We start from the raw sequence: 72,089 nt of genomic DNA, 5'->3' as shown, positions 1-72,089 counted from the left end.
CTACTGAACAGATTGACACCATATATGCAAAAGGCACATGCCTGACCTGAGGACTACCTCTTTGCAAAATTTCATGTAATTCTGTTCAGCCGTTCGGGCTGTACCTTCGACTAAAGGTCCTATGGGAAAATGCATGGGGATAACGCGTTTTGGGACCCCCTTTTTTCTCAGCCCCCGCTTGACGAATCACCCGAGACTTTCAGGGTAGGAGCTGAGCGGAGCGCCCCATTAGTTTTGAAAATTTCACGAAGATAAGTCAACCGGCGCCAAAGTTATTCAAAATAGAATTTTCAGATTTCCTATGGGAACTCGGTCCTAACTATAACTATCTACTGGCGACCGCCAGTAGATAATATATATATATGTATATATATCAAACAAAGTTTGCCTGTTGTAGAAGACGCCACCACCACAGGAAAGAGTATGCCAACTTGGTTTATTCAAGGAAACAGCAGCAGTAGAACTACCTCGTAGTCCACAAAATTAAAGTCCCAACCCGACGCGTTTCGTTAATACTTCATCAGGGGCATTGGGTTCGAATACTGCAGCAAAGCAATTTTGGCAGCACTTGTTATGTTCCAATAACCCCGCCTCAGTGGGTGTGGCCAAAACAACGGCCTCCTGGGTTTTGTAGTGCACGCCTTTCTTCTCAGGTGAGTAGCTTGCTGTAGAATCAAAAATTAAAAATGTATTATCCAAGTGGATCGTGGCACACAAATGTAGAACACAGTCACTGCTTTGGAATCATTGATAAACGGCTCCTGTGCCATGTGCAAGTTCGCCGGTTGACGGATTCGCTGGAGTGCTGCACCAGCACCGGAGCGTCTTCAGCGACTCAGGCAAGCCGCATATTACCATCAAACAAAGTTTGCCTGTTGTAGAAGACGCCACCACCACAGGAAAGAGTATGCCAACTTTTTTTATTCAAGGAAACAGCAGCAGTAGAACTACCTCGTAGTCCACAAAATTAAAGTCCCAACCCGACGCGTTTCGTTAATACTTCAACACTTTGTTTGATGGTAATATGCGGCTTGCCTGAGTCGCTGAAGACGCTCCGGTGCTGGTGCAGCACTCCAGCGAATCCGTCAACCGGCGAACTTGCACATGGCACAGGAGCCGTTTATCAATGATTCCAAAGCAGTGGCTGTGTTCTACATTTGTGTGCCACGATCCACTTGGATAATACATTTTTAATTTTTGATTCTACAGCAAGCTACTCACCTGAGAAGAAAGGCGTGCACTACAAAACCCAGGAGGCCGTTGTTTTGGCCACACCCACTGAGGCGGGGTTATTGGAACTTAACAAGTGCCGCCAAAATTGCTTTGCTGCAGTATTCGAACCCAATGCCCCTGATGAAGTATTAACGAAACGCGTCGGGTTGGGACTTTAATTTTGTGGACTACGAGGTAGTTCTACTGCTGCTGTTTCCTTGAATAAACCAAGTTGGCATACTCTTTCCTGTGGTGGTGGCGTCTTCTACAACAGGCAAACTTTGTTTGATGGTTATATGCGGCTTGCCTGAGTCGCTGAAGACGCTCCGGTGCTGGTGCAGCACTCCAGCGAATCCGTCAACCGGCGAACTTGCATATGGCACAGGAGCCGTTTATCAATGATTCCAAGCAGTGGCTGTGTTCTACATTTGTGTGCCACGATCCACTTGGATAATACATTTTTAATTTTTGATTCTACAGCAAGCTACTCACCTGAGAAGAAAGGCGTGCACTACAAAACCCAGGAGGCCGTTGTTTTGGCCACACCCACTGAGGTGGGGTTATTGGAACTTAACAAGTGCCGCCAAAATTGCTTTGCTGCAGTATTCGAACCCAATGCCCCTGATGAAGTATTAACGAAACGCGTCGGGTTGGGACTTTAATTTTGTGGACTACGAGGTAGTTCTACTGCTGCTGTTTCCTTGAATAAACCAAGTTGGCATACTCTTTCCTGTGGTGGTGGCGTCTTCTACAACAGGCAAACTTTGTTTGATATGTATATATATATATATATATATATATATATATATATATATATATATATATATATATGTGTGTGTGTGTGTGTGTGTGTGTGTGTGCAAAAATGAAGCAGAGAACTCTGGGTAGTTCTCAAGTTTAGGTGGGAAGCAGCTCCTGTTTAGAGCACTCTCAACACCAGCGATACTCTAAATTTGTTCACCTCAAATGTCTGCTTTTCTATCAAAGTCTAGAAGCATAGGATTAGCACAGTGCCATCCATGCGGAGATAGTAAGGGACTATGGGGCATATTATCAAGACAGGCGATAAAATGATCGCCGCTTTAGCGGCATAAAACTGCTGCTAAAATGGCGATAGTGGGCTTGATAATATGCTCTATGGAATTCCAATTGAGGCCCATGTTAGATGTGAAGGACATTTAACCTGAGCTTCAATTGGAATTCCATAGAGCATATAATCAAGCCCATTATCGCCGTTTTAGCGGCAGTTTTCTGCGGCTAAAGCGGCGATCATTTTTTCTCCTGTCTTGATAATATGCCCCCAAATCTTTACCATTTAAGCATAGGATTAGCACAGTGTCATCCATGCCGGACTGTAACATGACCAAAGCCTTTTACCACTCCAGGCATAGTATTACAGTTTGAATTGGTAAAATACCATCTAAGCCAACCTGAAATGAATTAAAGCAACCCCTGACACGTGTTTCGCTCTCATTAGAGCTCTTCAGAGAGGTATAGCGTTGTCTAGACAGAAGAGAGCACCCAGTATAAGTCAAAACAAAACCATTTCAGGTATAGAGTGACACATAAATTATGCAAAAAAGAAGCAGAGAACTCTTGGTAGTTCTTAACTTTAGGTGGAAAGCAGCTCCTGTGTCGAGCACTCTAAACACCAGCGACACTCTAAATTTAGTCACCTTAAATGTCCGCTTTTCTATCAAAGTCTTTAAGCATTGGATTAGCACAGTGCCATCCATGCCGAAATTTAAAGAGACAAAGTCTTTTGCCATGTGAAAATTAACAAATTCAAAAACTGTAACAGTGATCATGTGATATAGGTCCTGGTGTGTCAGTGTGGTTTGCAATATGTCAGAAGTACAATTTTCCCAGTTAAAAAGAGAATTCTAGACACCTTAGAGTTGCTAAAAACAAAGACCCAAGTTATACTTTTTCCCGACATTATAATCTCCAACATGCCTCGGAGAATGACCAGATTTCCTTTTTTTGACATTCACAGGGTAATAATGGGAAAGCGAGGTGGAGACAAGGAACGCATCTTGTGGAGACTTGAGTCTGAATATATAATTCTGTTGAATAGCTGTCATCCGGGAGGTCTCAATCAAGAATATATTAATTTAATCGCTGATTTGAATCTTTATTTCCAGTTCTGTGAACCAAAGGTTTTCTTGAGTGTCTCATTGTTCCGGAAGTATGTAACCAGGAATTTGATTTACAGCAGACTTAGATTATAATTTGCTGCATGCTTTGTCTTTAAGAAACTGCCTCTAGCAAATTAAATATTATTTTGCAGATATAAATTACATTATTGCATATATATATTTTTTGGAACCAAAGAGCAAGAGTTGATGGATTTTATTACACAGAAGTAGTGAGTTGCCAGAGAAATCGAGATGACGGATTTTGTCATCAAGTGAGAGTAGGCGCTGTTGTGGTGTATTAAATTAGTGTTTTATTACTGGGATCACAATTTTCTAGATATTGTTAAAATGAGACATGGGAATATCATCAATCTTGAACAAATGAAGATTATGATTTGAGAATTGTCGAGATAGAAAGACCTCACTTGAGATTTCTATAGGTTAGGATGTCACTTGACACTGAATTAGTAGTTGATTAGTTGTGATTAAATATGAGATGGAATTCAGAAATTGATTGATATTTCAAACCATTTAGAAATATTATTATTATACTTTTTTAATATTTATTTTTGGGTGACATATTATGATAATGCCATATGTTGAAAATTAGGCTTAATGATGTTTTATCAATCCTCCAGAAATATTGTTATTTGGAGCATTTCCCCAGTCTTTTCACTATGTCGATTGTGGGAGGGGTTGTTTCACTGTTTTTAAGGGAAGTTGGTGTTATTCGCTATAGTAGCTTTGACAAAGACCGTGGTGGTCGAAACCCGTCAGCCGGACCTTTGGACTGTAACAGAGGAATTTTCTGGATATATATATATATATATATATATAGATATATATATATATATATATATATATATATATATATATATATATATATATATATATATATATATATTACCTAGTGGCAGTCGCCAGTGGGTAGTTATAGTTAGGACCTATTTTCCATAGGAAATCTGCAACATTCTATTTGGAACAACGTTGGCGCCATATATCCAGGCTGCATGCTGGGTCATGTAGTTCATCGTGGAAACCTCATACAGTGATAGAGTGAGTCCAAAACACACAGTGGTGTCCCCAAACTTGGCCATTTGTCACATAATCCGCCGCAGCTTGCCAAGAGTAAGATTGTCCAGTTCATACCACTTGTGTCCCCTTATCAGGCAGTACAGTTCTGCCTCCTCTCTCCCCGTGCAGGAAATAACTGCTCCGTGGCAATAACTTGGCTTGGGGGGGCTCTGAGTTGCATTTTCAATGCACAATCCAAGTTTTTTGTTGACTCACGCAGCGCCCCTGAATGAGAGGGCGTGTCCTATGCCAGTGTCAACAATACCGGCCTAACATCACCACCAAATGCTCACTTACAGGTACGAAGTAGGCAGGACACAGCTCCAGAGTTCAAGTGTCTTTATTGAAACAAATTCAAGCGTGGAAAAGTCCGTGAAACGCTAAGGCAGACGCGTTTCTAGCCGGGACGGCTTTCATCAGTGCCGGAATCACAGGTATGATCGATTCACCTGGAGTTCTTAAAGCATTTCAGATACCACTCCCAGTGTAGCAGTCTCTTGGCTCCTCCTCCTATCCAAGGTATGTACCTCCTCACGCAGCGTTTCCAGGCAGGCTGCATACTGGGTCATGTAGTTCATCGTGGAAACCTCATACAGTGATAGAGTGAGTCCAAAACACACAGTGGTGTTCCCAAACTTGCCGATTTGTCACATATTCCGCCGCAGCTTGCCAAGAGTAAGATTGTCCGGTTCATACCACTTGTGTCCCCTTATCAGGCAGTACAGTTCTGCCTCCTCTCTCCCCGTGCAGGAAATAACTGCTCCGTGGCAATAACTCGGCTTGGGGGGGCTCTGCGTTGCATTTTCAATGCACAATCCAAGTTTTTTGTTGACTCACGCAGTGCGCCTGAACGAGAGGGCGTGTCCTATGCCGGTGTCAACAATACCGGCCTAACATCACCACCAAATGCTCACTTACAGGTACGAAGTAGGCAGGACACAGCTCCGGGGTTCAAGTGGCTTTATTGAAACAAATTCAAGCATGGAAAAGTCTGTGAAATGCTAAGGCAGACGCGTTTCTAGCCGGGACGGCTTTCCTCAGTGCCGGAATCACAGGTATGGTCGATTCACCTGGAGTTCTTAAAGCATTTCAGAGACCACTCCCAGTGTAGCAGTCTCTTGGCTCCTCCTCCTATCCAAGGTATGTACCTCCTCACACAGCGTTTCCAGGCAGACTGCATGCTGGGTCATGTAGTTCATCGTGGAAACCTCATACAGTGATAGAGTTTGTCCAATACACACAGTGGTGTCCCCGAACTTGGCGATTTGTCACATAATCCGCCGCAGCTTGCCAAGAGTAAGATTGTCCGGTTCATACCACTTGTGTCCCCTTATCAGGCAGTACAGTTCTGCCTCCTCGTGTCCTATGCCGGTGTCAACAAAACCAATATATATATTATATATATATATATATATATATATATATATATATATATATATATATATATATATATATATATATTTCTTTATTTCTTTATTTATTTATTTTTAAACAATGCTTGTGTTTTTTGTACTTATGCGAGGGACCAGATTGCTCCCCAACATTGCTACCGGGCTGTTTGTGTGTCATGTGCCTTCATACATAAACCATTCACAAACAAATTAAGTATTGATAAAGGCATTTTTTTCTTGCAATCACAGTCACTCAAATGAACTCTAATCACTAAACATTAAATTTAAGCTTACCATTGCTACATTCTCCGGCATTAATATTTAGAAAAGTATTGGCATGGCTACAGGAACTGTTCACGGACTTTACACACTTGCCACACAGTTCACCATCTCTGCATACTTTGCAGATTTAAATAAAAATATTTTCAACATAATCGGAGCAAAAGAGACTATAAAGTCACTAAAAAAGTAGAAAGTTCACATGTAGTGCTATGTAGTGGTAGACGAAGGCTCAGCGGCCACCCTTCAGGTGCTGATTGCTTTACTCAGATCCTAAGTTGGTATTAATGAGGTGAAACCTTTGCTCAGACAGCATTAATGTGTGTAAAAATGGCAAAATAACGAAAGAATATTGTTAAAGAATGTGCCACAGTATGAGGAGTTAACCTTTTCTTGTAGACTCCTTTAGCCAACCCTGCCGCATATTTTAGTCTACCCTGCCGCATAACTTGAGTGGCCCTGAGTATTGGTAATACATGTGTTATTTGCAGCATTCCCTAAATAAGGGTCTAAGCAGCAAATATTAAACACGTTTCCTTAATCTCTTCTTTTCCCAAGTATTCACATCACCGTGTATATTCATTTTAGCTCGCAAAGTTACATTTTTAGAATGAAAATCAATATTCCAAAAGCATTGGCATTCCAACGACATCTCTCATGAGTAATTGTTTCTCCAGGCAACTTTAAACGCGCGCTAGTATAAAAAATGTATGGAGTGTGACAGTTTCACCCGCCCATGCATGCACCGTGGAGAATTTGTGCAAACAAAAGAGAATTAACAAACGTTTAAACGTCTTTGCTGTATGACTTCCACTCTTTGGCCCTCTAGGAGCTTCCTGAAGCTTTTAACTATGCACACATTAGTTCAAGCTCAATTTCTAATTAAAAAATAATGTTCAATTTTCTGGTTAAGTGGGCTGGGAAAACCTGCACGAGGGTAAGAGAGCTGTCTGACTCAGTGCCATGGCGTTTATAGCACCTGTTCTTTCACATCCAGGACACTAACTGAACGTGCTGATGACGTGTTACACAGATACCCCATGTTCACACACCGTCATCTCACCCCCACGCACAGTAGACTAGAAGCAGTGACAGAAACTCTGAGGTGATGGTTAGATGGAAACTTGCAAAGAAAAAACGCATTGTTAGCAACTATCTGATGATGGTTGCCTAATCTGTGTGAAATTAGTTACAGTTCTGCAGCTCAGGTTATTTGATTAACATTCAGGGTAGGACAAAGTTACTGGACATCTCCTTAAAGGGGCATTTCCCATTTTAAGTCCCGAAGGAACTTATGATGCACAATAGTGAAGCGCTGCAGACTGATGTGGTTATATCATTATGTACACACATTGGATGCTTAGCCATGCATTGCCTAATTAGCAGGAGGCAACGAAATTAGGCTGAAACTAGATCACCCATTTGTGGAAACACGTATTTTGCAATAATGATGTCATAAAATTGTATTCCTGTGAAACATAATTTTTTGTGCAATACATACACATATATATATGTATATAAACATGACATGGACTTTTTTTTAATGGGTATTTACTTTTTTTTAAAAACACATATCTAAACCAGGATGCAAGAGATTACTATGGGAAAATCAAACTGAACAGACTGCTTTTCCAATGTCAATTATGCTGTTCTTTGGTAAAAACTCAAATATGTACTGTAGTAATAGATGTGTGAATATATATATGTATATATATATATATATATATTACCTACTGGCGGTCGCCAGTAGGTAGTTATAGTTAGGACCGTGTTTCCATAGGAAATCTGAAAATTCTATTTTGAATAACTTTGGCGCCGGTTGACAAATCTTCGCAAAAGTTTCAAAACTAATGGGGCGCTCCGCTCAGTTCCTACCCTGAAAGTTTCGGGGTGATTCGTCAAGCGGGGGCCGAGAAAAAAGGGGGGTCCCAAAACGTGTTTTCCCCTGCATTTTTCCATAGGGACTTTAGTCGCAGCTACAGCCCGAACGGCTGAACAGAATTATGTGAAATTTGGCAGAGAGGTAGCCATAAGGTCCATGAAGTGCCTTTTGCAGGTTTGGTGTAAATCTGTTCAGTATTTCCTGAGAAATTAGCATTTAAATCAATATATATATCTGTAAGCGCGCAGCGTGCGCGCACTGAGCAAGTCCTGTGCGCGCACCTTGCCGTGTGCGAACGCACTTCTGATTGGTTGTTAGATGTCAGTAAACATTCGAATCGGTGGAAATCAGGAAGCGGCGGCCGCCATTTTGTCTCTCGCATAAAGAGGGGGTGAGAAACAAAGGGGGAGAACTTGAAAAGGGGGCAGAGTGGGGAGATATTGACCCACTAGGCATTGTAAGGGGGTCACAGTAGGACCTTGTAGGGCAAAAAAAAAGATTTATATTTTGAAAAAAAATATCGCCGAGTGCGCGCACCCAGCGCGCACCTGAAAACTTTTTAAAAACAAAAAAATTAAAAAAATTCGCAATTAAGTAAAAAGATATAAGGTGGCTCTAAAAAGAGCCCTTGTGTTTATTGTGCGTTTTTCGGTACCTACAAGTAAGTACCGATGCAGAGTCTAAAGTTCAAGAGGAAGACTCTGTTGCCTTCATCAGTGAAGTGTACACCATCTCCTCTATAAATGTCTTGCATGTTGTAACGCAAGTTGTTGTGGTATATAGAACCCATACCTGACGTGCTTCCTTGCTTTGTCAATCTGCGGACAAAATTGGTTGGACCAGTTCCACTTTTGCCTTTGGCATATGTTAGAATATACAAAGGCAGTTTGTGGAAAAAGCGACATCAATTGCACAAAGGTGTCCTTAATAAGCATTTCCAGACCTACCCCAGTTAAAGTGCCTAGGTCATTACCACCACAGTGCACAATAATAAGGTTAGGCTCTGGGAGATGTAGAAAGGTTTTCACCAAAGGCATTAATTGGTGCCACTTTAACCCTCTCTGACCAATCCATTTAATGTCTACATTTGGCAAAGCAAGGTCTCTCACCATACCTCTTTTTTCTGCAAATTTTTCACTCCAGAAGACATAGCTGTGACCTACAATCCACACTGTGAACATCTTCCAAGGAGATCTGGATGCACTCAGGAGGTGTCTTTCAGTAGAAAGGCAATATGAAATGAAAGACAGTTGAAAAATGGGGGCACACATAGTTTTTTTTATAAAAAGAACTCATTGGCTGTTTGAAACCATTCTACACTAAAAACTAGGCTGTATGTTTAAATTTTAAAAAGCATGTTTTGTATTGGTACAGAAAAATGTGTTACCAAAGAACATTACTATGGATTGGCTGTTAGGTTTGAAAGGTCAAGCACTCTTGCTCTTTGGATATGAAACATTGTCTGCTGAACTTCTGACCTCTCTCCTCACAGCAGTGTTCCATGACCTGTTGCTATGGTAGCAGGCAGGAGACAAGTTGGGGGAAGGGTACATTTGGAAAGGGGTTGAAGTTTTCAATCAATAGAAATGTGTGATTTCATTTGAAAAAAAGTGGGAAGCACTGAGATTTGAAATTAACATGTATATGTGTGAAAAAAGAGAGGGAAACATTGCCATTTACTGGTTCTGCAGAGAGGAGAGAGGTGTAGAGCTCTGATATTCTGACTCTGATAGTCTGCTGTTTGAGTGGCACCTTTCTTTCACAAGTAACTAATTTTAAAGGTGAGTTATGAGTTTGAGAGGGGAAGTATGTGGTGATTTTTGAGAAAAATATTAGAATTGTGAATCTTCTTCAAAAGTTATGTTTTACATTTTGAGGTTTGGGAGATATTTAACTGTCTTGAACTTGTAAGATATTAAGGAGTATGTTTTCACCATAAGTTAATGTGTACTGGTAACAATGAGGAATACTGTTTTGTGCCTACCATCAAACCATGAGTCTGTGTGCAGAGAAGAATTGTTGACGGAGATTTAATTTGTGTTGCTGTTGAAAAGTAAGACTTGCAGTTGAAAGAAAAGGACAGCTTCTTTTTAATTGTGATGGTTAGGATTTAGCAGAAATCACTTTGAAAGAAAAGAGAGGAAAATGGTAGCACATTTGAAATTAGCATTAGTTCTGTAAGAATTGCAGTCTCAGGAAAGGGGCAGCCTGTGTTTTGTGCCTACCAACACAGCATGAGTCTGTGTGCATATAGGAATTGTTGGCTGAGATTTAATTTGTGAAGTTGTTGTTCTGTAAGGATTGCAGACCCAGGAAAGGGGCAGCCTGTGCTTTGTGCCTACCAACACAGCATGAGTCTGTGTGCATATAGCAATTGTGGCCAGAGATGTATTTTGAGTTGCAGTTGTTCTGTAAAACATGCACTTGCAGGAAAGGGACAGCTTGTTTTCTTTAAATGTGGTGGTTAGCAGTCAGCAGAAATTACTAAATCGCAAATGAGAGGCAAAAGCTACAACATTTGAAACCAATGGGGTAGATTTTCAATTCAAAATAGCAAAGGCACAGGTAGTTGCCATATATTCAAAACTGAAAATAACCCTTAGCACACATGCACTGTTACATACATCCCAGCAGTCTTCATGCAGTTTTGGAAGTCTCTTTGCTCATCTGTCTTGTACCAGACAATACGCAGTCTCAAGAAACAAACTCTTGGCACACACGCAGCAGCTTCTCTCACACTCCCATGTGTAGTACTCAGGTCTGTGTGGTGTTTCAGATAGCACTGTGTAACGCAAACACATTCAACGTCATCAAGGCACATTTCGTTTGCTCTAGTGTAGTCACTCACCCAGATTGCACATGCTCATGGTATGATGTAGCTGTTAGGACATGTGGTCTTTTCTACCTCTGTGATCTAGAAGAAAAATGTGTCAGGCTGTAACAGTACTACCACAGTAGTAAATGTGCTTTGAAATTGCAAATCAAATTCTGTTTTCTGCTTAGACGCACACTATGAGGTTGTGTGCGCACAGGAATTGTGGCCAGAGATGTAATTTGTGTTGCAGTTGTTCTGTAAAACATGCACTTGCAGGAAAGGGACGGCTTGTTTTCTTCAAATGTGGTGGTTAGCACTCAGCAGAAATCACTTAATCGCAAATGGGAGGCAAAAGCTAAAACATTTGAAACCAACAGGGTAGATTTCCCTTTCAAAATAGCAAAGGCACATGTAGATGCCATATGTTCAAAACTGAAAATAACCCTTAGCACACATGCACTGTTACATACATCCCTGCAGTCTTCATGCAGTTCTGGAAGTCTCTTTGCTCATCTGTCTTGCACCAGACAATACACAGTCTCCAGAAACACACTATTGGCACACACGCAGCAGCTTCTCCAACACTCCCATGCGTAGTACTCAGCTCTGTGTGATGTTTCAGATAGCACTGTGTAATGCAAACACATTCAACGTCACCAAGGCCTCATTTACATTGATCTAGTCTAATCACTCACCCTGTAACACATGGTCATGGTCTTAAGGAGCTGTTAGGACATGTGCTGTTTTCTGCTTCTGTAAATGATAAGGGAAATGTGTCAGGCTGTAACAGTAATTTGGTACTATTCAGGAACACTGTTTTGTTCCAAAAAACATAGCATGAGTCTGTGTGTATACAGGAATTGTGGGCAGAGATTTAATTTATGAAGTTGTTGTTCTGAAAGAAATGCAGTCCTAGGAAAGGGGCAGCCTGTGTTATGTGCCTAAAATGATGATATGAGTCTGTGTGCACACAGGAATTGTGGGCAGAGATTTAATTTATGAAGTTGTTGTTCAGTAAGAATTGCAGTCCCAGGAAAGGGGCAGCCTGTGTTATGTGCCTAAAATGATGGCATGAGTCTGTGTGCGCACAGGAATTGTGGGCAGAGATTTAATTTGTGAAGATGTTGTTCAGTAAGAAATGCAGTCCCAGGAAAGGGGCAGCCTGTGTTATGTGCCTAAAATGATGGCATGAGTCTGTGTGCGCACAGGAATTGTGGGCAGAGATTTAATTTGTGAAGTTGTTGTTCAGTAAGAAATGCAGTCCCAGGAAAGGGGCAGCCTGTTGTGTTTACACAAATTATCCCTTAGCACACATGCATTGTTACATACATCCCTGCAGTCTTCATGCAGTTTTGGAAGTCTCTTTGCTCATCTGTCTTGCACCAGACAATACTCAGTGTCTAGAAACACACTCTTGGCACACACGCAGCAGCTTCTCCAACACTCTCATGTGTAGTACTCAGCTCTGTGTGCTGTTTCAGATAGCACTGTGTAATGCAAACACATTTAACGTCACCAAGGCCTCATTTACATTGGTCTAGTCTAATCACTCACCCTGTAACACATGGTCATGGTCTTAAGGAGCTGTTAGGACATGTGCTGTTTTCTGCTTCTGTAAATGATAAGGGAAATGTGTCAGGCTGTAACAGTAATTTGGTACTATTCAGGAACACTGTTTTGTTCCAAAAAACATAGCATGAGTCTGTGTGTATACAGGAATTGTGGGCAGAGATTGAATTTATGAAGTTGTTGTTCTGAAAGAAATGCAGTCCTAGGAAAGGGGCAGCCTGTGTTATGTGCCTAAAATGATGATATGAGTCTGTGTGCACACAGGAATTGTGGGCAGAGATTTAATTTATGAAGTTGTTGTTCAGTAAGAATTGCAGTCCCAGGAAAGGGGCAGCCTGTGTTATATGCCTAAAATGATGGCATGAGTCTGTGTGCGCACAGGAATTGTGGGCAGAGATTTAATTTGTGAAGTTGTTGTTCAGTAAGAATTGCAGACCCAGGAAAGGGGCAGCCTGTTGTGTTTACACAAATTATCCCTTAGCACACATGCACTGTTACATACATCCCTGCAGTCTTCATGCAGTTCTGGAAGTCTCCTTGCTCATCTCTCTTGCAGCTGACAATACATAGTCTGCAGAAACACACTCTTGGCACACGCAGCAGCTTCTCCAACACTCCCATGCGTAGTACTCAGGTCTGTGTGTAATGCAAACACATTCAACGTCACCAAGGCCTCATTTTCTTTGCTCTACTCTAAACACTCACCCAGGTTGCAGATGCTTATGGTATGAAGTAGCTGTTAGGAAATGTGCTCTTTTCTGTCTCTGTAAACTATAAGGAAAATGTGTCAGGCTGTAACAGCCATTATCACTTGATCTACCAGAGTAGTAAATGTGCTTTGAATTTGCAAATCAAATTCTGTTTTCTGCTTAGAAGCACACCATGAGGCTGTGTGCGCACAGGAATTGTGGCCACAGATATAATTTGTGTTGCAGTTGTTCTGTAAAACATGCACTTGCAGGAAAGGGGAAGCTCGGTTTTTTTCAACTGTGGTGGTTAGCACTGTGCACAAAGTAGTAAATCACAAATGAGAGGCAAATGGAAAAACATTTGAAATTAATGAAAAGCAAAAAAAATATTTTAATGAATTATAATTACAAAAAGGAATTTTTTTAAAGTTTCTTGCAGGTATTGCTGAGCAACAGTGAAAAAAAATGCCTTTAAGGACAAGAAAGAGGAAAGAAAAGCAACAACAAGTATATCTGGACAAAACTGGGAAGCAGAGTAGAGATTTCTTAAAAAAGATTTTCAAAAAACAAAAAAATGGCAAAAATAAATGTAAAACAAACAGTGTTTTATGTACAAAGCAACAACAGAGTCAACAGCAAAAAAAAAAGCTAATGTACAATCAGAAGTATGTCAAACTGATTTAACACGAAAATTAGATTTTAAAAACATTCGTCGAAAAATGTTTCAGAGAAGAGTGATGTTAAATTTGCTAAAGGATGTGAAAAAATATAAGAAAAAAACAAAATTTATTAAGAAAAAAAAATGTATAGAAAATATTGTAAGTAAGGCTTTTGAAATAAAAAGAAAACTTTTTATTCTAATTTTGAATAGGATGCGTAGATTAGATAAATTAGTGAATGCAATGAAGTCACAAAGCAAAAGGAAAAGAGAAGTGAAAAAAAGTAACTTTTGTAAAGTGTTCTTGGGAGAATGGAAACACAGTTCAAGTACTGAACCATTTTTTAATGAAGAGAGTTATCTTCAAAGTAATAGTTTGTTGCATGCAGTTGGCACGAATGGTAGAGCATATGAAGTTAAGGATGGTTGTGTGATGGAAAAAGAGAAAATGGTCCCAAGAAATGAGGAAGAAGTAATGGCTGCTGAGGCTATGGGGAGACGTCCAAAAGCCCCAGTGTACACTTGGACCTGTAGTAGTATTTGTACTGTGCGTCAGGAATCTATTGATAAATTACGTGACTTTCTAAGAGAATATAGTAAAAAGAGTGTAAAACAGAAGATGAAGGTGCTTCAAACACTAGATCCATGCAGAGTGAGAGAGAATACTGGTTTGCAGGGACATTCTCTGGCTTGTCTATCTAGAAAAGTGTGTAAAAGTGTTTTTCATCATTTTAGGATGCTGGCTGTTCATCATACTGAAATGAGAAAGTTTGTGAGAACATTGTATTTTGCTAAAAGTCCAGCAGTAAAGTTAAATGAGTTGAATAATGCTCTGTTCCGTGGATCTGTATCAGATGTAGTGAAGGTTACTGATGAGATTCAGTTTTGTTACTTTGGTCCAGAACAAGAAAGTGCAGAAAAGGACACAGTTAATGAGGAAAATGAGGAACAGAATGTAGAACTCATTATTACTAAAAATTTTGAGGATGAAATGACAACATTTACTATCATCTCTAATGAAAGACCAAATATTACTTGTATTTGTTGCCGCAGAAGTCATTATAAAATTCAAACAAGGAATGTTGATCTGTATAAAAAAAAGTGAAAATGAAGATAATTATAAGTGGAAGGATTTTGCAACATATGTATTTCTTGAAAATTGTTTTGAATTGGGTGAAGATCAGCGTATTTGTAAATACTGTTATAACAAGTTAGAAGAAAATAGAATGCCAACCAGAGCTGTACATAATAATTTAGAATTGGATGCTATTCCTGCCGAACTTTCTGAATTAAATACATATGAGTCTATACTCATTCAATGTGTTCATCCGTTCCAGACCATAGTATGTATGGAGCCCAAAACTGGTAAATTACCTCCTTCTGATTTACTGAGAGGTTTAAAAGTAAGAGTGGTGTATTTGCACTTGGATTTGAAAAAAAATATGGAAACTATTGATGCAGATACTTTGGAAACTGAACCATTAGTTATTCTGGTTAATGGTGTACCTACAAAGAATAAGAAGATTTGGCAGGAGCTGGTAGATGTACGGAAAGTACAAAGAGCAAATTTATATTTGCAAAGGAATAATAAATGGTATGAATCAATTTATATAGATGAAGAAGAAGAAGATTTACAAGAAGACACAGAAACACCAACTGGTCAAATTGAAAAAGTGGACAAGTCAAAGGAAGAAGAAATTTATGAACATTTTAGCATACATCCTCTTCATTCAAAAGAAGTTATGGGAGACACTATTGATCTGTTTCAGATGAAGAAAGCAAAAGGAACTCCCGTGAGTGTATGGGAGAAGAGTTTGGAAGCTCGATGTTTTCCTCAGCTGTTTCCTACAGGAAAAGGTGGACGATACGATGAACGCCCAGAACAGATTCCAGCTTCTGAGTATCGGACTACAAGACTATATGCTGAAGATTCAAGATTTCGTCAAAGTATTCCTTATTTGTTTCATCTTTTATTTGAAAGCGACTTGTCTGCATTATCTTATGCAGTAAATCACATTTTAAAAAGTGGAGTACATCTACATAATGTGTCTGCTAAGGATTTTAAGGAGAAAGTGCAGCACCGAGATGATCATTTGGAAACACAACTGATCAATCTGATGGCTTGTCAGCGTGGGACAAATGAATATTGGCACCGACGCCATGGTGAATTAAAATGCATGTTACGGAATTTAGGAACTCCTACATGGTTTCTAACCCTAAGCTGTCCCGAGTACGCTTGGGATGATTTACTGGATTTTCTACGAGAGGCAAATTCAAACATTAAAAACATTGAATACAAGACAGCAGGAGAACTGTGCTCATTGGATCCAGTTAATGTTTGCAGATATTTCAATCATAGATTTGAGGGTATGATGTCCTTCATCTGCAATAAAAAAAAAATCCACCTCTTGGAGAAGTAGTGGATTTCTTTTGGAGAAAAGAGTACCAGGCAAGAGGTGCTCCTCATATTCATATGCTGTTGTGGATCAAGGATGCCCCAAAGTTTGGAACAGATGCTGATGAAGCAGTGTTATCTTTCATTGAAGAATATGCAACATGTGCTATACCTAAAAGCACAGAAGAGAAACAGTTAAAAGAACAAGTTTTACGTTTCCAAAGTCATCGGTGTGGAAAATACTGTCGACGGAAGTACAAGACCAAAGATAAATTCTACACAAAGTGTCGATTTGGATTTCCTAGACCTGTTCTTTCAAAAGGAAGAGTCAACAGTTTTATGTCAGCTGTGCGACATACTATAACCAGAAAATCTCCCAAAAATACATACAACCTAAAAAGAAAAGAAGAGTCAAAATTTATAAATGACTTCAACCCAGTCATTTTATCCATGTGGAATGCTAACATGGATATTCAGTATGTGGCAGACAATTCTATTGCTGTTGCTCGGTATGTCACATCTTACATCACTAAATCTGAGAAGACAGAATTGAAGGAAATGTGGGAAGAGATTTCTCACGAGAAGACTGTCAGTAAGAAGCTGTACAGTTTCAGTTTAAAGATGTTATCGCATCGAGAAATTGGATCCTACGAATGCTCAGATCGGTTATCATCTGCAAGTCTTTACTCTAAATCCAGAAGAATAATTTGGGTAAGCTTAGGCCTTGCAGGAATGAGAAATCGGATACTGAAATCTGTTGAATATTTGGCCGAGAATGACCCAGAAAGTACAGATATTTTGAAAACAAACATGTTGGACACATATTACCCAAAAAGAAGTCATCATCTTGAGAACATGTGTCTCTATGAAGTGCTGCAGAACTACATTTTTTCACGGAAAGCCACAGAAGACATCAACAATGGAAAATATAAAGTCATTGGTGAGGAAGGATGTTTGGTGAAGCAAGCAAAAGGAAGTTTGATAAATCACAGGAAGCTGAGTTGCGACACTACTGACAAAAAGGAATTTTACTACTTGGCTCTTTTACAAACCATGGCGTTCAGAGGATGAACTACTGGGAGAATTTCAAAGCTATGAAGATTCTTTTAATGCCAGCAAAGATAGCATAGAATGCAGTACTTTCACAACTTATGTCCAAATGTTAAATGAAGAAAATGAACAGGAAGCAAAAATTGCAGCTGAAGTAGCTAGAGACAGTTCTCAAGACAGCCAAAGTTCAGGAACACTTAGTCAAGATCCCCTAGGACAACCAATCATAGAAAATGAAGCTGCAGTAGCCATGACTGAAGTAGAAACGGCTATGAATCAAGCACAGGAAGATTCAATCGACTTACTAAATCTGGAACAACAACTGAATGAAGAACAAAAACAAATTTATGAAGAAGTCACCAAAAAAATTGATCATGGATTACTACATGAAAAGAAAGAGTGCTCATGCACATCATTTGAACCAATCAGGATGTATGTGAGTGGACAAGCTGGAACTGGTAAAAGTTTCTTAATAAAAGTCATCAGAAGCTACCTACAGGAAAAAACAGCTTCAAATTTGTCTTGTGTGGTAACTGCTCCAACTGGGTTAGCAGCCTATAACATAAAAGGAATTACCTTACATCGCTTGCTAATGTTACCAGTGGAGCATGAGAACAAAATAGAATACCACAAGCTAACTGGAGAAGCATGCTTCGAAGTTTCAAGAGTGTTGAAGAAGATGCAAGTTCTCATTATTGATGAGGTGAGCATGGTTTCAAATTTAATGCTTGCCTTTGTGCATTTAAGAATGCAACAAATTCTTAAGAGAGACTATGACGTGTTATTTGGAGGTAAACACGTCATAGTTTTTGGAGATCTTTTACAGCTCACTCCAGTTAAAGGACAACCAGTGTTTAATACTGTGACACATGAAGACACGAAGAAGTCATTAGGAAGCATTGGTAATGCGAATATTTGGTCGTTCTTTGAGTACAAAGAACTCACTACCAATATGAGACAAGCAAACGACGAAGATTATGCAAGTATTCTGAAAGATATCAGAATTGGACTACTCACAGAAGTTGGCAAAAAAGCATTACAGAGTCGGTTGCTACATAATTTATTTCCAAATGAAGAAATAGTTGCAGAGAAAATATACCAGAACATTGCAGAAAAAAATACTGTAATCTGCTTAATGCCAACACTACGTGAGTGCTCAATATTCAATGAGGAACTTTTGAAATTGGAAAAGGAAGAGATTAAGAAAATGGAAGCAGAGGACAAAATTCAGCATGAAAGAATTACTTTTACATTAACAGGCAAACTGAAAAATAAATTGGATTCACTAGAGAAGAACATTTCCAAAACAGCTGGATTAGAAAAAAATCTATATGTTTGCATGAATTGTCGAGTGATTTTGAGGAGAAATTTGGATGCAGAAAAAGGTTTAGTGAATGGAGCTATGGGAAGAGTTGTGGGTTTTATTAATTATCAGAAAAAAGAAGGAATTGAATGTTTAAAAATAAAATTTGATCAGATAGAAGAAGTTAAAGACATTTGTCGTTGTTCAGTTCGTTTCATGCTTGTGAAAGACTTATATGTACGTAGGAAGCAGTTTCCGTTTTCTCTAGCATATGCTGTAACTATTCACAAGTCTCAAGGATTGACTGTAGATAGTGCTTTTGTAAACATTGGTTCTACTGTGTTCAAAGAAGGTATGGCATATGTTGCTTTGTCACGAGTGAAAACATTATCTGGTTTATTTATGATAGACTTTGATGACTCAAAAGTTAGTGCTGATACAAACTGTGTAAAGGAGTATAATAGATTAAGAAGAACCTATGCTCATCATTTAGGTCAGTATCCTGTGATTGAAAAACATGTTGTTTCTCGGAAAAGGAGATTTGAAAATATCTGTAATGTGGATGAACAGAACAAAAAAAAAAGGACAGTGATGTGATAGCAAGGAAAAAGAAAAAGGACAGTGTTGAAGAGGTTGTTGGTTGCCATTTTGAAAATAGCTCTGGTGTCAACTGCTAAGCAAATGTAGTGCTGAATGTTGTATTTTATCTTGAAAAGTTGCTAGAACAGATAATAGTAAATCATGGAAAAAGATTGTGTTCTCTGCTGAGTCTCCTTTATGAGAAGCTGAGTAATGATAAAACTGAAATAGAAAGTGCTACTGATGTTAGAAATCTTTTAGATGTATGTTGTGGTTCTACACAGTTTAAAGAAAATGTCCAGCAAGATGCACAGGAATTCTTAATATATATTTTGAGTGTACGTGAAGATGAAGGAGTAGAAGTAGAAAACTTATTTGGTGTCTCTTACAAATGGGAACATTGCTGTGAAAACTGTATGAACACATGTAGTAGTAATGTTGATTCAGAAAGGTTCATATTTTTACCATTACCAGAGAGTAAATCAGTGACTTTTAGTAAATTAGTTAAAGATGCCAATCACAACATGGAATGTTCTGAATGCAAATCTGACATGTTTTCCACGTTATTTTTACAGAAATATGGTCAGTATATAATTTTAATGATGCAACGTTGTAGAGCTGATGGTTCAAAATTGGAAACTTTAATAAAGAAGTTTACAGGACAACAATTATCAATTTCTGGAAAAACTTTTGTTACAGTTGCAATAATTTTTCATGAAGGACCTACTGTAACTTCTGGACATTACACAGTTTATCTTAAATGTGAAAAAGGCTGGACACTGTGTAATGATTCCCAATTGATTTTCAAGCAACGTTTGCCTTATGATTTACCCAATTCTTATTTAATTTTTCTGAAACCTAAATTTTTAAAACTAAAAACTGCATCTGAACAAAGCATTTTTTGTAATTTTAAAGGATTATAATTGAAGATATCACTTAAAAAGGATTTTGAAATTACTATTTGGCCTAAAGGAAAAGTAATAAAAACAATTGTGGACTCCTTTGACAGAAATTATTTTGGCATGTGTGCTTTTGCGACAAGGTTTAAAGACGGTTTGTCTAGAAAATTTTTATTCATCTAGAAAAGTACTTGTAATATATATGTAATATTTCTAACAAGGTATATTTTAGTGAGGAAAGTTTTAGGGCTTTTTTTAAACAATCTTTCAGATTGTTTTTTTTTTGCCCGCTGTTAAATGATGAATACAATGTTTTCACTATTTTAAGTGAAAAATAAAAAATTCTGAAAACAGCCAAAAAAGGGCAAAAAATTGTTTTGTAAAATATGTAAAAACATGTAATGCTTTTTGTAATGTATGATTGAATATTAATACTTTTTTTCTTTTTTTGCAGAACTGGAAAGAAAAAAAAAAAAAAATTCTGTTCCCTTGCAAAATACTTTAAAAAATTTTTTTTCACATTTTTTATTTTTTTTAAAAAACTAAGTGAAAAATATTAGTATTTCTCAATCCTCCCTTTTCATGCTTCCATTTCTTCACCTCTTTTTGTACAATAAATAAAAAAATAAAAAAAAAAAATAAAAAAAAAAACCTTGGGTGCGCGCAGGGTGCGCGCACCCCAAAAAAATAAAAATAAATAAATCCCCCCCAAAAATTTTTGGGGTTTAGTTTTTAAGTGGCTCTTAAAAGAGCCCTTGAGTTAATGGAGGGAAACAGGAAGAGAAAAACGAAAAAAAAGAAAAAACATCTATGGCCTACTGCACTCATGCGCATCAAATTTTCTCTGAATGAGATCAAGACTGGTCTCACACACAGAAATAAGTTTACCGCAATCAGTGCAGTGTGTGGACAACCTCGCAAAACAAGGTGGTCCAAAACGAGGTGTGAAAGAAGGCAAAGGCACCACTGCAGAAGAAGTGCTCGGCTGAGCTGCCGAAGATGTGCTCGGCTGAGCTGCTGCAGATGTCGTCGGTTGAGCAGGTGGAGGGTTTGCTCCAGAAGCTCGACGAAAAGTCACTGGATGCATTTTGTCAACATGCCTCAACATAGTGTGAATGCTAAAAGAATACTTCTTGTTAGGATTCCCACGTGACAAGACTTTTTGACAAAGCACACATGTAACTTTAGGTGCATTTACCTTTTTTTGTCCCTCTGGAAAAGTGAAAAACTGCCATATAAAGCTGTCTTTCTGCTTCCTGCTCCTGTGCCTCTCAAGAGTGTCCTGGTCACTGTCTGAAGATGGTTGCTGTTCAGCCATTGTATCTCAACAACAGAATAGCTCCTTCTCCAAAGGAATCAGAACTAATAATGAGGGGAGTAGGTGTGGTTTGGGAAGAATCTGGAACTGAAAGTACTTCAAACCAATCAAAAGTGATGATTCTTGATCACATGACTTGCCATGAGGGGATTGGGTGTGGTGTTGAAACAATCAGAAACTGAAAGTAATGATAACCAATAAGAAGTGTTGTTTTATTAAGCATATAACCCGAGGTGCGCGCACTGCGCAAGCTCCGAGCGCGCACCTCGTGATTACGCATGCGGGAACGCGTAGGAGCGCATGTGCATACGTCATATGCGCGTACGTAGCACGCATACGTTGAACACGCGTATACGCGAACGTTATTGCACGTAATTTAAGCGTATGCGGAAGTAAACCGCGTGGAGCGCGTAGGACGCACACACGCATGCGTACGTACGTACGCATACGTATTGGGTGCGCGCTCCCAGCGCGCACTATGAAGTATATATGCGTACGTAAATAACGTACGACGGTATTCATAAAAAACTTACGAAATTGTACTAGGAGCGCGCTCAGAGCGCGCACCCAAAGAATTTATATAAAAAAAGAAAAAGTGGAGAAAAATTAATTGCAAAAATTAAAAAAACTGTTCAACTTTATCCTAATTGAAATTTAAAAAAAAAAGCAAAAACAAATAAAAGGATACAGATAATATATAAATGAATACATAGGAATTTTATTTTTAATATAACATTTTTTTTTTAAATTAAATAATTCAAAAATTAACATTTAAAAAAACCGTACAAATTCACTGAAAAAACCAAAGGTTTCACACACGTTATAGTTAGGAATTAGCATTTAAAAAACCTTGCAAAGTTATAGACATCACTGATGACATCATCCTTGTGATAGAGTGGCGGTCGCGCGAGTTATAGTTATCTGAACTAACTATAACGGTGGAATTTCATTGGTTTTTTACGAGTGAAATGTCCACCTAACTATAACATGTGTGAAACCTATGGTTTTTAAGTGAATTTGCAAGGTTTTTTAAATGCTAACTCCCAACTATAACGTGCCTGAATCCTATGGTTTTTTAAGTGAATTTGTACAATTTTTTAAATGGTAATTTTTTTAAAAGTTTTCTTTTTTTTAATGGTTTTTCACTGTGCGCGCCCCCCAAACACTTTTTCACCCTTTGGGGTCCTTCAGGGACCCCCTGACAAGGGCTAGGGGGTCAGGAACTCTCTACCCTGCCCCCTTTTCACGTTCGCCACCTCTCTTTTTCACTCTCGCACACACAATAAACAAAATGGCGGCCGACACTTCCTGATTTCGACCGATTCGAACGTTGACTGACATGTACCCACCAATCAGAATTACGCTCGCGCACGTTACGGTGCGCGCACGGTGCGCGCACGGTGCGCGGCTATACATATTTATGTGCTTTAACTGCAATTTTCTCAGGAACTACTGAACAGATTGACTCCATATATGCAAAAGGCACTTCCCTGACCTGAGGACTACCTCTCTGCCAAATTTCAAGTAATTCTGTTCAGCCGTTCGGGCTGTACCTTCGACTAAAGGTCCTATGGGAAAATGCATGGGGAAAACGCGTTTTGGGACCCCCTTTTTTCTCGGCCCCCGCTTGACGAATCACCCCGAGACTTTCAGGGTAGGAGCTGAACGGAGCGCCCCATTAGTTTTGAAAATTTCGTGAGGATTCATCAACCGGCGCCAAAGTTATTCAAAATAGAATTTTCAGATTTCCTATGGAAACACGGTCCTAACTATGACTATCTACTGGCGACCGCCAGTAGATAATATATATATATTTTGAAATTTTGAAATGTAGAAATTTTAAAATTTTAGAAATTTCTCTACGTGTTTATACTTTCCATCATTTGCATATTTGCACAAATAATGGCAGCTATTCAATAGTCCAATGTATTATATTTTAGAAGCATAGGAAAACTATTTTAATGTTTTTATTGAAACATTTATTGGTTTTAACCTCTTTGTTTCTTCTGTGTACGTTGTGACAAATATGGTATGTCTTCAATGTCCATGGTTGCTTACACTTAATATATTTTTTTGCGCTTGTCACTTTAAAAACACAAAAAAACGAAAAAATGTAACAGCCTATTTAAACCTATCAAGCACTGTTCAGCGCGTCATGTGATCAAGATCCCTAGAGGATCAAAACGCGTCAGGCGAGTGCCAGGGTGCAAGGGGAAAGAACAATAAACTGAACTTGCACGTACCTGTGGTCCGTCCTCCATTGTTGTTCAACGCTGGAAGCTTTGCAGTGATTGGAGTTTAGCGTATGTGTTTAACCGGTTCGGATCCTCCGGTTATCGACGGACCCCCTCTGGATGTTGGGCAGCGGCAGCCTTTAAAAGGTTTCAAGACTTGGGCTCAAGTCAAGCGGCAAAGAATCCGGGAGGATTATCGGTTGCAGGCCCCCCAGCACGGAAACAGCTGATTACAAACGACCACCCGTACAGGTAAGCGAACACGGGTCGGAGGACCCGAGGCGCGCATTTACCTAGAGGGAGTGTTGTTGGTGCAGCGTATAACGTGGAATCTGGGTCAGAGGTGTGCGGAGGCGTTCGAGTAACGAGTGAAATTGTCTCACAACGTCTCGTAGCTTTCCAGCAATTAGGTGAATATTAGTATTACCCTTGCCCCCAACATGTCAGCAGACGCGCTGAGGGAATGTGAGGAGGCAGCAGCAGGGATGTTTGATGACAGCAGGCAAATCACAATGGACTCCAACACCCACAATGCACCACCATCAGCACGCAATGTAAGCCTTAGAGACAAAATAAGGCAACTGGAAAAATTGATGCGTTCAGAACAGAGCAAATGGTGGGAGGCGAAGTCCCTCCAGAGGTATTTGGATGTGGGCAGAGTGCCTCGTGGACTACGCATCTTCCTGGCCCCGAGCTATGAGATTCCAGACAAGTCCATGATGAAGGAATGGGCCGAAACCAATTTGGAGTCCTCGAGAAAATTGATCATCATTTTGGTGAAATATGCTGAAACGGACCGTGTTAAACTACAGGCAGAAATAGAAGCACTCAATGAGGAACTAAGTTCAAGCAGTCAACTAGACGAAATTAAAAAACTCAAAGAAGAAATGACTAAACGGCTAAAAAAAAGATGAAGAAAAAATAAGGGAAAGAAAGGCGTTTAAATTCCATCGTGACTGCATGGACTTCGAATGCGGTCGCGTGTTCACATTCGCCAAGAAATATGATAAGTTGAAAATTTCCAAATATGGCGGAACGGTGAGTGGGCTGCAGAATGATCCACCCAGTACAAGTAGACCTAATGAAACGACATCAAATTCAGAAATTGCTCAGCCCAAGAAAGTGACACTGAAATCGAAGCCAGACAATTAGCAATGTCGCATGTTCCAGCAAATATCTCGTTGGCGGATGAAGTGGATTTTTTAGTTACAGAACGCAGGGACACCCTGCGTCCACGCAACCAAACAAGACAAGCCGGAATTCAACAAGGAAGCGCAGGGAAAGAAGGCAAGCCCAGCGAAAACGCACAGCAAACAATCAGCAGGTCGAAACAAAGGGGACAACCTCGGCGGAATTGGAAACGGTAAAACACAATCACGTTACCAATAGCCAGACAATCATTAATTTAACAGATGTGACATTGAACGCTGCTGAAAAACAACTGCTGTCTTTGGGACTATCCTACTGTCCAGAAAGCTCTATGAATTATGCAGCTACAAGAATAGACCTGTACAAAAGCTTAAGGAAACTAAAACTCAAAAAGCACTTCCATACTTTGAATTCAAATAAGAAATTGCCATTCGACAGTCAAACATCGGAATCTTTACCCTATGAACTATCGGCATCTGATCTACCAGCTTTACAGGCAATCCAAGATCTACTTAAAGAAAGCCATGTTTTGACACAAAGTGATGTGTCTTCTAGCAGCCAAGCAGTAAAACATAAATGGATAACGCCGTTTAAGCCTCGTTCTAATTTCACTCCCATAAACATCCGGGATTCAATCGATGTATTTAACGAACAAGTCATCATCAGCATGAAGAAACTACATTGCACAAACAATACCAACACCAAAAGGAGAGACAACAAACAACAAATTCAATACCATCAATTAATGGGCAAACTGAAAGCGAACAAAAATGTAATCATTCGCAATTCAGACAAAGGCGGCAATCTGGTACTTTGGGACAGGCCGGCCTATATTGAAGAAGCCATGTCGCAACTAAGAGATAAAGAGTGTTACCATCGTGTAGACCATCAGAACTTAAAAATCATGTATAATTGTTTCAACATGAAGCTTGTGGCATGGATGAATGCGGGCCTTATAACAAGCGATGAATACAAATATCTGAGGAATGAGAACCCGGTTACACCGATTATGTACTTCATCCCCAAAGTTCATAAGAATCCAATGAGGCCGCCTGGCAGACCCATTATCTCGGCATGCAACAGCATGTTAGAACAAACATCTATCTATGTTGACTACTTTCTCCAGGATTTTGTGAAAGAATTGCCTTCGTATGTGAGGGATACAGGGGATTTCCTTGGGAAAATCAGGAGCGTGAAATGGCAAGAAGACTATCTGCTAATGACACTGGATGTCACCTCCCTGTATACGTCTATCAGGCACCAAGATGGCCTCAGGGCACTAGGCCACTATCTTTCCCAAAGAGGGCCGGAGTTTGATCAACATAACACTATGTTGATCAATATGGTGGAATTTTGTTTGTACAATAATCTGTTCATGTTTGAGAACGTCATTTACCAACAACAACGGGGAGTGGCGATGGGGGCCAGCTTCTCACCAAGCTACGCCTGCCTACATATGGGATGGTGGGAGGAGCTGGTCCTCATAAAGGAATTTCCAAGTATTATGACTACCAATGTTGTAAAATGGTTAAGATATATCGATGACCTTTTCGTAATATGGCATGGCTCGGTGAGTGATGCTGAGATGTTTGTCCAAAATCTGAATATTAACACCTTAAATCTCCAATTCACTGCTTCAATTAGTACTACATCGGTTAATTTCCTGGACGTGGAGGTGTACATTAGTAATGACCAGATGCACACCACATTGCACAGGAAACCGACTGCGGGCAACTCAGTGCTTCATGCGAGCAGTGCCCATCCGGATCATCTCATCCAAAGCATTCCGTACGGAGCGATGATACGATTGAAAAGAATATGTAGCAGCAAGAGAGATTTGGAGATAGCACAGGCATCCAGCAAAGACAGATTTTTAGCATGAGGTTACTCTCTCAAATGTGTATCAAATGCTCTAGACAAGAGCAATCAGACCAGTCGAGAAGTACTTTTAAATGAACAAAGCAAGTCAGCTACCAAAAAGAAAGAAAATGATGGGGCATTTAGATTCATTTTTGGGTACAATAAACAAAGTAAAGAAATCAAAAAAATCATCAACAGAAATTGGCCCATTTTACTGGGGGATCCAGTAATTGGACATGAACTACCCAAAAAGCCCACCATAACTTACAGTAGGTCACCTTCCATGAAGGACACTTTGGTATGCAATGACTTGGAAGGTGTAGGTAAAGGTACCTGGTTGAGTCAACGTTTGTTTTTTTTAAATGCAAGACATGCAAGGCATGCCAACATGGCGTCAATACTACTGCCTACAAAACCCCTTTCAATCCAGTTGAGACTCCTATCAAGAAATCGCTAACTTGTAAAATGACCCATGTAGTCTATGTGCTGGAGTGCCCATGTGACCTTCGTTATGTAGGAAGCACGATATTACAGGGCCACAAACGTGTACTCCAGCACCTTAGAGCGATCAAAAACCAGGATCAATCTTACCCTGTGGCGCGTCACTTTGCCGAATACCACAAATCTGATCCCACCCTTTTGAGATACTTTCTTATTGATTGTATCCAAAACAAAAAGAGAGAAGGTGATTGGGTTCGGGCATTGCGCCAACTCGAAACTAGGTACATTTTAAATCTTGACACTAAACATCCAGGTGGTCTGAATCAAACTGAAGATTTATACACATATCTATAGCATTGCACATGATAATATATTGATGAAACATTGAAACCTTTTTATAATGGTCAATTTGTCTTAAGACTATACTGAATTAGATAATTTTAAGAAGTGATAAAAATTAATCTGTCGTCTAAAAATCAAAAAAATCATCAGACTAATTAGCTGCACTCCCAGAAATCCCAACTTTTAGAATTTTTTCACGGTGTGTTTGTATAGGCATTTTTAGAGTATTTTAGGAATATTTTTTGGTTTTTAACACCAGCACATTGCACTTTGCACTTATGTATATTACGCACTTCAGGCAACCAGAAGTTAACGAATACCAGATGGATGTATGCCAATAAGCACAACTGACCTTATGTAAGTGGGTCAAGTTTAAGATACGTCCTGGTATTTAAACCTGGACTTCTGAAATTTTGAAATGTAGAAATTAAAAATTTTTAGAAATTTCTCTACGTGTTTATACTTTCCATCATTTGCATATTTGCACAAATAATGGCAGCTATTCAATAGTCCAATGTATTATATTTTAGAAGCATAGGAAAACTATTTTAATGTTTTTATGGAAACATTTATTGGTTTTAACCTCTTTGTTTCTTCTGTGTACGTTGTGACAAATATGGTATGTCTTCAATGTCCATGGTTGCTTACACTTAATATATTTTTTTGCGCTTGTCACTTTAAAAACACAAAAAAACGAAAAAATGTAACAGCCTATTTAAACCTATCAAGCACTGTTCAGCGCGTCATGTGATCAAGATCCCTAGAGGATCAAAACGCGTCAGGCGAGTGCCAGGGTGCAAGGGGAAAGAACAATAAACTGAACTTGCACGTACCTGTGGTCCGTCCTCCATTGTTGTTCAACGCTGGAAGCTTTGCAGTGATTGGAGTTTAGCGTATGTGTTTAACCGGTTCGGATCCTCCGGTTATCGACGGACCCCCTCTGGATGTTGGGCAGCGGCAGCCTTTAAAAGGTTTCAAGACTTGGGCTCAAGTCAAGCGGCAAAGAATCCGGGAGGATTATCGGTTGCAGGCCCCCCAGCACGGAAACAGCTGATTACAAACGACCACCCGTACAGGTAAGCGAACACGGGTCGGAGGACCCGAGGCGCGCATTTACCTAGAGGGAGTGTTGTTGGTGCAGCGTATAACGTGGAATCTGGGTCAGAGGTGTGCGGAGGCGTTCGAGTAACGAGTGAAATTGTCTCACAACGTCTCGTAGCTTTCCAGCAATTAGGTGAATATTAGTATTACCCTTGCCCCCAACATGTCAGCAGACGCGCTGAGGGAATGTGAGGAGGCAGCAGCAGGGATGTTTGATGACAGCAGGCAAATCACAATGGACTCCAACACCCACAATGCACCACCATCAGCACGCAATGTAAGCCTTAGAGACAAAATAAGGCAACTGGAAAAATTGATGCGTTCAGAACAGAGCAAATGGTGGGAGGCGAAGTCCCTCCAGAGGTATTTGGATGTGGGCAGAGTGCCTCGTGGACTACGCATCTTCCTGGCCCCGAGCTATGAGATTCCAGACAAGTCCATGATGAAGGAATGGGCCGAAACCAATTTGGAGTCCTCGAGAAAATTGATCATCATTTTGGTGAAATATGCTGAAACGGACCGTGTTAAACTACAGGCAGAAATAGAAGCACTCAATGAGGAACTAAGTTCAAGCAGTCAACTAGACGAAATTAAAAAACTCAAAGAAGAAATGACTAAACGGCTAAAAAAAAGATGAAGAAAAAATAAGGGAAAGAAAGGCGTTTAAATTCCATCGTGACTGCATGGACTTCGAATGCGGTCGCGTGTTCACATTCGCCAAGAAATATGATAAGTTGAAAATTTCCAAATATGGCGGAACGGTGAGTGGGCTGCAGAATGATCCACCCAGTACAAGTAGACCTAATGAAACGACATCAAATTCAGAAATTGCTCAGCCCAAGAAAGTGACACTGAAATCGAAGCCAGACAATTAGCAATGTCGCATGTTCCAGCAAATATCTCGTTGGCGGATGAAGTGGATTTTTTAGTTACAGAACGCAGGGACACCCTGCGTCCACGCAACCAAACAAGACAAGCCGGAATTCAACAAGGAAGCGCAGGGAAAGAAGGCAAGCCCAGCGAAAACGCACAGCAAACAATCAGCAGGTCGAAACAAAGGGGACAACCTCGGCGGAATTGGAAACGGTAAAACACAATCACGTTACCAATAGCCAGACAATCATTAATTTAACAGATGTGACATTGAACGCTGCTGAAAAACAACTGCTGTCTTTGGGACTATCCTACTGTCCAGAAAGCTCTATGAATTATGCAGCTACAAGAATAGACCTGTACAAAAGCTTAAGGAAACTAAAACTCAAAAAGCACTTCCATACTTTGAATTCAAATAAGAAATTGCCATTCGACAGTCAAACATCGGAATCTTTACCCTATGAACTATCGGCATCTGATCTACCAGCTTTACAGGCAATCCAAGATCTACTTAAAGAAAGCCATGTTTTGACACAAAGTGATGTGTCTTCTAGCAGCCAAGCAGTAAAACATAAATGGATAACGCCGTTTAAGCCTCGTTCTAATTTCACTCCCATAAACATCCGGGATTCAATCGATGTATTTAACGAACAAGTCATCATCAGCATGAAGAAACTACATTGCACAAACAATACCAACACCAAAAGGAGAGACAACAAACAACAAATTCAATACCATCAATTAATGGGCAAACTGAAAGCGAACAAAAATGTAATCATTCGCAATTCAGACAAAGGCGGCAATCTGGTACTTTGGGACAGGCCGGCCTATATTGAAGAAGCCATGTCGCAACTAAGAGATAAAGAGTGTTACCATCGTGTAGACCATCAGAACTTAAAAATCATGTATAATTGTTTCAACATGAAGCTTGTGGCATGGATGAATGCGGGCCTTATAACAAGCGATGAATACAAATATCTGAGGAATGAGAACCCGGTTACACCGATTATGTACTTCATCCCCAAAGTTCATAAGAATCCAATGAGGCCGCCTGGCAGACCCATTATCTCGGCATGCAACAGCATGTTAGAACAAACATCTATCTATGTTGACTACTTTCTCCAGGATTTTGTGAAAGAATTGCCTTCGTATGTGAGGGATACAGGGGATTTCCTTGGGAAAATCAGGAGCGTGAAATGGCAAGAAGACTATCTGCTAATGACACTGGATGTCACCTCCCTGTATACGTCTATCAGGCACCAAGATGGCCTCAGGGCACTAGGCCACTATCTTTCCCAAAGAGGGCCGGAGTTTGATCAACATAACACTATGTTGATCAATATGGTGGAATTTTGTTTGTACAATAATCTGTTCATGTTTGAGAACGTCATTTACCAACAACAACGGGGAGTGGCGATGGGGGCCAGCTTCTCACCAAGCTACGCCTGCCTACATATGGGATGGTGGGAGGAGCTGGTCCTCATAAAGGAATTTCCAAGTATTATGACTACCAATGTTGTAAAATGGTTAAGATATATCGATGACCTTTTCGTAATATGGCATGGCTCGGTGAGTGATGCTGAGATGTTTGTCCAAAATCTGAATATTAACACCTTAAATCTCCAATTCACTGCTTCAATTAGTACTACATCGGTTAATTTCCTGGACGTGGAGGTGTACATTAGTAATGACCAGATGCACACCACATTGCACAGGAAACCGACTGCGGGCAACTCAGTGCTTCATGCGAGCAGTGCCCATCCGGATCATCTCATCCAAAGCATTCCGTACGGAGCGATGATACGATTGAAAAGAATATGTAGCAGCAAGAGAGATTTGGAGATAGCACAGGCATCCAGCAAAGACAGATTTTTAGCATGAGGTTACTCTCTCAAATGTGTATCAAATGCTCTAGACAAGAGCAATCAGACCAGTCGAGAAGTACTTTTAAATGAACAAAGCAAGTCAGCTACCAAAAAGAAAGAAAATGATGGGGCATTTAGATTCATTTTTGGGTACAATAAACAAAGTAAAGAAATCAAAAAAATCATCAACAGAAATTGGCCCATTTTACTGGGGGATCCAGTAATTGGACATGAACTACCCAAAAAGCCCACCATAACTTACAGTAGGTCACCTTCCATGAAGGACACTTTGGTATGCAATGACTTGGAAGGTGTAGGTAAAGGTACCTGGTTGAGTCAACGTTTGTTTTTTTTAAATGCAAGACATGCAAGGCATGCCAACATGGCGTCAATACTACTGCCTACAAAACCCCTTTCAATCCAGTTGAGACTCCTATCAAGAAATCGCTAACTTGTAAAATGACCCATGTAGTCTATGTGCTGGAGTGCCCATGTGACCTTCGTTATGTAGGAAGCACGATATTACAGGGCCACAAACGTGTACTCCAGCACCTTAGAGCGATCAAAAACCAGGATCAATCTTACCCTGTGGCGCGTCACTTTGCCGAATACCACAAATCTGATCCCACCCTTTTGAGATACTTTCTTATTGATTGTATCCAAAACAAAAAGAGAGAAGGTGATTGGGTTCGGGCATTGCGCCAACTCGAAACTAGGTACATTTTAAATCTTGACACTAAACATCCAGGTGGTCTGAATCAAACTGAAGATTTATACACATATCTATAGCATTGCACATGATAATATATTGATGAAACATTGAAACCTTTTTATAATGGTCAATTTGTCTTAAGACTATACTGAATTAGATAATTTTAAGAAGTGATAAAAATTAATCTGTCGTCTAAAAATCAAAAAAATCATCAGACTAATTAGCTGCACTCCCAGAAATCCCAACTTTTAGAATTTTTTCACGGTGTGTTTGTATAGGCATTTTTAGAGTATTTTAGGAATATTTTTTGGTTTTTAACACCAGCACATTGCACTTTGCACTTATGTATATTACGCACTTCAGGCAACCAGAAGTTAACGAATACCAGATGGATGTATGCCAATAAGCACAACTGACCTTATGTAAGTGGGTCAAGTTTAAGATACGTCCTGGTATTTAAACCTGGACTTCTGAAATTTTGAAATGTAGAAATTAAAAAAATTTAGAAATTTCTCTACGTGTTTATACTTTCCATCATTTGCATATTTGCACAAATAATGGCAGCTATTCAATAGTCCAATGTATTATATTTTAGAAGCATAGGAAAACTATTTTAATGTTTTTATGGAAACATTTATTGGTTTTAACCTCTTTGTTTCTTCTGTGTACGTTGTGACAAATATGGTATGTCTTCAATGTCCATGGTTGCTTACACTTAATATATTTTTTTGCGCTTGTCACTTTAAAAACACAAAAAAACGAAAAAATGTAACAGCCTATTTAAACCTATCAAGCACTGTTCAGCGCGTCATGTGATCAAGATCCCTAGAGGATCAAAACGCGTCAGGCGAGTGCCAGGGTGCAAGGGGAAAGAACAATAAACTGAACTTGCACGTACCTGTGGTCCGTCCTCCATTGTTGTTCAACGCTGGAAGCTTTGCAGTGATTGGAGTTTAGCGTATGTGTTTAACCGGTTCGGATCCTCCGGTTATCGACGGACCCCCTCTGGATGTTGGGCAGCGGCAGCCTTTAAAAGGTTTCAAGACTTGGGCTCAAGTCAAGCGGCAAAGAATCCGGGAGGATTATCGGTTGCAGGCCCCCCAGCACGGAAACAGCTGATTACAAACGACCACCCGTACAGGTAAGCGAACACGGGTCGGAGGACCCGAGGCGCGCATTTACCTAGAGGGAGTGTTGTTGGTGCAGCGTATAACGTGGAATCTGGGTCAGAGGTGTGCGGAGGCGTTCGAGTAACGAGTGAAATTGTCTCACAACGTCTCGTAGCTTTCCAGCAATTAGGTGAATATTAGTATTACCCTTGCCCCCAACATGTCAGCAGACGCGCTGAGGGAATGTGAGGAGGCAGCAGCAGGGATGTTTGATGACAGCAGGCAAATCACAATGGACTCCAACACCCACAATGCACCACCATCAGCACGCAATGTAAGCCTTAGAGACAAAATAAGGCAACTGGAAAAATTGATGCGTTCAGAACAGAGCAAATGGTGGGAGGCGAAGTCCCTCCAGAGGTATTTGGATGTGGGCAGAGTGCCTCGTGGACTACGCATCTTCCTGGCCCCGAGCTATGAGATTCCAGACAAGTCCATGATGAAGGAATGGGCCGAAACCAATTTGGAGTCCTCGAGAAAATTGATCATCATTTTGGTGAAATATGCTGAAACGGACCGTGTTAAACTACAGGCAGAAATAGAAGCACTCAATGAGGAACTAAGTTCAAGCAGTCAACTAGACGAAATTAAAAAACTCAAAGAAGAAATGACTAAACGGCTAAAAAAAAGATGAAGAAAAAATAAGGGAAAGAAAGGCGTTTAAATTCCATCGTGACTGCATGGACTTCGAATGCGGTCGCGTGTTCACATTCGCCAAGAAATATGATAAGTTGAAAATTTCCAAATATGGCGGAACGGTGAGTGGGCTGCAGAATGATCCACCCAGTACAAGTAGACCTAATGAAACGACATCAAATTCAGAAATTGCTCAGCCCAAGAAAGTGACACTGAAATCGAAGCCAGACAATTAGCAATGTCGCATGTTCCAGCAAATATCTCGTTGGCGGATGAAGTGGATTTTTTAGTTACAGAACGCAGGGACACCCTGCGTCCACGCAACCAAACAAGACAAGCCGGAATTCAACAAGGAAGCGCAGGGAAAGAAGGCAAGCCCAGCGAAAACGCACAGCAAACAATCAGCAGGTCGAAACAAAGGGGACAACCTCGGCGGAATTGGAAACGGTAAAACACAATCACGTTACCAATAGCCAGACAATCATTAATTTAACAGATGTGACATTGAACGCTGCTGAAAAACAACTGCTGTCTTTGGGACTATCCTACTGTCCAGAAAGCTCTATGAATTATGCAGCTACAAGAATAGACCTGTACAAAAGCTTAAGGAAACTAAAACTCAAAAAGCACTTCCATACTTTGAATTCAAATAAGAAATTGCCATTCGACAGTCAAACATCGGAATCTTTACCCTATGAACTATCGGCATCTGATCTACCAGCTTTACAGGCAATGCAAGATCTACTTAAAGAAAGCCATGTTTTGACACAAAGTGATGTGTCTTCTAGCAGCCAAGCAGTAAAACATAAATGGATAACGCCGTTTAAGCCTCGTTCTAATTTCACTCCCATAAACATCCGGGATTCAATCGATGTATTTAACGAACAAGTCATCATCAGCATGAAGAAACTACATTGCACAAACAATACCAACACCAAAAGGAGAGACAACAAACAACAAATTCAATACCATCAATTAATGGGCAAACTGAAAGCGAACAAAAATGTAATCATTCGCAATTCAGACAAAGGCGGCAATCTGGTACTTTGGGACAGGCCGGCCTATATTGAAGAAGCCATGTCGCAACTAAGAGATAAAGAGTGTTACCATCGTGTAGACCATCAGAACTTAAAAATCATGTATAATTGTTTCAACATGAAGCTTGTGGCATGGATGAATGCGGGCCTTATAACAAGCGATGAATACAAATATCTGAGGAATGAGAACCCGGTTACACCGATTATGTACTTCATCCCCAAAGTTCATTAGAATCCAATGAGGCCGCCTGGCAGACCCATCATCTCGGCATGCAACAGCATGTTAGAAGAAACATCTATCTATGTTGACTACTTTCTCCAGGATTTTGTGAAAGAATTGCCTTCGTATGTGAGGGATACAGGGGATTTCCTTGGGAAAATCAGGAGCGTGAAATGGCAAGAAGACTATCTGCTAATGACACTGGATGTCACCTCCCTGTATACGTCTATCTGGCACCAAGATGGCCTCAGGGCACTAGGCCACTATCTTTCCCAAAGAGGGCCGGAGTTTGATCAACATAACACTATGTTGATCAATATGGTGGAATTTTGTTTGTACAATAATCTGTTCATGTTTGAGAACGTCATTTACCAACAGCAACGGGGAGTGGCGATGGGGGCCAGCTTCTCACCAAGCTACGCCTGCCTACATATGGGATGGTGGGAGGAGCTGGTCCTCATAAAGGAATTTCCAAGTATTATGACTACCAATGTTGTAAAATGGTTAAGATATATCGATGACCTTTTCGTAATATGGCATGGCTCGGTGAGTGATGCTGAGATGTTTGTCCAAAATCTGAATATTAACACCTTAAATCTCCAATTCACTGCTTCAATTAGTACTACATCGGTTAATTTCCTGGACGTGGAGGTGTACATTAGTAATGACCAGATGCACACCACATTGCACAGGAAACCGACTGCGGGCAACTCAGTGCTTCATGCGAGCAGTGCCCATCCGGATCATCTCATCCAAAGCATTCCGTACGGAGCGATGATACGATTGAAAAGAATATGTAGCAGCAAGAGAGATTTGGAGATAGCACAGGCATCCAGCAAAGACAGATTTTTAGCATGAGGTTACTCTCTCAAATGTGTATCAAATGCTCTAGACAAGAGCAATCAGACCAGTCGAGAAGTACTTTTAAATGAACAAAGCAAGTCAGCTACCAAAAAGAAAGAAAATGATGGGGCATTTAGATTCATTTTTGGGTACAATAAACAAAGTAAAGAAATCAAAAAAATCATCAACAGAAATTAGCCCATTTTACTGGGGGATCCAGTAATTGGACATGAACTACCCAAAAAGCCCACCATAACTTACAGTAGGTCACCTTCCATGAAGGACACTTTGGTATGCAATGACTTGGAAGGTGTAGGTAAAGGTACCTGGTTGAGTCAACGTTTGTTTTTTTTAAATGCAAGACATGCAAGGCATGCCAACATGGCGTCAATACTACTGCCTACAAAACCCCTTTCAATCCAGTTGAGACTCCTATCAAGAAATCGCTAACTTGTAAAATGACCCATGTAGTCTATGTGCTGGAGTGCCCATGTGACCTTCGTTATGTAGGAAGCACGATATTACAGGGCCACAAACGTGTACTCCAGCACCTTAGAGCGATCAAAAACCAGGATCAATCTTACCCTGTGGCGCGTCACTTTGCCGAATACCACAAATCTGATCCCACCCTTTTGAGATACTTTCTTATTGATTGTATCCAAAACAAAAAGAGAGAAGGTGATTGGGTTCGGGCATTGCGCCAACTCGAAACTAGGTACATTTTAAATCTTGACACTAAACATCCAGGTGGTCTGAATCAAACTGAAGATTTATACACATATCTATAGCATTGCACATGATAATATATTGATGAAACATTGAAACCTTTTTATAATGGTCAATTTGTCTTAAGACTATACTGAATTAGATAATTTTAAGAAGTGATAAAAATTAATCTGTCGTCTAAAAATCAAAAAAATCATCAGACTAATTAGCTGCACTCCCAGAAATACCAACTTTTAGAATTTTTTCACGGTGTGTTTGTATAGGCATTTTTAGAGTATTTTAGGAATATTTTTTGGTTTTTAACACCAGCACATTGCACTTTGCACTTATGTATATTACGCACTTCAGGCAACCAGAAGTTAACGAATACCAGATGGATGTATGCCAATAAGCACAACTGACCTTATGTAAGTGGGTCAAGTTTAAGATACGTCCTGGTATTTAAACCTGGACTTCTGAAATTTTGAAATGTAGAAATTAAAAATTTTTAGAAATTTCTCTACGTGTTTATACTTTCCATCATTTGCATATTTGCACAAATAATGGCAGCTATTCAATAGTCCAATGTATTATATTTTAGAAGCATAGGAAAACTATTTTAATGTTTTTATTGAAACATTTATTGGTTTTAACCTCTTTGTTTCTTCTGTGTACGTTGTGACAAATATGGTATGTCTTCTATGTCCATGGTTGCTTACACTCAATATATTTTTTTGCGCTTGTCACTTTAAAAACACAAAAAAACGAAAAAATGTAACAGCCTATTTAAACCTATCAAGCACTGTTCAGTGCGTCATGTGATCAAGATCCCTAGAGGATCGAAACGCGTCAGGCGAGTGCAAGGGTGCAAGGGGAAAGAACAATAAACTGAACTTGCACGTACCTGTGGTCCGTTCTCCATTGTTGTTCAACGCTGGAAGCTTTGCAGTGATTGGAGTTTAGCATATATATATATATATATAGCTTTGTCCAGACACAAGGGAGCACCCAGTATAAGTAAAACAAATACCCTTTCAGGCATAGAGTGACGAATAATTATGCAAAAAAGAAGCAGAGAACTCTGGGTAGTTCTCAAGTTTAGGTGGAAAGCAGCTCCTGTATAGAGCACTCTCAACACCAGCGACACTCTAGATCTGCTCACCTCAAATGTCTGCTTTTCTATTAAAGTCTTCAAGCATAGGATTAGCACAGTGCTATCCACGTCGAGATAGAAATGGACAAAGTATTTTGCCATTTCTACAGCAAAGTCTTTAAGCATAGGACTAGTGCTCCAGATCAGGGCATATAAATTCTCCCTACTTCCACGGATAGAGTAATTTCACAGTTACACGCACATACACTCATCATACACTTGGGCCCATTTTACTAACATACACTCAAATACTCTATCAGCACTGAACCTGTGGAAAGAAAACTCCTAAACACCCTGCATCTGAACCAAGGTCGATAAGACCTAATTGTTACTGTCCTGAGTCATGATGTAAACAATCTACACAATAATAATCAAAATAGAGTACTCAATAATTGACAAGAAATAACCACCAACACCGTATTTAAAATTATGGTACTTTATCTAAAATTAGTCAAAGAAATCAATCAGAGTAAATCATTATTCTCATAATTACCTATTCTAGCTAAATGTCATGAACGGATCGGGACAGGTCTCTCAGTAGAAGTCCCCCAAGTCGCCGTCCTTACAGCATCGATCCTCACCAAAGCAAGTTCGGAAAGAAGTGGCCTCAAAATCCAAATGCAACGACCACAGACCCTCTCTAGTCTAGCATATTTATAATGAGAATTACAAAATAATAGCAACATAAAATGTTCTTGTTTTCCGTTGAACCGCTGAGCAGAGCGAGCAGGAAAGGATGTAGCATCGCTACATTTGGAAAATCTCCGCTCAGAAAAAATCACAAAAATAAAAAGACGGAGGTATGAAACTCAAATTTGCAAATGTATCCTTTAAAATGTTCTTCCTCGGAATCATCACGAAGCCAGCACTATAATCACAAAGTTCATTGTGGCTCCTTTGTCCTCCAAGGTTGCTTGGACATTCGCCCAGAGCTGCTGTCCTCACGGAAATTTTCAAACCAGGCGAAGACTGTGGTCAGATGACTCTCGACCATGTTCAGCAAGGCCTTCTCATCACAATTCGACTACTCGAATGTAGGCTTTAAACGGCAGCCATTTTAAATTAGGCCAAAACGTACCATCTTAATTAAAAGAGACAAAAAACAACGTTACCACAGCATAGTGATTAAACAGTGTTAACCCCACTAATACCCTTATGTGTATTGTAATTATCTAGCCTTTGCAACACAGAAAAGCATTAGTACACGACATTTCAAAAGCATTTTGTGCTTTAAAACAAACAGCACTCAGCAACATTTATTAATAAAACATGCACATTATTAATAAGCAACATGAATGCGTCCCCACGTATAGTTTTCTCTTGTTAATTCGTATTGATTAATCAGAACATTTACACAAGACAAATAATTAATAATTACAAATTAATATTTTATTTATCGACAAATAGACAAACCAGAGCTTAAAAACCCAATAGATTTTCAACAGAAAACTCTGCTCCAGCAATCCCCCCTTTGGTGATATTATCACCAAATAAACAAACCAAAAAAAAAAATTTTTGTAAAATTTAGTCCCATTTTAGGAGAAATTGGAAATGTCTTTTTCTCCTTACACAATACTACACACCAGACACCCTTTCATCATCCCTCTTTGTTTCCAAGTAAACACTCTCCCTCAATTCTTCTAATTCTATTTCTTGTGGTTCTCTTTTTAACCTCTTATTTCTCTTTTCAATATTTCTTTTGATAAATTTCTTTTTCCCTCCCCTGTTTTTACAACACAAACACACCAATCTTAGTATCAATAAAGCAACAATTATACAAGTCAAAGGAAACAATATCTTACCTATAATAGTACTACCTATTTTTGCAATAAAATTCTTAACAGCTATCACCTTATTAGCTAATTTAGTCCAGATACTTTCAGCTTCTAGTGGTACTAATTCTTCATGCAAATCAGTATTATTTTTGATATAGACCTTCAGGTCTTTGCTTTCGTCTGGAATGTAAGTGCAACAATGTTGAACTTTCAGCATTCCACAGACTCCACCCTCTTTGGCCAATAGAATATCAAGGGCAAGTCGATTTTGCATAGACATGGCACGTACGGCAATCAATTCCGTATTCACCAAAAGAAACCCTCCAGCGGTACTTGTCGATAAGCGATCCACCACTGTTGACAGTTTCCGAATTCCATAAGCATTCAAAGAAATTCCCACTGCTGGAATTAAAGCTCCAAAAATATCACCCACTATTTCAGACCAAGTTTCTCTCTTAAAACGTGTTAGTAAATTAATATGTTCTACATCTTCTATTCTATCTATATGAAAGATCTTTGGAAAGACCAGGCCCACATAACACGTGCCATACCAATGGTCAGGCAACTTGTAATAAGCCTTGTTCCCACAAACATAATACACTCCTGGAAAAATTGGATCTTCTCCTCCCTTGAAACCCCATCCTGTTGCAATGAAGTATGTATCATGACACTCACTAGTCCCAACAAAATATGTATCATATTGGGATTTCCTTCTGGTAATGCACAGCTTACCCTTCTGTGGTGCATCTAGAGCTAAAGTTGGACTAGCCCCATTTTTCAATTCTTTTCCCATCTCAATGTCCCAAATTGTCTCACTCACTTTGTATTTCCCTGCCTTTTCATGCATGCTCATTCTCCTTTCCTCTACCATATTTAGGAAAGCCTTCTCCTCTTCTTTCAAACTGCAAGTTAAATTATTCTTAAAAATGTAATCTAATGTTAATTCTTCTTTTTCAATAAAAATCTCACCAAAAATATTAGCTTCTTTAGCTGGATTCAGCTTTCGATTCATAGGTAATTGCCCAAAAATGTTATCTTTGTTAGACATCTCATAATCTATTTTCCCTAGCAAATAAAAAACACTACTTAACACACTACAAGAAATTCCATACGTAGCTGGTAAATGGTGATAAGTAACACCCTCTGAAACGGATGCAGGTAACTGCATACATACGTAGCAATCCCTAACTTCCATTGTCTTCACATATTCGTATAACAACTTTGAAAAAACATTACTAGAAAAATCATTAATTGACCTATCTTTATGCATGTAAGTATTACTAATTCTAGTTGGGACTACTTTTTGTGAATTCTTCTCTACATTAGTCTCATTTTCAGTATGTATCTCAAATGTACCTATTGTAACTCTAAAAGTAACTAATAAAGCTAAAACACCCCATAGTAGCATTAATAATCCAGTACAGCAACAGCACATTCTACACCATCTTTTCAAAAAGGCACATCTACTTTGATTATTTTCTATGTTAGTCATTTTACTACTTTGACCGTGTCTTTTGACTTAGCCTCTACAACTCCACTACTGCTATTCTTTATTTCTGGATTACTTCAGACAGCTAATTTCAGACTTTCTCCTTTTCACTTTTCTCCAAGTGATTTCTTCAGTTCACTCAATTTGGATATTCATCACTCTTCACTCCTTCTCCAGCAACATCAAATTGTATCAGATCATCAACGACATCCTGTGCATCCGACTCTTCTCCAATGTCAGTCAGGATAACTTTTAAGATTCCAACAGATTCTTCCTTTTCCTCAACCACTTTTCTCAAGATCCCCTCCGGATTGTCTTGATTCACTGTTTCTTCTTCTTCTCCTCCTTCAGACAGTGCCACATAAGACCATTCCGGTGATCTGTACTTTTGGTTGGGTCTTCTAATTCTCTTTATCTCCTCGGGTTCTTTTGATTTCTTTTGCTCCTTTTTCTTCACTTCATTTTGACTTGACACCTCATTCACTTGTTCAGCTTTCGAAGTATTTGCTCTTATCAGTCTGTATCTCAGCCTCTTTACTCTGTTGTTAGGCCAAAAATCTCCTCTTACAACCTTTTTCGGTCTTATTTCTGTATTATTTCTTTCTCCAATCCAAGTTCTCTTTCTCAGAACTCGACCTTCTGATTTTTCATTCTCACTTTCCTCCGATTCTGTTTCAAATGCCTCTTGCTCTTCAGCAGTTTTCTTTCGCTCCACAGTCTTTTTCACCACTGTTTGAGACCTCCCTATTTCTTTCCCTCCTCGGGTCTCCGACACGCAATCTTCTTGCTGTCTACTTGTCCCTTCACCTAGCTTATCAGGAATGTTCCCTACACCTCCTCGGGGGTCTTCCGCAATCTGTCCCTCTCTATCTTCTTCTGACCCTACTTCTTCAGGTATAATCTCAAGTGGTTCTTCAATCTCCTCCTCTTCTGATTCAGGAGTAGTTTCTGTGGAACTGCTCTTTTCTCTTCTTTTTCCTCCACTGCTTGTTGGAACTTCAGGCTCTCTTACAGAATCTGATCTCCTTTCTGAGACTCTCAATGGTTCTCTCTCTGAACTTTGATTTTTTCTCACTGGTTCTGGGTCTTCATCATCACTGGAATCTGACTCTTCAAAATACTCCTTACCAGTCCCATCCTTTGGGTTTGGAACTCTCAGAGTATGACTCGCATGTACCCAGTTTTTCACACCAGCACACTTCACTGCAGTTGTCTTAGTCAGAATGACTTGTCTTGGTCTTCCCCACCTTGGAACCAAGCAATTTCTTCTTCTGTGTACTTTAATCCTTACCCAGTCCCCTGGACTCAGATCATGAGCTTGCTTCTTCTCAAGTGTGGTAGCTTCTTCTCCAATCTGGTGAAACACAGAATGAACTGCGTCAGCCAGGCCTTTACAGTAATCCAAAATCATGTCATCAGTTATTGTCATCAATTTATTGACAGGTACAAATGCATGACGCATTGCACGTCCCATCAAAATCTCATGTGGACTCAAACCAGTAGTTCTATCTGGAGTAGATCTAATAGTCATTAGCACTAGAGGCAAGACATCAGGCCATTTCATTCCAGTGGCTAAACACATCTTACCAATCCTGTTCTTGATCGTGCCATTTATCTGCTCAACAACACCAGAAGCCTCTGGCCTGTATGCACAATGTAGCTTCTGCTGTATGCCCAATGCTTCACAAATCAAACTCATGAGCTCATTATAGAAGTGTCCACCTCTATCAGACTCAATCGTTACTGGAAACCCGTACCTAGGAATCAGCTCTCTTAACAGTAACTTTGCCACTGTTATTCCATCATTTCTCCTAGTCGGATATGCCTCCACCCATCTTGAGAACAAACAGACTACCACTAGAACATACCTCAGTCTGTTCACTTGGGGCATTTCAATGAAATCAATCTGCATTCTCGTGAAAGGACCACCTTCTCTGCCTATCGTTCCCAGACTCACCACTGTCTTTTTCCCAGTGTTAAATTGCTGGCAAATCAAACATCTCTGACAGATGCTCTCTGCAATCGTCCTGAACTTTGCATTGTACCAAGTTTGTTTAAAAGACCTGATCATCGCATCCCTTCCCAAATGTCCCTGGCCATGATACATCCTTGCCATTTTCGACAGCATAGAGTTAGGCATGACTGGTCTGCCATCTCTATAGACCCAAACATGGTCTGTTTCTCTTGGGGCACAACCTGCCTTGATCCAGTCTTTCTTTTCTTCCTTTCCTGCCTCATTCTGCAACTGTTTCACCTCATCCCACGTCTCTAGGACATTAGTAAACATCACAGAACAAAAAGACATTTCACTTTCTCGTTCCCTATTAATTGAATGATTGTTTTCGCGCAATATTGTGCAATGTCGTTAGCAAATCTGTTGCCAACAGTTACAAAATCATCTCCTTGTCCATGAGCAGCACATTTCACAACTGCTAATTCTTTAGGCAGCTGTATCGCCTCAAGCAATTTTCCAATCACTTCAGCATTCTTTATCGGAGTCCCACTCGACGTCAAGAAACCTCTCTGTAGCCAAAGTTGGCCAAAATCATGCACAACTCCAAATCCATACTGACTATCAGTCATCACAGTCACTCTCAAATCTTTCCCAATTTCACAAGCTTTCGTCAATGCCACCAATTCAGCAACCTGTGCAGATTTCACTCCTTTTAATGGTGATGCTTCCATAACTTCTGAAACCTTGCACACTGCATATGCTGCACTCAGCACACCCTCATCATTCCTCAGACATGATCCATCCACAAACAACACATGATCACTCTCACATAATGGAAGATCCCTTATGTCTGGTCTCGGTTTTGTACAGTAATCCAGCACATCCAAACAATTGTGATCATCTTCTGTCTTCACACCCACATTTTCAATATCTGGCAACAATGTCGCTGGATTTACATTCACACATCTCTCAAGAGTCACATTTGATGCTCCCAGAATAACTTTCTCATATTTAGTCAGCCGACTATGCGACATGTACTGAGTTCTGCTTCTTGTCAAAAGAATTGCCACATTATGAGGTACGAATACCCTTACAGGATATCCCATTATGATTCCCTCACTTTGTTCCAGGCTTCTACATGTTGCAGCCACAGATTTCAAACAACCTGGTAAACCCACAGCTACAGGGTCAAGTGTCGATGAGAAGTACGCAATAGGCCTTCTCAGTAATCCATGTTTCTGAATTAACACTGAAAGTGCACATCCATTTCTCTCACTGCAGTACAACTCAAACTCCTTTTCATAGTCTGGCATACCCAAAGCAGGGGCTTCACACATTCTGCTCTTCAGCTCCTCAAATGCTGCCATTTGTTCTCCATCTAGTTCCAACGGGTCTTTTACCTCACTTTTTGTCAGCTTAATCAGTGGTCTTGCTATCAGAGAAAAGTTACTAATCCACTGACGACAATAACCCACCATCCCCAGGAACATTCTCACTTCCCTCTGGGTCGTTGGGGCCTTCATTCCCCTGATGATTCTGATCCTGTCATCAGTCACCTTTCTCAGACCTTTTTCAATATTGTGTCCAAGATAATGCACCTCTTTCTTGCAAAATTGCAATTTAGCTGGAGATACCTTTAACCCTTCATCTGCCAGATGATTCAGTAAAGCTATGGTATCTACTTCACAAGCTTCACGTGTCTTTGATGCCACGAGTAGGTCATCAATATACTGCACTAGCACTGAGTTTTCAGGCATAATCAAGCTCTCCAATGATTTTTTCAATAACTGATTGAATATCGAAGGACTCTCTGTATACCCCTGTGGGATACGACACCAAGCTAAAATACGCTGGCCAAACCTAAATGCAAAAATCGGTTGGCTGTCATGATGCAATGGAATTGAAAAGAAAGCATGACACAAATCAATCACTGTGTACCACTCAGCATCATGTGGAATCTGATACAAAATCACTGACGGATTTGGCACAATGGGACAACATGCCACCACAATTTGATTAACTTTTCTCAAATCCTGTACAATCCTGAACTTCCCATTAGGTTTCTTTAGCCCCATTATCGGTGAGTTACACGGGCTACTCAATAGTTCTCTCAAAACTCCTTGCTGAATCATTTTCTCAATTATAGGAGTTATTCCTTCAATTATTTCTGGTGTCATTTTGTACTGAGGAATGTTAGGATAAGTAATTCCCTCTTTTACTGCAATTTTCACTGGATCTACATTATTCATCAATCCCACATCCTCTCCAGTAAAATCCCAAACTGTCCTTTTCACTGTGTCTCTCAGCTCTTGAGGCAAATCCTCCGGATCAAACACAGCATATGCACCAATTATCTCACTCTCTCTATTTTCTAGAGTCATTCGGTACAAAACATCCTCATCTGGTGTTTCAAAAGCTATTCCATCCGGTGTACAAAAAATTGTACAGTTCATCTTACAAACCAGATCCCTGCCTAACAGGTTCACTGGACTAGTGTCACAGGCAATAAATCTGTGTATGTCTGAAAATTTCCCTATTTGTACCCTTACTGGTTCAGTAAGACGTGTCTTGATTTGTGTATTGGCTACACCAACTACTTGGATTGCTTCATCCGAGAGAGGAAGATTTCTAATATCTGCTGACCTGACAGTTGATCTTGTCGCACCTGTGTCTACTAAAAAAGTAACACTTTCTTCATTTATTTTCCCATCTACAAATGGTCCTGCCTGGTCTATTTCTAGAGTTGCACCAAGTATGCACTCTTCCTCCTCTCTTCGGCACCGTCAATAATCACCTTCAGACTCACTCCCTTCATTCTTTAACAAGTACTGCTGTACCTGGTTAGAACGCCTTGGTTTGTTTACCTGCTCCTCATTGTAGAATCCCGAATCCTGATTGTACTTTTGTGACCCTCTATTCTGCGGCAAGGGCGGTTTTGGCTCTTGGCTCTGCTGTCTCACAACCTTCTGTTGTTGCTGCTGTTGATTATTCCCCTCGTTCTACACCTGTTGATTTAAGGTTTTACCCTCATTATTCGCTAATGGTGGATTGGTACATTCAGATCTCCAATGTCCCAGTTGGCCACAGTTGTGACAAGGGAACTTCTTTTTGGCTTCCTCAAGATTCCCCTTTCCTTTCCCTGCATATCTGGGCCTATTCCCTGAATTATTTGCCTGTTCCACCAACTGTGCTTCTTGTCTTTCCGCAACCTTCACTTGTGCCCACATTGCTTTCTCTTTCAGCTTTCTCTGTTTTGCTTCAATTTCATCACTGAAGTACTTTGCATGTCTCAGAATCTCATCTATTTTCTTACTCTGCCAGTCCACTGTATGCTCACGAATTCTCTCAATAATCTCAGGTCTCAGGCCATATACAAATCTGTATACAAAATGACTCAAATCTTTGTCACCTAGGTGCTCATCCCCACTGAATTGTTTAAAAGCCAGTATCAGCCTCTCATAAAAAGCATGAACCGATTCTTTTGCTTCCTGATGTGTTCGATCTATTTTAACCCAATCTGTCTCTTTTGGAGGTACTTTACTTTTCAGGTATACGATCACCTGCTCATACTTTCTCATTACCTCTGGATCTGGTGCTCCTGTTCTCTGATCTCTTGGATATTCCTCAGTAGGCCAACTTACAACTATTTTACACTCAGCCCACAAATCTGCTGGAACAATTATATCAAACAGACTATTCAGGTCAATCCACAGCACTTTTGACAATTTCACAAACCTGTCTACCTGCCTATACCACTCGACGGGCTTTTCTCTCAGTCGAGGGAAATCATTCGTAAATGATAAAATATCCTGTCTGGTCCATGGAACATGTACATATCCTCCTCCAGGTATTTCTCTCATAGGATAAGCATCCACTGTTTTCTCTTTTTCTCTCACAGGAAATGCTGAATAAGTCCTGTCCCCTGATTCTTCTCTTTTCTTGTACCACCTATCCTTCCACTTCTCTACATCACCCCATCTTCGCAACAATGCGACCATTTCCTTAATCTGTCCTGTTCTACCAGCACCATTCAGATTTTCAATGTCTTTATCTGTGAAATCCATCCTGTAAGACTTTTGCAAAGCTTTCACTTTATCAATGTCAACTCCCTGCTTATTCGCTACTGCTCTTAACCTGTCATGTGTATTTCTTGCTCTCCAGGTGATGTTTTTGCACATAAATAACAATTCACCATCATGATGATTTTTTAGAATTTCTGTAGGAATTGTCCCTGCAACAAGCTCTTCTAATTCTACACGTAACCTAGCCACATCAATTGCCTGTGAATCTTTATCCCTCTTTTGGAGGACTTTCATCCAATCATTCAAATCTTCAGCTGTTATTTCAGTAGTTTTTCTCACTGGAACCACTTTCTTCTGCGGTTCTAAAATCGGCATCCCTGAACAACTAGCTTCACTAGCATCCAATCTCGAATTAGATTGTACCTCTAATCCTTCACTACATGTATCATGTCTTGATTGTCTCAGATCACTATTTTCTGTCCTTTTCCCTGAATCTCCTGAGGGACCAGCCAAACTTGTTATCTTATTCCCAACATATGGAATCACCAAACCATTCTCACCTGTCCTCTGCTTATCAAAAACAGGCATAACCGGACCTATGGTTACTGGCACTGTAACAGCTTCCAGATTCTTTGTCAACTCTCTAATCTTTTCAGTCAGCTCTGATGTAGTTCTGGCTAATTCTCTCGTATTCTCATCACCACATCGATTCTCTCTCTCCCTGAAAGGATTACCACTTCTTAACTCAGGTGTCACATTTTCTGTTTCAATAATACACAATGTATCTCTTATCGGAGAAACAACTGGTGTGCTCTCTTCTGGTTCTGGTCTATATGGAGGTGGTCTCTTGTAAATCATGTCATTCAAGACCTCATCCTCATACTCATTAACTCCATATCTTCTCACTTCTGCCTCAGGAACCCTTTCTGTACCCTTCCTTTCTTCCCTCTCGTCAACTGTTCTCATAGGATATAATCCCTCTAACATACTAGCATCTCGCCATCTCTTCATTCTATCATTATGAGTTTCACGATCATGCCTTCTTCCAAACATGTATCTGTAATTTCCTCCAGACCTCTGCTTTTCTCGCTCATGTACTTCCTCTTCCCATTCTACTAAAGCCTCAAACTGTGTCGGCCTTGGTCTTGGGTCAAGACACAACATCTTTTCCCGTAAATTTCTCAACACGGCCAAATTAAATGAACCATGTTCTGGAAATGCTAGGACACCATCTTCCTTTGTATACCTTACCCAATTCTCCAACCATATACAGGTATGATACCCATATCTTGCAGCCATGAAGGATGCAGGCGTTTTCATTGGAGGTAACAATTCTCCTTCTCTTGTTTTAACATCTTTATCCTTGTCAAACCAGCGCTTTATTTTTCCAAACAAAGATTTTTTCTTTTTCTCTTCTTGGTAATACATTTTAACGTTTACCAAACTTTCTAATCCCTTCCGTAATACAACTGTACAATACGATTTTTCATCCAATAACAGCGCGACTCACACCAACGCACCAATCCTGGAGCATCTACGTCACTCTGTACCTCTTCCAATCCTTGCGCGGCTCACACCAACACACGAATCACAGCGCGAGCACTGTACTGATCTAGTATCCAATCAGAGCGCGGTCTGTTTGACGTCAGCAGTCGCTGCAGTCTCTCCTACTCCTGTCTCCTGTCACTCGTCTACCCCTCCTTTACAAAATTTCTCAGTAGACTTCGTGTCAATTCTACAAAATCTATTAGTTACAACATATAAACATCTCCATTGTCTGCTTCGCTAACCACAGAATAGTAAAGAAAATCTATTTCACAAGAATCCCGTCTTTCACTCACTTCTGTTCCAGTACGGAATTAATACTCTCGTTGACACAGTAGCACATCCCTCTACTCTGCCCTTCTATCATGCATTCATTAACTGTCTCCTCTAGGACTGATCCAAAGAGTTTTACAACCAACTAAATGCTCGTACATTCACGCATATTCATACAAGAAAATGTAGTACATACACACAGAATCCTGCCTTCCCGAGAACAGCGAACAATCTGTCCCGCTACAGAATTATAATACACGTTAACCAAGCAGCTTTCCTCTGCCCAGTCCTTCAAACAAGCTCAGAAAATACCTATTACTTCTCCCGCGATAAGCTTTAACGGTGAACCTTACGGATCCCTGGGACTTAAGACCAGAGTTTCATAGATAACCTTTGCTACCATACGAACTCCTTTTATACCAGAAATATTTCTAATAGTAACATACGACGATGTCACTGATTCCGAACCCAGACAATGTGACGCGCAACTTCAATTGTCACACGTTTTTCCTGCATACGTACAGGTAATTCCAACAATCCCGTCTTTCCCGAGAGCAGCATATACTTCCCTCTGCCCTACTACGGAACTGCTACTAGCTCCCAAGTTCCAGAAGCACTACATATAACTCAACACAACGACTCCAACATATAGTATTAGTACATATATCAACATCAATCAATAATCAATAAATCAAAGCCAATATACAAGCAATCTAATCGGATCAAGACAATAATCAATAACCATCAAATTCTGCTACCAGGAAATTGCTCCAGATCAGGGCATATAAATTCTCCCTACTTCCACGGATAGAGTAATTTCACAGTTACACGTACATACACTCATCATACACTTGGGCCCATTTTACTAACATACACTCAAATACTCTATCAGCACTGAACCTGTGGAAAGAAAACTCCTAAACACCCTGCATATGATCTAAACAATCTACACAATAATAATCAAAATAGAGTACTCAATAATTGACAAGAAATAACCACCAACACCGTATTTAAAATTATGGTACTTTATCTAAAATTAGTCAAAGAAATCAATCAGAGTAAATCATTATTCTCATAATTACCTATTCTAGCTAAATGTCATGAACGGATCGGGACAGGTCTCTCAGTAGAAGTCTCCCAAGTCGCCGTCCTTACAGCATCGATCCTCACCAACGCAAGTTCGGAAAGAAGTGGCCTCAAAATCCAAATGCAACGACCACAGACCCTCTCTAGTCTAGCATATTTATAATGAGAATTACAAAATAATAGCAACATAAAATGTTCTTGTTTTCCGTTGAACCGCTAAGCAGAGCGAGCAGGAAAGGATGTAGCATCGCTACATTTGGAAAATCTCCGCTCAGAAAAAATCACAAAAATAAAAAGACGGAAGTATGAAACTCAAATTTGCAAATGTATCCTTTAAAATGTTCTTCCTCGGAATCATCACGAAGCCAGCACTATAATCACAAATTTCATTGTGGCTCCTTTGTCCTCCAAGGTTGCTTGGACATTCGCCCAGAGCTGCTGTCCTCACGGAAATTTTCAAACCAGGCGAAGACTGTGGTCAGATGACTCTCGACCATGTTCAGCAAGGCCTTCTCATCACAATTCGACTACTCGAATGTAGGCTTTAAACGACAGCCATTTTAAATTAGGCCAAAACGTACCATCTTAATTAAAAGAGACAGAAAACAACGTTACCACAGCATAGTGATTAAACAGTGTTAACCCCACTAATACCCTTATGTGTATTGTAATTATCTAGCCTTTGCAACACAGAAAAGCATTAGTACACGACATTTCAAAAGCATTTTGTGCTTTAAAACAAACAGCACTCAGCAACATTTATTAATAAAACATGCACCCTATTATTAATAAGCAACATGAATGCGTCCCCACGTATAGTTTTCTCTTGTTAATTCGTATTGATTAATCAGAACATTTACACAAGACAAATAATTAATAATTACAAATTAATATTTTATTTATCGACAAATAGACAAACCAGAGCTTAAAAACCCAATAGATTTTCAACAGAAAACTCTGCTCCAGCACTAGCACAGTGCTGTCCTTGCCGAGCTGTAAAATGACAAAAGCCATTTACCACTCCAGGCACAGTATTACAGCTTTGAATTGGTAAAATACCAACCAAGCCAACCTGTAACGAGCAAAAGCAACCCCTGACAGAGTGTTTCGTTCTAATTAGAGCTCTTCAGAGAAGTATAGCCTTGTCCAGACACAAGGGAGCACCCATACATATATCTGTAATAATTTTGTGGTGATTGAAAAATTGAAAACATATACATATATGTTTCCCTGTAACCTTTGGTTTTTTTCAGTGACTATATATATATATATGCGGTGAGACGTCGATGGGGGCCAGGGAGAGGAACCCTTTTCTACACAAACACTGGGACAATTTTAAACTGCACCACACACGCTTGTTCACGGATTCCAGCACTCACTAAGGGTTACAAGAAGGCTACAGAAACGCTTACCTTATCGCCGCAATGGTGTGCTCTGGGAGCTGTAGTCTGACGTTGCAGACTACAGGATGACGTTCTGGCAACCAATGGCCTTCGCTGGGCTTCCACCAATGGAAGCATCATTGTCCATTTTAAAGGCGGCGGTGACAGCATTCAGTGTAAAGGCATTTGAGAAAGACAATATGTCGAAACGCGTCATGCCTCTCATGTGTGAATAAAGTTGTTCTCACTGGTCCCCTGTTGTGTCCCTTCGGTCTCTCTGGAGTGGTGAGGAGCCTTTTTGTTGATATTTTGCGCGCCAGCCCTGGGCGTGCAGGAAGGACCCGTCTCGTTTCGTGGCCGGAGCAACAAGGGTACAGGCTGCAAAGCTTCTTTTTCTTCAACCAAGGTATTGGTCTGCTCTGGTACCCGTATCCAGGATCCGTGGAGTTTCGCTGCAGGCAGCAGTCCGTGATTGCACGGATGGACTAAACTCATTGTATCCAGTCCTCGATCCCACAACATCCTGGAACTTTGCGGTGAGACGTCGATGGGGGCCAGGGAGAGGGACCCTTTTCTACACAAACACTGGGACAATTTTAAACTGCACCACACACGCTTGTTCACGGATTCCAGCACTCACTAAGGGTTACAAGAAGGCTACAGAAACGCTTACCTGATCGCCGCAATGGTGTGCTCTGGGAGCTGTAGTCTGACGTTGCAGACTACAGGATGACGTTCTGGCAACCAATGGTCTTCGCTGGGCTTCCACCAATGGAAGCATCATTGTCCATTTGAAAGGCGGCGGTGACAGCATTCAGTGTAAAGGCATTTGAGAAAGACAATATGTCGAAACGCGTCATGCCTCTCATGTGTGAATAAAGTTGTTCTCACTGGTCCCCTGTTGTGTCCCTTCGGTCTCTCTGGAGTGGTGAGGAGCCTTTTCGTTGATATTTTGCGCGCCAGCCCTGGGCGTGCAGGAAGGACCCGTCTCGTTTCGTGGCCGGAGCAACAAGGGTACAGGCTGCAAAGCTTCTTTTTCTTCAACCAAGGTATTGGTCTGCTCTGGCACCCGTATCCAGGATCCGTGGAGTTTCGCTGCAGGCAGCAGTCCGTGATTGCACGGATGGACTAAACTCATTGTATCCAGTCCTCGATCCCACAACATCCTGGAACTTTGCGGTGAGACGTCGATGGGGGCCAGGGAGAGGAACCCTTTTCTACACAAACACTGGGACAATTTTAAACTGCACCACACACGCTTGTTCACGGATTCCAGCTCTCACTAAGGGTTACAAGAAGGCTACAGAAATGCTTACCTGATCGCCGCAATGGTGTGCTCTGGGAGCTGTAGTCTGACGTTGCAGACTACAAGATGACGTTCTGGCAACCAATGGCCTTCGCTGGGCTTCCACCAATGGAAGCATCATTGTCCATTTGAAAGGCGGCGGTGACAGCATTCAGTGTAAAGGCATTTGAGAAAGACAATATGTCGAAACGCATCATGCCTCTCATGTGTGAATAAAGTTGTTCTCACTGGTCCCCTGTTGTGTCCCTTCGGTCTCTCTGGAGTTTTGAGGAGCCTTTTCGTTGATATTTTGCGCGCCAGCCATGGGCGTGCAGGAAGGACCCGTCTCGTTTCGTGGCCGGAGCAACAAGGGTACAGGCTGCAAAGCTTCTTTTTCTTCAACCAAGGTATTGGTCTGCTCTGGCACCCGTATCCAGGATCCGTGGAGTTTCTCTGCAGGCAGCAGTCCGTGATTGCACGGATGGACTATACTCATTGTATCCAGTCCTCGATCCCACAACATCCTGGAACTTTGCGGTGAGACGTCGATGGGGGCCAGGGAGAGGAACCCTTTTCTACACAAACACTGGGACAATTTTAAACTGCACCACACACGCTTGTTCACGGATTCCAGCACTCACTAAGGGTTACAAGAAGGCTACAGAAACGCTTACCTCATCGCCGCAATGGTGTGCTTTGGGAGCTGTAGTCTGACGTTGCAGACTACAGGATGACGTTCTGGCAACCAATGGCCTTCGCTGGGCTTCCACCAATGGAAGCATCATTGTCCATTTGAAAGGCGGCGGTGACAGCATTCAGTGTAAAGGCATTTGAGAAAGACAATATGTCAAAACGCGTCATGCCTCTCATGTGTGAATAAAGTTGTTCTCACTGGTCCCCTGTTGTGTCCCTTCGGTCTCTCTGGAGTGGTGAGGAGCCTTTTCGTTGATATTTTGCGCGCCAGCCCTGGGCGTGCAGGAAGGACCCGTCTCGTTTCGTGGCCGGAGCAACAAGGGTACAGGCTGCAAAGCTTCTTTTTCTTCAACCAAGGTATTGGTCTGCTCTGGCACCCGTATCCAGGATCCGTGGAGTTTCGCTGCAGGCAGCAGTCCGTGATTGCACGGATGGACTAAACTCATTGTATCCAGTCCTCGATCCCACAACATCCTGGAACTTTGCGGTGAGACGTCGATGGGGGCCAGGGAGAGGAACCCTTTTCTACACAAACACTGGGACAATTTTAAACTGCACCACACACGCTTGTTCACGGATTCCAGCACTCACTAAGGGTTACAAGAAGGCTACAGAAACGCTTACCTGATCGCCGCAATGGTGTGCTCTGGGAGCTGTAGTCTGACGTTGCAGACTACAGGATGACGTTCTGGCAACCAATGGCCTTCGCTGGGCTTCCACCAATGGAAGCATCATTGTCCATTTGAAAGGCGGCGGTGACAGCATTCAGTGTAAAGGCATTTGAGAAAGACAATATGTCGAAACGCGTCATGCCTCTCATGTGTGAATAAAGTTGTTCTCACTGGTCCCCTGTTGTGTCCCTTCGGTCTCTCTGGAGTGGTGAGGAGCCTTTTCGTTGATATTTTGCGCGCCAGCCCTGGGCGTGCAGGAAGGACCCGTCTCGTTTCGTGGCCGGAGCAACAAGGGTACAGGCTGCAAAGCTTCTTTTTCTTCAACCAAGGTATTGGTCTGCTCTGGCACCCGTATCCAGGATCCGTGGAGTTTCGCTGCAGGCAGCAGTCCGTGATTGCACGGATGGACTAAACTCATTGTATCCAGTCCTCGATCCCACAACATCCTGGAACTTTGCGGTGAGACGTCGAAGGGGGCCAGGGAGAGGAACCCTTTTCTACACAAGCACTGGGACAATTTTAAACTGCACCACACACGCTTGTTCACGGATTCCAGCACTCACTAAGGGTTACAAGAAGGCTACAGAAACGCTTACCTGATCGCCGCAATGGTGTGCTCTGGGAGCTGTAGTCTGACGTTGCAGACTACAGGATGACGTTCTGGCAACCAATGGCCTTCGCTGGGCTTCCACCAATGGAAGCATCATTGTCCATTTGAAAGGCGGTGGTGACAGCATTCAGTGTAAAGGCATTTGAGAAAGACAATATGTTGAAACGCGTCATGCCTCTCATGTGTGAATAAAGTTGTTCTCACTGGTCCCCTGTTGTGTCCCTTCGGTCTTTCTGGAGTGGTGAGGAGCCTTTTCGTTGATATATATATATATATATATATATATATATATATATATATATATATATATATCGTGCCAGCCCTGGATGGGCTCTGGTAGCCCACAATATTCAATCACCACCATCTTTCAACCCCAGAAATTTGGTGATGATTGAAAATTGAAAACATATATATATATATATATATATATATATATATTCACTGAAAAACCATAGGTTTCAGGCACGCTATAGTTAGAAATAAGCATTTAAAAAACCTTAGAAATTAACTGAAAAAACCATAGGTTTTAGGGACAGTTAGAGTTAGTTGGACATTTCACTCGTACAAAACCATAGAAATTCCCCCGTTATAGTTAGTACAGCAAACTATAACTTGCGCCCCTGCAATGCACTGCTGATGATGTCACATATTACATCACTCATGACATGGTCAGTGACATCACTCATGACATCACTGAGGACATCTCAAATGACATGACATCTCAAATGACATCACAGATGACATCTCAAATGACATCACTGATGACATCACTGATGACATCATCATGTGACTGTGTGTTTCTGTAAAGTTTAAATATGTATTATATATATAGGGAAAGGCTTATTCAAGAATGCGTGGGTGTATAAGTGTCTGAATGGATGATTTAGTAGGTGTGTGACTGACTCTATAAGTGAGTGGTTAAACGTATCTTACAGAATGCATGGGTTAGTGACTAAACTGTGTGAATGTCTGTTTCCGTCTGTCTGTTGGTGTGTAAGCAGCTGCATGGGTTTGCGAATAGCTACATGAGTGTCTATATGGGTTATTGATTGGTTGTCTGAGTATCTGTATGGGTGCCTGAGTGTTTGTGTGGGTGGAGTGTGTGTGACTCTGTGCATAGATGTGTGAGTGGGTGATTCACTGGGTGCATGGTTTCAAGAGTGCATCTGTGATGGACTGTATGGGGAGGTGAGTGTGTTTATAGGTGTTTTGGTGAGTGAATGTATATCTCAGTGGTACATGTGTAAGTAACTACATATCTGAAAGGCAGTATATATGTGTGTTGGAGTATATAAATGGGTATAAGTGAGAGTGTGTGATTGTGAGAGTGGCTGTATGGATGAGTGTGTGCTTCTATCAGTGATTTTATAAGAGCGTAAGAATGTGCTTGTATTTGTATGAGTAATTGAGCTGGTGTGTATAACTGTAGGTGAGTAAATGGCAGTGTGATTAATTATTTGCATGACTGACTAGGTATATGAGTACCTCTATGGATGAGTGGCGGTGTGTAAGTGTCTATATAGGTTTATGAGTGCATATGATAGTCCTGTACTGAGTGACTATAAGTATGAGTGACTGTACGGGTGAGTGAGTGGATGTGTGTGTAAACCTAAGAATCAGTGAGTGGGTATGTAGTTATTGGTGATGGAGTGTCTATGGTTTTGAGAACGGCAGTCTGTAATTTAGAGTGGGTGTGTTAAAGGTTATATTAGGGTTTGAGAAGATGCATCTAATTATCACACGGATGATGTCATCAGTGATGTCATGAGTGATGTCATTTGAGATGTCATCAGTGATTCAGTGATGTCACTGACCATGTCATGAGTGATGTAATATGTGACGTCATCAGCAGTGCATTGTGGGGACGCGAGTTATAGTTAGCTGTACTAACTATAACGGGGGAATTTCTATGGTTTTGTATGAGTGAAATGTCCAACTAACTCTAACTTTCCCTAAAATCTATGTTTTTTTCAGTGAATTTCTAAGTTTTTTTAAATGCTAATTTCTAAATATAAAATGCCTGAAACCTATGTTTTTTTTCAGTGAATTTCAAAGGTTTTTCAAATGCCAGTTTCTAACTATGGCTACAGAGGTAGGACATGTGAAGAAAGAAGAAAAACCACACAGAAAGAAGCAAAAGAAATGCAGAAAGGAGCAACAGAAGTCCACAAAGACGAAGAAAAGTGCAGGAAGAAGCAAGACATGTGCAGCAAGAACAGAGGAGCAGAAAGAGGCTTTGTTGCAAATTCATCCTGTGCCCACAACTTTTTCAGATGGGTACTGGTGGATTCTGACCAACCAGGCCTAGAGCCAGTGCTATGCTAAAAGACACTTAGAATACAGCGAAAACACCTACATACATTAGGCAACACTATGTGTTGGGGTACCCCTGTGATTAGCATGACCTCCTCTGTAAGGCCCTAGTACATAATAGGGCAGGAGGATTAAAACTACCCCTTAAAACGCGCTACTGGGCCCGTTTGCACAGTGGCGTAGGGAGGGGGGGCCTGAGGTGACATGTGTTCAAACACGCCCTGTGGCCATTTTAAGTTGGGAGATTAAGTCCCCTTGAATCCTGACAGTCTCTGGGGTCCAACTAGCCAACCAGGTACCTCCAGTAAATGCTACAGAGCTGCATTGCAGAGAGGTGTAAAAAGGGGCGTGGTCTGGACCACGTCTCTGCAACGCAGGTCTCTGGCACTTACTGGAGGTACCTGGTGGGCTAGTTGGACCCCAGGGGCCCTCAGGATTGAAGGAGAATTAATTCCCCAACTTAACACGCGCCACAGGACGTGTTTGCACACATCACCTCAGGCCCCACCCCTTCCCTTCACCACTGTGCAAACACGCCCTGTGGCACGTTTTAATTTGGGGAATTAAGTCCCCTCAAATCCTGAGGGTCCCTGGGGTCCAACTAGCCAACCAGGTACCTCCAGTAAGCGCCACAAAGTTGCGTTGCAGAGAGGTGTAAAAAGGGGCTTTGCCTGGACCACCACTCTGCAACACAGCTCTGTGGCACTTACTGAAGGTACCTGGTGGGCTAGTTGGCCCCCAGGGGTCCTCAGGATTGAAGGGGAATTAATTCCCCAACTTAAAACTCGCCACAGGGCGTGTTTGCACACATGTCACCTCAGGCCCCACCCCCTCCCTTCACCACTGTCAAACGCGCCCCGTGGCGCGTTTTAGGTTGGGGGATTAAGTCCCCTTGAATCCTGAGGATCCCTGGGGTCCAAATAGCCCACCAGGTACCTCCAGTAAGTGCCACAGAGCTGCGTTGCAGAGAGGTGTAAAAAGAGGCATGGCCTGGACCACCTCTCTGCAACGCAGTGCAGTGGCACTTACTGGAAGCACCTGGTGGGCTAGTTGGCCCCCAGGGACCCTCAGGATTGAAAGGGAATTAATTCCCCAACTTTAAGTGCGCCACAGGGTGTGTTTGCACACGTGTCACCTCTGGCCCTGCCCCCTCCCTTCACCTAATGTGCAAACGTGCCCCGTGGTGTGTTTTAAGTTGGGAGATTAGGTCGCCTTGAATCCTGAGGGTCCCTGGGGTCTAACTAGCTCACCAGGTACCTCCAGTAAGTGCCACAGAGCTGCGTTGCAGAGAGGTGTAAAAAGGGGCGTGGCCTGGACCACCTCTCTGCAACGTAGGCCTGTGGTGCTTACTGGAGGTACCTGGTGGCCTAGTTGCCCCCAGGGGCCCTCAGGATTGACGGGAAATTAATTCCCCAACTTAAAACGTGCCACAGGGTGTGTTTGCACACATTTCACCTCAGGCCCCGCCCCCTCCCTTCACCACTGTGCAAATGCGCCCAGTGGCGCGTTTTAAGTTGGGGGATAAAGTCCCCTTGAATCCTAAGGGTCCCTGGGGTCCAACTAGCTCACGAGGTACCTCCAGTAAGTGCCACAGAGCTGCGTTGAAGAGAGGTGTAAAAAGGGGTGTGGCCTGGACCACCTCTCTGCAACGCAGGCCTGTGAAGCTTACTGGAGATACCTGGTGGACTAGTTGGCCCCCAGGGGCCCTCAGAATTGAAGGGGAATTAATTCCCCAACTTAACACGTGCCACAGGGTGTGTTTGCACACATGTCACCTCAGGCCCCGCCCCCTACCTTCACCACTGTGCAAACACGCCCCGTGGAGCGTTTTAAGTTGGGGGATAAAGTTATCTTGAATCTTGAGGGTCCCTGGGGTCCAACTAGCCCACGAGGTACCTCCAGTAAGCGCCACAGAGCTGCGTTGCAGAGAGGTGTAAAAAGGGGTGTGGCCTGGACCACCTCTCTGCAAAGCAGGCCTGTGGCGCTAACTAGAGATACCTGGTGGGCTAGTTTGCTCCCAGGGGCCCTCAGGATTGAAGGGGAATTAATTCCCCATCTTAAAACGTGCCACAGTGCGTGTTTGCACACATGTCAGGCCCCGCCCCCTCCCTTCACCACTGTGCAAACACGCCCCGTGGCACGTTTTCAGTTGGAGGATAAAGTCCCCTTGAATCCTAAGGGTCTCTGGGGTCCAACAAGCCAACCAGGTACCTCCAGTAAGCGCCACAGAGTTGCATTGCAGAGAGGTGTAAAAAGGGGCTTTGCCTGGACCACCTCTCTGCAAGGCAGGTCTGTGGCACTTACTGGAGGTACCGGGTGGGCTAGTTGGCCCCCAGGGGCCCTCAGGATTGAAGGGGAATTAATTCCCAAACTTAACACGCCCCACAGGGCGTGTTTGCACACTTGTCACCTCAGGCCCTGAAGGTGAATTATTTCCCAACTTAAAAGTGTGTTGGTGGGAAGGGGTGGGCCCTCAGCGATACCGGTCTTTTTCTTCTTTTAAGAAGGGGAGCTTCCTTTTCTATTTTATGGACCCCATCCCCCAGGGCCTGACCCCTATTTTTATTTATTTATTTTTAAATCAGAAGGGGGCCGTGTGGTCCCCCTCTCGAGGCCATATTCGGCCCCTGGGACCCCATCCCCCGGGGCAAGGCCAGTGTTTATTTATTTTTTAAACAATTGGAGGGGGGCTGTGTGGCTCCCCTCCTCAGGCCATTTATGCGTGGTTTTTATTTTTAAAATGTTATTATAGTGAAGGGGGGCCACGTGACCACCCTCCCTGGCTACTTCTGACCCCGGGGACGCCATCCCCGGGGCCTGGCCTCTTGTTGGGGACTGTGGGAGGAGCCCCAATGCCCCCACGGTTCCTGCCAGCTCCCCGCGTCTTGCGGGAGCCGGCATTGCTTTTCCACACGGGGAGCTGCTAACATGCAGCTCCCCGTGTGGAAAAATAATATGGTTTGGATTTTGGAAGAGAGACTAGAGTTTGCTATGACAGGGCGGGAGCCGCGAAGCTCCCGCACTGTCACAGCAAACAGCAGCACCCCGGGACACCGCAGGAGCCGGCCCGTGGGGATGGGATCCCCAGGGTTATCACAGGCTCTAGGAGGGGGACCCCCCTCCCAACCAAAGCACAGCCCCGGGGGGTGGTGGTCCCCGGGGCTCGAGGGTACGTAACAGACCCCCAAATTAGCATTATAGTGCCCCGGGGAGGTGGTGGTCCCCGGGGCGTGTGGGGGGCTCGCGCCCCTCCACACAGGTATCTTTTTTTTAAAAGAAGCCCCGGGGGTGGCGGTTCCTGGGGCTGCGGGGGGGGCAGTGTACCCCCCGCAAATAATTCATGAAAGCCCTGGGGGGTGGCAGTACCCGGGGCTTGGGGGGAAGAAGCCCCGAGGGGTGGCAGTCCCCGGGGCTGCGGGGGGCCATGTGCCCCCGCAAATATTTTATCAAAGCCATGGGGGATAGTGGTCTCCGGGGCTGCAGGGGTCCTCCTGGGCCCCCGCAATCATATTTCAACAAGCCCCCGGGACTTGGCTCACCCAGAGACTAAATAATAACGAAGTGCGGGAGCCCACGCTTCGTTTTTTTAATTTTGCGGCCGGGTCCACGGATCCTCCACGCATCTCGCTGATTGTTTTTTTAAAAAAATGCTTTTTTTGGCCCAGGGGGTCCTTGTGGGACCCCTAAGCAGGCCTAGGGGGTCAGGGGGTTTCTACCCTGCCCCCTTTTCTTGTTTTACGTGTTTGTTTCAGTGGTTTCTTGTGCCTCGGTTCTGCCAACACTTCCTGGTTTGGAGTGTTGACAGTCAATTAGAATACAGCTCTTGGGTGGGAGGGTGCGCGGATCCTCCGTGCCTCTAAATATCGCAACTTTTATTTTTGCTTTTCTCAGCAACTACTGAACGTATTTACACCATTTTTAAAAAGGATGCTTTCTGAGCCAAGCAGTACCTTTTTGCCAAATTCGGGGTAAATCCCTTCAGTAGTTCTGGCTGTAGCTTTGCATAAAGTTTCCTATGGGAAATTGATTTTTTGACTCTTATTTTTTGATTTTACCAGCAACTACTGAACGGATTTACACCATTTAAAAAAGGTCTCTTTCTTAACCAAGGGCTACCTTTTTGCCAAATTTGGTGTAATTCCGTTCTGCAGTTCGGGCTGTAGTCGTGTCTAAAGTTTCCTATGGGAAATAACATGGAGAAAATATGTTTTGGGACCCCCTTTTTTTCTCACCCCCACTTGCCGAATCACCCCAAAACTTTCAAGATGGGAGCTGACTGGAGCGGGCCATAAGTTTTGAAAATTTCGTGAAGATTCGTCAACCGCGCCAAAGTTATTGGGAAAACAAAAAACGTGTTTCCTACGGAAAATAGGTCCTAACTATAACTACCTACTGGCTACTGCCAGTAGGTAATGTATATATATATATATATATATATATATATATATATATATAGCACTTCCCATACTCGAGCGCGTCATGTGATCAAGCTTGCGGATGCGAGCGAAACGCGTCAGTGGCGGGCACCATGTCCGACTAATTCTTGGAAATATGATGTGCTTTCCAATAAATATGCACCTTGCACTTTAATTGGATGGGTTCCTGATCCATTTTTTTCTATTGGATGTTCTTCGAGAGGTCCTCGCCAGCAGATCCCCGCTTGTTCTTGTGTTGTGGGGCTGGAACAATTTTTGTGATATATTATATATATATATATATATATATATATATATATATATATATATATATATATATATATATATATATATTCACTGAAAAAACCATAGGTTTCACACATGTTATAGTTAGCTGGAAATTTTACTGAGAAAAAACCAATGAAATTCCCCCGTTATAGTTACTGTAGGCAACTATAACTCACGCGACCGTAATCCTCTGCTGATGCTAATACTGTATTTAGACACTTATTTGCCCATGTCTTCTTCCATTAAATTTTAGCTATACATATATTACAAATTTTTTCATAAAGACACATATGTCATCAGCAGAGGATTACGGTCGCGTGAGTTATAGTTGCCTACAGTAACTATAACGGGGGAATTTCATTGGTTTTTTATCAGTAAAATTTCCAGCTAACTATAACATGTGTCAAACCTATGGTTTTTTCAGTGAATTAGCAAGGTTTTTTAAATGCTAATTCCTAACTATAACGTGTGTGAAACCTATGGTTTTTTCAGTGAATTTGTACGTTTTTTTAAATGCTAAGTTACTTTACGCCATTCGTGGCGTGCGCACCCACTTTACGCAGTTAGTGCCGTACACGCACCGCGTGCCCACGTTACGCACCGTGCGCACATGGAGGACATATTATGCGCTTCCTTGTGATAGGTAATCTGTTAAATTTAATTTGTAAGTGATGACAATAATATGCCATGCACAGAGAGTTTGGTTTTTTTTTTTTTTATATTTTTTAGCGTAAGCGCACGGTACGCGTATGGTAAGCGTAATCGGCAAAATTTTCAAAAAATAAAAATTTACCGTTTTTGGCCTTGGGGGATCTTTGAGGACTCAACTAACATGGCTATGTGCATGGGCGCTGTCTAAACAGCCCCTTTATATGTTTTTTGCCTTTGTTTACAGCCCCTCCCTCACAGTGCGAGAGAGAAAATGGCGGCCGCCGCTTCCTGGTTTCGACCGATTCGAATGTTTACTTAGATGTAACAGCCAATCAGAATCGCGCTCGCGCACGTCACCATACGCGTACGGTAAGCGTACCGTAAGCGCACCGTAAGCTGGCTCAGATATATATATTGATTTAAAGGCTATTTTCTCAGAATCTACTGAACAGATTTACACCAAACCAACAAAAGGCACTTCCTTGACCTGAGGACTACCTCTCTGCCAAATTTCAAGTAATTCTGTTCAGCCGTTCGGGCTGTAGCTGTGTCTAAAGGTCCTATGGAAAAATGCATGGGAAAAACGCGTTTTGGGACCCCCCTTTTATCTCAGCCCCCGCTTGACGAATCCCCCCGAGACTTTCAGGGTAGGAGCGGAGCGTAGCGCCCCACCTATTTTGAAAGATTTGCGAGGATTCGTCAACCGGCGCCAAAGTTATTCAAAATAGAATGTTGAGGATTTCCTATGGAAACGTGGTCCTAACTATAACTACCTACTGGCGACCGCCAGTAGGTAATATATATATATATATATATATATATATATATATATACATATATATATATATATTAAAAAAAGCAAGATGGCACCTTAGAACGCACTCCTAAACGGGTTGCGGCTCGTTACAAGCGGGCACCGCTGCTTTAACTTATGCACGCACAAATATTCCTACCAGGTTAGTAGTAAGGAACAAGCCACTCCAATTTTGTATGCCAGTTAATCCATGTTTGTTCTTGCAAACAAACAGTGCGTTTCGATCTCTCCAGGTCTTGGTCACATGAAAATAAAACGAGTTCCCTTTTTTTATGTAATTGCAGCGTCCTAAGTGATACAAGTGAAAAACATAAACAAATACTTTCTCTTTTCCTTTCTTGGCATAGTTACAAAAACGCCAGACTTTTCAATATAACAGTGCATAAAGTAAGAAAAATTGCATTTTCGTGACGGTTCGGTTGTAAAGTGACCTAATATCTTTTTTCAACATATATTTAAAAATTTGCAACATGATTTAAGTTTACTTATGAAATACAAAATTGTCCATTCACTGCATTATTTTAACAAATTGACATTCATTGTTCAATCGCAAAGGAAAAGGAATATTGACATTGCATATTTTATCCCAATACTCAAATGTTGTACTGTCCAGTGGAGTAAAGTGAAATGAAGCGAATTCAGGGTTATAGTACCCTTATTTCTTTGTCAGTAAATCGATGCACTTTTCAATCATGATTCGTTATTTCAATGAGGCTTGCTCCATTATAATTAGAATATAACTTTTGGGTTTAGTACCCTGATATCATGATTGCTAAGTACTTCCCACACTTATTTTATATATACTCCAAAATATAACTGTAAAACCTACGATAACCCATGTGTGGTCACTGAGCAAAAAACTAAGGAAAAACTGATTGTGTTACCACAAATTCTATGTCATATCTTGCCCCTGTAAGAAATGGTATATTGGATCCACCACCTTCCCTGTTAAGAAGAGAATACTGGAACATTAGAGGGCCAGAACAAATAAGGATTTTAGTTATGGCACAGCCACACATTTCCATGAGGCACATGGTAGCGATTGGACAACTGCTAAGTTTTTTGGCCTGAATACTGTTACCTAGAATCTGAGAGGTGGCAACCGCACCAAATCTTTACGCAGACTCGAATTGTGAATTATCTTGCAGGCTGGCAGTCCTTTCCAGATAGGAATGAATAATGATGAGGAATTACATGTACACCTGTAAATCACTAACAGCCTCCAGTACCCTACTCCTGAACAGGAGTTTCCGGAGTTGTTCTTTGGAACATTTTAATTGCACCAGCACCTTATTCTTTGTATGAATGTTACTTTTCATCATGCTAATTTAATTGATTAGTCGTTTTTTCTTGGTTTTAGGTTGGAAGATGAACATAGGATCACCTGTATATAGTCATGTAAAATGAACTAATTTAGCAGGAATGCAAATGTTAGAACAATACTATTTGAAATGCACAATTACTCACTGCAAACTGTTAACATTAATTTTTCTTCGACAGAATATCTACATTGATGCAGATACAAAGGAAGAACAGTCACACCTTAGGAAGTTAAAAGCACAGAGATCTGGAACTGTTCTTTATAAAAGCCGTTCTGTAAATGAGTTTTTAGTGATTGTGTGGGAGTGGGTGTATGACATGTTTTATGGGGTAGGAGTGGGCGTGTCATCTAGTGACTGTGAATGTTTTTAAAATGTTTATGAGTGTTAAGTATATATATATATATATATATATATATATATATATATATATATATACCAAAGTGTATTGTTTAATCAGTGGGTGTATGAGTGCCTGTATGGATGATTCAGTGGATGCATGACTGACTGTATAAGTGAGTGATTAGGTGTCTTAGTGAATGTATTGGTGAGTGACCGGTTATGTGAATGTTTGTATCAGTCTGTTCGTTGGTGTCTAAGTGACTGCATGGGTGTGTGAGTGGGTACGTGAGTGGCAGTATGGGTGATTGATTGGTTGTCTGAGTACCTGTATGGCTGTAGGAGTGTCTGTGATGAGGGTGTGTGTGACTGCCTGCATAAATGAGTGAGACAGTGACTGTGTGGTTAGTGAGTGCATCTGTGAGAGGCTGTATTGGTGACTGTGTGTGTGTGTGTGTCGCTGTGCCAGTGAGTGAATGGATGTGTCAGTTATATATGAGTGAGTAACTTCATATGTGAAAGGCAGTATAGGTTAGTGTTGGAGTATATGAGTGACCTTATGGGTGAGTGGGTGAATGTGAAAGGGGCTGTATGGGTAAGTGTGTGCTTGTGTCAGTAACTGTACAGGTGAGTGAGTATGTGTTAGTATATGAATGAGTAAGTAAGTGGGTGTTTGTGCAACTGTATGGGTGAGTAAGTGTCTGTGTGATTGACCGTATGGGTGAGTGAGTAGGTGAGTGAGTAGCTCTATGGGTCACTAACAGTATGTGAGTAGCTGCTTGGTTATATGAGTGGAGATATCATTGGCTGTATTCATGAGTAATTTAGATTATGAGTGGTTGTATGGGCAACAGAGTGGATGTGCGTGTGTAGACCTATAAATCAGTGAGTGGGTGTGTAAGTACTTGTATGGGTGTGTCCCTGATTTAGAGAATGGTAGTGTGGAAGTTGGAGTGGGTGTATGAAAGGGTATATGGGGTGTGAGTGGGTGCGACAGAGACTCTGTGGATGATGTCATCAGAGATGTAATTTGAGATATCATCAGTGATATCACTGACCATGTCATGAGTGATGTAATATGTGAGGTAATATGCAGTGCATTGCACGGTGCGAGTTATAGTTAGCTCAGCTAACTATAACTGCTGAATTTCTTTGGTTTTGTACAAGTGAAATGTCAGCCTAATTATAAAGCCCCTCTAACCTTTGTTTTTTTCAATGAATTTGAAAGGTTTTTTTAAAATCCATTTCCTAACTATAATGTCCCTAAAATCTTTAGTTTTTTAAGTGAATGTCTGTTTTAAAAAATTCTATTTCATAACTATTTCATAACTAAAACATCCTTATATATTTTTTCTATAATTAGATATTGAACATTACATCTGCATGGTGCACCACTTATTGTTGCATTTGTCATCTATTAATTTAAAAAGTACATTAATCATTTTATTTCAAGATATTTTTCCTGAGTGTATCAGTCAATCTGTGAGTAGGTGCATGGGTTCCTTTGTGCATTTGTAAGTAAGTATATAACTGTCTGACTGGATCTGTCAGTAGATACATGAGTGTCTAAGTGCATGTCTCAGTGGGTGAGTGAGTGGGTGCATGAGTGTCTGAGTGGGTCCATATCTGGGAGTGTGAGTATCTGAGTGGTTTTGTGAGTGGGTGTGTGGGTCTCTGAGCATAACTGTGAGTGGTTGCATAAGTCTCTGAGTGTATGAGTGACTGGATGCAGAAGTCTCTTAATGGGTGCATGAGTAACTGTATGGGTGTGTGAGTGTGTGAGTGTCTAGGATGGTCTGTGAGTGGGTGTGAGTGGGTGTATGAGTGTCTGAGTGGATCTGTGAGTGGGTGTATGAGTGTCTCAATGGGTCTGTGAGTGAGAGCATAGGTCTCGGAGAGGGTGAGTGAATGGGTACATTTATGAGTGTCTCAGTGGGTCTATGACTGCGAGGGCGAGTGCCTGGGTGGGTCGGTGAGTGGATGCATGAGTCTGAGTGAATGAGTGGGTGTGTATACATCTGAGTGAGTCTGTGAGTGGGTGTGTGATTCTCTGAGTGTATGAAAGAGTGACTGAGTGCATAAATCAGGAGCTATGACTGAATGTATAAGTGACTGTATGGGTGTATGAGTATCTGAGTGGATCTGTGAGTGGGTATATGGGTGTCTTACTGGATCTGTAGTAGGTGCATGAGTGTCTCTGTGGGTCTGTAACTACATGAGTGTGTAAGTAGGTCTGTAAGCTGGTGTATAATTCTGGCTGGGTCTGTACATGGGTGTGTCTATAAGTCAGTGTATGAGTATCTGAGTGGTTATGTGATTGGGTGCAGTAGTGCCCAGGTGGGTCTGTGAGTAGGTGCACATACATTTATGAGTGGGTCTCTAAGTAGCTGTGTGACTCTATGAGTGGGTCTGTACATGGGTGCGTCACTCTCAGAGCAAGTCTGTAAGAGGGTACATGAGTACCTGAATGAGTCTGTGAATTGGTGCATGAGTATCTGAGTGGGTATGTGACTGAATGTGTAAGTGTGTGAGTGGGTATGTGAATGGGTGTATAAGTGTCTGAGTGAGTTTGTGAGTACATACATGAGCATGTGACTGTGACCAGCGAGGATGCATATATAGATATTAGATGCTTTTTGTTTTATATTTCCACCAATATTTGCGAAGACAACACAATAGATACGACAACCTCGGAATGGTACACGGGGAGGCCATGTTGACAGTTGCAGCATCGTATTGAATATCGCATGTGATTAAAAAAATTAATTTTGGACACATAACTTGTACGAGGTATCTGATCTGGAGAAACGGAAGGATTATTGTGTGGAGGGGATCAAAACTTTGGATGAGAAAGAAATAGAAATATCATCTAAGCCAAGACATGGCATTGAAGCAGAGCGTGATTTGATGATCAAGAATTGCAAAGAGGAATTAGAAGCGCATCCTTTTCTAACTCGTCTGGGACCAATGTGGACCCTTTTTGTCTAGTATCTTGGACTAAAGAAGAAAGAGAATAAAGCGGCACAACTTGGGTAAAGGAATTTTCTCTCGACAGAGAGGCTCTTTATGCTGACTATAGTGGAGATCGCCACCATAGAGCATATGACGATTTGAAAAACTACAGACGGATAAATTCTGGAAATATTTCCTATCTAGTGATCTTGTCCCTTGATTGTCATGGTACTGTGGTAAATAATTTAATTACCGGGACTTAATTTGATACAGAAACATAATAAAATAGCTCAGTAAATAAGAGGCAGAATCCGTGGTATTAGAGGTTCGGAATGGGCTTTATTCCAATGGTCGATTATAATCGGTTGCTCCAAGTTCCATCACCACGAAGGTTCAGGAAGTGAAGTACATACGTTATTGACAATCAATTACTTTTATACAATAAGCATTACAGTGAGGCCAATACAAGAGGCGTAACAATTGATAGCAAAGATAACATTTCACATGCGTAGCAAAAATAGGCGTAACTGGGAGTGATTTAAAGAACGTCATCAGATGTGATGTCATAAGAGGGCGGTTACATGAAAGAATTTCGCAATGTCAGCAGAAATACTTGACAGGAATGCGCGCGCAGCAGCATGACGTGTGATTGACGTGCATCTAGGGGGTGGAGGGGACTTGACATTTAGCTCTACATGTGGCGACAGATGTCTGGAGGGTCAAGTCAACCTAATCCCAAATCATATCTAACATCCTATGTTTAAAGAACTATGTTATCCAAAAGAAAGGTCTCTTAGAGTAGAATCTTATTCTATACTGACTATACTGACTGTTAGTGCGTGTACAAGCGTCTAAGTGTCTACACTAGATGCGAGGGCAGGAATCTTCCATAGTAATCAGGGCTATGAATTACTTGTATAAAGACAGAGAAGCCGGGCCTTTGCTCGGTAGCTGGCAGAATGTTTACTTAAACTACTAGACAGGAATGCATTGGGTAGGAATCGGAGCAGATAATTTCGAAGGTGAAATACAGTTCTTGGCAGGCAGCAAGCTGATGTCAGGCTTCGTGAGCCGCGCAGGGAATGAGACAAAGTTCATGGTCACAGATGCAGGCTCGGACTGGAGCTTCAGAGACAGAAAGCAAGAAAAGCTTGATGACAGAATCAGGGCCTACTTGCCTGGACTGTAAAAATGGCATAAGTGAACCATATAAAGGCGGTGGCCTTTTGTACTTAGGAATGGAATATCCGGCCCATTCATGGCGGATCTGAAAGAGGACATGTTAACGGTGGACGCACATGTATTTGCGTCTTTATAACTGGAACTGGAGGGAACATACATGTACTTGTAACATGCACATAGAACCGTTGGGGTCCAAGATAGGGGACATAACTGACCAGAAAAATCCATATTTCCACATTCCCTCCTTGTCCCCTACTTGCCCGTCAAGAGACATCAATCTTCATCAATCCATTGATCTGTTCGTATAGCATCATTTGTTCTTCTTTCTTCTTCCGGGATTTTGAACGAAAATCTTGATGTGGAATGCACGATGTGGCACACAGACCACAGATCGCTGGTCCACATTGCAGGCATAAGCAGCAACTGAATAGTATGAGAAGGCCAATACCTAGGAAGGATAGAACTCTCCATCCCCAGGCTGATAACACGCTCCAAAACCAACCGGACCAAGTCCAGGTGCCTGGATTCTGGTGTATCTGGCTTACAATCTTATGGAGGCGGGTTATGGCTTTATATACAGATGGCGAATTTTCTGGTATGAAAATGCAACAGCTTGATCCGATGACCCTACAAGCTCCGCCCCTATCGGCCAGGATGACGTCAAGGACAAGACGATTTTGAAGCACAACAATCCGCATAGCAGACTGCTCTTCTGTTAAATTGCCTAAGGCGGAAATAGTTTCGTTCACTACTGCTTCAAGGGTTCTAGTTAATCTACGTATCAGTTTACTATTAGTAACGGTACCTATATAGGGAAAGAGACCTTTATTGAAATCTGTGTATTTTTCCCATGCTGTTTCAGTGTAATCGACTATTGGGAGATCTCTCCTTTCTCTATTGTGTACTAAATGAGTATTTCTGTGATAATCAGGAGGAGCTAGGAAAACAGGTGGCAAAAGAAATCCAATGTAGCAGGTACCATCCCAATCTAGAGGCAAACGTACATATGCAGTCTGACCACATATGAAATAGGAATGGCGGGAAGCTCTAAATGTAGACTTGCCTTGATCACTAAATTCTATTACAGTGGTGCATCTACTATGGCCCATATGTATGGAACCATTCTTTCTCACACATAATTCACCTTTTACTGAAAATACTGACATGGCGGGCAAACTTGGATTAGCTTCGGATTCGACATTCAAGATCAGGAGATTAAGCGTAAAATTACCTAATCCATATACTTCATTTTCTAGATCAGTTCCTGTTCTCTGGGGAAGTCCCTCCTTGTTGGGGTGGCAGACTTTAAGTAAAACTAAGTTCAGATTTCCCCATACCCAGTTATCTTGATAAACTGCAGAATTCGAATCAAGGGAATTAATTAGACTAAACCATGCTCCACAGGAGCCATTGTGTGTGAACGGGTATGGAAAGAGAGGTAGAATTCCTTCATAGTTCTGATAGGGAGGGAGTCGGCCACATATCCAACAATTTGTAGCATTGCTAACCTGATGGGAATGATGTAACATACTAATAAAAGTGTTATTGCGCAGCGCAAATCTATATGCCAATTCATGCGGAGGTAATTCACTAAAAGAATGTTCAGCAGTAACATTATAAACATGTCTAGAAATAGGATAATATATGTGCAACAATATACTTGCAGTAATTATTAAAAGACTTAAAGAAAACAAAATTAATAACGTCACTGTACAATGACTACGCAGTGATTTACAGTACGCCTGTCGTTTCAACATTTTTCCGGTGTTATCTCTATTCAGGTCCAAGGGATACATGTCAGAGACAATTCAACCGCTTCACCTCGGAGAGGACTTAAACAATCAAATTGCTTGACTGATTGGGCCTGAGTTTTAGTTTATAATGTTCGGAATTACTTCTTTCAGCAAGAGGAAGTTTTGAGTCAATGGGTGAAGACACACGAGGTGTGGTATTCACATCTGCTGGTAGTCCATGAAATTTCTTGATATGACTTGAATGAATCCAGCCTTTCCTGCCTTCGATCTTCACGGCTGTCCTCGTCGTTAATAACACGAGCTGAGGCGACCTCCACCTAGGATCCAGCTGAGTCTTTCGATCAAAGTTCCTCACTAAAACGAGATCCCCCGGAATTACGTCATGGGGTTTCACTTCAGTGTTGTCAGGAAAAGCTGCAGCTACCTGTGAACGACAAGATTGTAGTGCAGACATCAAGGAAGCCAAATAATCTGTCAGCATATTACAGTCAATATCAGTTATTTTACGTGGTATAGGCGTCCCCCACATATTTGGTGGTCTGCCAAAGATCACCTCATACGGGCATAGCCCTGTTCGAGAGTGTGCTACCATTCTCATGTAAAAGAGCGCAACTGGTAATGCTACTACCCAGTCGACACCTTTCTCCCTGCATATTTTGGACAATCTAATTTTCAGAGTCTGATTATGTCTTTCTACGAGACCTGCTGCTTCGGGGTGTCGGACACAATGAAACTTCCACTGATATCCTAACAAAAGTGAAACGTGTTTCATTAGTTCGGATGAGAACGGCTGGCCGTTATCAGAGTGAACAACACGTGGTAAACCGTATCGTGGGAAGAATTCTCGAACTAACTGTTTGGCAGTAGTCGGGGCCGTGTAATCTGAAACCGGGTATGCTTCCGTCCAACGGGAAAGAGCACAAACCACTACGAGAACATATTTGAATCCTCGACATCGTTCCATCTGGATATAATCCATCTGGAGGACTTCAAAAGGGTGATCAGGAGGCTGAAATCCACCCTGCTCTACGGGAATGCTTTTTCCTGGGTTGAACTGACAACAGATCATACAGGTACGAACTTTTTGTTTGGCTGCTGCTCGTAAATGTTTGTTGAACCAAATATGTTGAATGCTGTCTAGCATAGCTTTCTCTCCTAGATGCGCTGGACTATGGACAGTGTTAATAATGACTTGGACCATTGAATCAGGAAGGAACCACACAGACTTTTCCTTCATCATCCATCCTTGATCCGTTTGGATCCCTCCTAATTCAATCCATTTCTTTATTTCGTCTGGTGTAGCATGTGTCTGTATATCAATTACGTCAAGAGTAGGATCTTTAACCGTCATACAATGTGTTGGCGTCGGGACTATTGTCTTTGTCATGTCGGGTGTTTGAGTTTGAGCAGTCTGTTTAGCTGTTCTGTCAGCTAAATCATTGCCTTGAGAAATGATATCAGTAACTTTCGTATGTGCTTTGCATTTCATAATCGATATTGCAATGGGTAAATGTATTGCATCTAATAAGGCATGAATGAGGGGTCCGTGCTGAATGTGGGCACCGTGAGAAGTTAAATAACCTCTCTCTCGCCACAGCACGCCGAAGTCATGTACAACTCCGAATGCATAACGTGAATCAGTGTATATGTTGACTTTTTTATTTGTGGCTTGAATACAGGCTTGTG

This window comes from Triturus cristatus, chromosome 4_2 (assembly GCF_964204655.1).
Source record: "Triturus cristatus chromosome 4_2, aTriCri1.1, whole genome shotgun sequence".
Classification (NCBI taxonomy): Eukaryota; Metazoa; Chordata; class Amphibia; order Caudata; family Salamandridae; genus Triturus; species Triturus cristatus.
This window is presented reverse-complemented; position numbering follows the sequence as displayed.